This window comes from Pseudophryne corroboree, chromosome 6 (assembly GCF_028390025.1).
Source record: "Pseudophryne corroboree isolate aPseCor3 chromosome 6, aPseCor3.hap2, whole genome shotgun sequence".
In the NCBI taxonomy this organism is placed as follows: domain Eukaryota; kingdom Metazoa; phylum Chordata; class Amphibia; order Anura; family Myobatrachidae; genus Pseudophryne; species Pseudophryne corroboree.
Window position 1 is genome coordinate 3,085,663 of NC_086449.1, and position 72,089 is coordinate 3,157,751.

Here is a 72,089-nt window from a genome sequence, read left to right on the forward strand (position 1 = left end):
ACTCCCGTTTGTAGGAAGTGAAGCAGACGGCCCAAATGGAACTCCTCCGTAGGAGCAGTTCTGGCCTCACACCAAGACACATATTTTCAGCATATACGGTGATGTTTCGATGTCACGTCCTTCCTAGCCTTGATCAGTGTAGGAATGACCTCATCCGGAATACCTTTTTCCGCTAGGATCCGGCGTTCAACCGCCATGCCGTCAAACGCAGCCGCGGTAAGTCTTGGAACAGACAGGGCCCCTGCTGTAGCAGATCCTGCCGTAGGGGAAGAGGCCACGGATCTTCTGTGAGCAACTCTTGTAGATCCGGATACCAATTCCTTCTTGGCCAATCCGGAACAATGAGGATCGTTCTGACTCCTCTTAGCCTGATCAATCTCAACACCTTGGGTATGAGAGGTAGAAGCGGGAACACATAGACCGATCCGAACACCCAAGGTGTCACTAGAGCGTCTACCGCCACCGCCTGAGGGTCCCTGGACCTGGCGCAATACCGCTTTAGCTTTTTGTTGAGACGGGATGCCATCATGTCTATCTGAGGCAGTCCCCAACGACCCACGATCTGTGCGAAGACGTCTGGATGAAGTCCCCACTCTCCCGGATGCAGGTCGTGTCTGCTGAGGAAGTCCGCTTCCCAGTTGTCCACTACTGGGATGAACACTGCTGATAGGGCGCTTACATGGCTTTCCGCCCAGCGAAGAATCCTGGTCGCTTCTGCAATGGCTACCCTGCTCCTTGTGCCGCCTTGGCGGTTTACGTGAGCCACCGCTGTGACATTGTCTGACTGAATCAGAACCGGTTTGTCCCGAAGCAACGCCTCCGCTTGGCGCAGGGCGTTGTATATGGCCCCCAACTCCAGGACGTTGATGTGGAGACCAGTCTCTAGATTTGACCAGAGACCTTGGAAATTTCTTCCCAGTGTGACTGCTCCTCACCCTCGGAGGCTTGCGTCCGTGGTCACCAGGATCCAGTCCTGAATTCCGAACCTGCGGCCTTCTAGGTGAGCACTGTGCAGCCACCACAGAAGAGATACCCTGGCTCTGGGAGACAGGGTGATCCTCTGCTGCATTTGTAAATGGGATCTGGACCATTTGTCCAGTAGATCCCATTGAAAAGTCCTCGCGTGGAACCTGCCGAAGGGGATGGCCTCGTACGATGCCACCATCTTCCCTAGGACACGTGTGCAATGATGCACTGAAACCGTTTTTAGCTTTAATAGGTTCCTGACCAGGGCTATCAGCTCCTGAGCCTTTTCCATCGGAAGAAAAACCTTTTTCTGGTCTGTGTCTAGAATCAGACCCAGAAACGTCAGGCGCGTTGTAGGGACTAGCTGGGACTTCGGTAAATTGAGAATCCAGCCGTTCCCCTGCAACATCTTCACCGACACGCTGTCCAGCAACTTCTCCCGAGATCTCGCCTTTATGAGGAGATCGTCCAAGTATGGGATAATTGTGACCCCCTGCTTGCGCAGGAGCACCATCATTTCCGCCATTACCTCAGTGAAAATTCTCTGGGCTGTGGAAAGCCCAAACGGCAATGTCTGAAATTGGTAATGACAGTCCTGTATTGCAAATCTCAGGAACGCCCGATGAGGAGGGAAGAACGGAACATGAAGGTACGCATCCTTTATGTCCAGGGACACAATCCAATCCCTCCCCTCCAGGCTGGCGATGATCGCTCTGAGCGATTCCATCTTGAACTTCTTCAAGTACAAGTTCAGGGATTTTAGATTCAGAATGGGTCTGACCGAACCGTCCGGTTTCGGGACCACAAACAGGGTTGAGTTATACCCCTTTCCTTGCTGGAGAAGAGGAACTTTGACCATCACCTGTTGAAGATACAATTTTTGAATTGCATTCAACACTAACTCCCTTTCTGACGGGGAAGTTCCTGGCTGAAAAATCAAAGACGCGCCCCCACTTGAGCTGACTCCCCCCGGGTAGCCCCAGCGTCATGCGGTGGATTTTGTAGAAGTAGGGGAGGACTTCTGTTCCTGGGAACTAGCTGTATGCAGCTTTTTTCCCCTGCCTCTTCCTCTGGCAATGAAGGACGATCCCAGTACCTTCTTGTTTTTATTGGAACGAAAGGACTGCATCTGATAATGATGTGCCTTTTTTGTATGCTGCGGGGGGACATAAGGTAAGAAATTCGACTTACCTGCCGTAGCAGTAAAGACAAGGTCCGAGAGGCCTTCTCCAAACAACTCCTCCCCCTTGTAAGGCAACGACTCCATATGCCGCTTTGAGTCGGCATCCCCTGTCCACTGTCGGGTCCACAGGAGTCGCTTAGCAGAAATAGACATAGCATTTATTCTGGAGTTTAGTAAACAAATGTCTCTTTGAGCATCCTTCATATATAAGGTAGCATCTTTTATATGCTCTAGGGTAATTTGAATGGAATCCTTATCGAGGGTTTCTAGTCCCGTAGATAAGGAATCTGTCCATGCCGCGATAGCACTATACACCCAGGCCAATGCCATAGCCGGCCTAACGCTAGTACTGGAATGTGTGTAAATATGTTTGATGGTAACCTCCTGTTTACGATCAGCAGGATCCTTGAGGGAAGCCGTATCCTAAGAAGGCAGTGCGACCTTCTTGGATAAGCGTGTCAGCGCCTTGTCTACCTTCGGCGACGATTCCCATCGTATCCTATCCTTCTGCGGAAAGGGATACGCCACAAGAATCCTTTTGGGAACTTATAGTCTCCTATCTGGAGTTTCCCAAGCCTTCTCGCACAAGTCGCTTAGTTCAAATGAGGACGGGAAAGTGACCTCAGGCTTTTTCCCTTTATACATGTGTACCCTCGTGTCAGGGACAGGGGGTTCCTCAGTGATATGCAAAACCTCTTTAATGGGCACAATCATGCAACGAATACCTTTTGCCACCTTCGGCTGTAATTTTGCATCCTCATAGTCAACACTAGTCAGACTCCGTGTCGGCATCTGTGTTAGTGATCTGGGATATGTTGCGCTTTTGAGACCCCGAAGGTCCTGGTGCCACAGGGACAGGCATGGTCTGACTACCTGACTGATCCCTAGCTTCAGCCTTGTCTAATCTTTTATGCAGTAAATTCCCATTATTCTTCAAGACATTCCACATATCCACCCAGTCCGGTGTCGGCGTTGCCGACGGCAACCTGACCAACATGCACTCCCCCTCCTCCTTAGGTGAGCCTTCCTCGTCAAACATGTCGACACACACGTACCGACACACCGCACACACAGGGAATCCCTTTTCTGAAGACAGGTTCCCCTGAGGCCCTTTGGAGAGACAGAGAGAGAGTATGCCAGCACACACCCCAGCGCTATATCACTCTGGAGAAAAACACAGAATGTTTACCCAGAAGCGCTGTTTTATTGTATATTACCAATAATGTGCCCCCCCCCCCCCCCCCTCAACTTTAAAACCCCCTTTCACCATGTGTCAAGCAGGGGAGAGTCCGGGGAGCTTCCTCTCAGCGGTGCTGTGTAGAGAAAATGGCGCTGGTGAGTGCTGTGGGAGAAGCCCCGCCCCCTCGGTGGCGGGCTTCTATCCCACTCAAATTTACTAAAAAATGGCGGGGGCTCTTTTATATACATGTACAGTGCCCACCTGTACATGTATATACTGTTTTGCCATAGGAGAGGTTCTATATTGCTGCCCAGGGCGCCCCCCCCCCTGCAGTGACCGGAGTGTGTGAGGTGTAGTGGAGCAATGGCGCACAGCTGCAGTGCTGTGCGTTACCTCTGTGTAGCACCGAAGGCTTCTGCCGCCTGAGACGTCTTCTGGCTTCGTTTCTTCTGGCTTTGTGAGAACGGCGGTGCGGCTCTGGGGTGAACGCCCAGGACGAACCGGTGTTCATTCCCTCTGGAGCTAATGGTGTCCAGTAGCCGAGGATGCAGAGCCTAACATTTAAGTAGGTCTGCTCCTCTCTCCTCAGTCCCTCGATGCAGGGAGCATGCTGCCAGCAGTGCTCCCTGTAAAAATATAGAAAAAATCCAAACAAAAATGCTTTCTAAACAGGAAACTCAGAGGAGCTCCCTGCAGTGCACCCATTCTCCTCTGGGCACAGTCTAAAACTGAGGTCTGGAGGAGGGGCATAGAGGGAGGAGCCAGTGCACACCCAGAATCCAAAGTCTTTCTTAAAGTGCCCTATCTCCTGCGGAGCCCGTCTATTCCCCATGGTCCTTACGGAGTCCCCAGCATCCTCTAGGACGTTCGAGAAATAAGTAATGCTGTAGAGACTCAACATGTCTGAATTACTCTACATAGTTTAGTATCGTCTGCGAAAATTGACATTGTGCTTTCAAGCCCACGCCGAGGTCATTAATGAATGTTAAACATCAGTGGCCCGAGTACTGAACCCTGCGGTATTCCACTAAGCACTGAGGCCATTCAGAGAACATCACATTAACCACCACTCACTGTTCTCTGTTGTAGAGCAATTTACTCACCCAAGTACAAATGTTTCCTCCCCCCAAGATCTCTTCATTTGAAAATTAGTCTCTTATGTGGGATTTTGTCAAAGGGCTTAGCAAAGTTCAAAAAGACCACATCCACTGCTTTACCCTGATCAATATTATCGCACTTTCTTGTAGAAGCTAATTAGTTTGACATGACCTGTCCTTCACAAAACCATGCTGATTCCTATTAATAATCTTGGAGGTATCCAAGTACTCTAGTATGCTATCCCTTATTATACCTTCCAGTATTTTCCCCACTATAGATGTCAAACTTACTGGTCTATAGTTACCAGGATGAGTTTTAATTCCTTTTAAATATTGGGACTACCGCTGCTATATGCCAGTACTTCGGTATCATTCCTGATGTAATTGACTCACAGAAAATCATATATAGGGGCCTCGATAGCTCGGAGTTAAGTTCCATAAGAACCCTGGGGTGAATTCAATCCGGCCCAGGAGATTTATTAATCTTAATTTTACTTAGTCTCTCCCAGACTACTTCCTCGTTTAACCAAGTACTTAGCAACGGGTCGTTATCATAGTTTGTTGCGCACTACTACCGCCACCTGGTCCTCTCTCGTGAGTACTGATGAAAAGAATTTATTCAATAAATCTGCTTTTTCCCTATCATCATTAATCAAGACATCCAACTCACCCTTTAATGGTCCAATATTCCAATTTTTTAACCTCTTACCGTTTATATACTTAAAGAACTTTTTGGGGTTTGTTTTACTCTCCTTGGCGATTTGTTTTTCATTTTCTATTTTAGCAGATTTATTTTTTGCATTTTTTGTTACATTCCTCGTAGTACTGGAATGATTCCACCTTCCCGTCATACTTAAATGCTTTGAAAGCATGCCTCTTTTTATCCATTTGCTCCCTGGCCTTCTTATTAAGCCACATCGTTTTGAATTTACTACTCGTTTTTGTTGACCTTGGGAATGAACAAATGAGTGCTTATTGAGCGTAGTTGTAAAAACATCTCACATTTCAGACATATTCTTACCATGAAATACAATTTCCCAATTTATGTCCTTCATTGCTTGGTTCAGCAAGTTGAAATTAGCTTTTCTAAAGTTAAGTCTTAGTAAGGCCCCCTACACACTGGCCGACCCGCCGCCGAGCTGCCCGACGGCGGATACGGCCGACGAGCGACCCGGCGGCGGGGGGCAGTGACGGGGGGAGTGAAGTTTCTTCACTCCCCCCGTCACGCGGCTTCATTGAAGTGCAGGCAAATATGGACGAGATCGTCCATATTGGCCTGCATGCACAGCCGACGGGGGACCAGCGATGAACGAGCGCGGGACAGCGCATCGTTCATCGCTGGAGCCTCCACACTGAAAGATATGAACGAGATCGTTCATATCTTTCAAAAAATCGGCCAGTGTGTAGGGCCTATTAGACCCTTACAGTGCTATTTTTGGAAGCCGATCTCGACTGTGATCATATTATGATCGCTATTTCCCAAGGTCTCCCCTACTTTAGCATTTGATATTATCTCCACATTATTAGTTAGTACTAGGTCCAGTATAGTCCTAAGTCAGGCATGTCCAAACTGCGGCCCTCCAGCTGTTGTGACACTACATATCCCAGCATGCCCTGACAGTTTTGCCGTCATAGAATGCTAAAGCTGTGTCAGGGCAAGATGGGATGTGTAGTTTCTAAACAGCTGGAGGGCCGCAGTTTGGACATGCCTGTCCTAAGTCTAGTTTGTTCCTCGATTACCTGGGACAAATGATCTTTTAGCATGTTTCCAAACCTATTACCCCTAGCTGTATTTACTGTTATTGTGTTCCAATTTATGTCTGGGTAATTAAAGTCCCCAATGATAATGATCTCCCCCAGTCCTGCAGCTTTTTCGATTTGCTGCAAGAGTTGTAATTTGTCAGACACACTAATATCTGGCGGTTTGCAGCATGACCCTATTAAAAGATTTTTGTATCTTTACCCCCACTCGAAATCTCAACCCAGTGACTCCATGTTGTCACCAGTCCTCTCGTAAATAACCTCCTTTAAATATGGTTTTAAGAATGACTTCACATAGACAAACACCCCCTCCCTTGTTATTAGTCCTATCTCTCCTGAAGAGTACTCCTCCAAGATTGCTGCCCAGTCATGAGAATTTTCCCACCATGTCTCTGTAATGCCTATGATATCATTGATCATTAAGTGCAATCGCTTGCAATTCCCCATTGTACTTGTTAGGTTTCTTGCATTTACAAGCATACACTAAAGTTTAGTAATTCCCTGATCTGTATGTATTGTTGTAGATACCATTTCCTTAGAAACTTGAGTTTTGGTTAATTTACCTTCGCTATTTTTCCCCTTCCCCTTTATACCTCCCTTTCTTCTCTATTTGTCCCACTAATACTTCCTAATCCCTCCCTGTCAGGCACCTAGTTTAAACTCTCCTCCAACCTTCTAACCATCCTACCCCCCATCATTCAGGTGCAATCCATTGCAACAAAAAAGATGGCGCCTGAGAAGTCTGCTCTGTGTTCCAAGTACACAAACCCCTCTTTCCTGCACCAGTCTCTAAGCCACACATTTACCTCCCTGATCTCCCTCCCTGGGCTAGCGCGTGGCACAGGTAGTATTTCAGAGAATATTACCCTAGATGTCCTTGCCTTTAGTTTCTGGTCTAGGTACCTATAATCTTTCTTAAGGACACCCAACCTACCACTGTCGTTGGTGCCAACGTGTACCAAGACCGCTGAGTCGTTCCCGGCCCCTCTCAACAATCTTTCTACCCGATCCGCAATGTGTCATACCCGAGCACCCGGGAGACAATATACTGTACAGCGATCACGGTCCCGGTAGCAGATTGCCCGGTGTGTTCCTGATAGAGAGGTAGCCCAAGGGTGGGAAAATCTACTTTGTGCCCTGGGCCGGGGTTGGGTCAAGCACCGCCTCCGCTATGCTGGTCTTCCAAAGTACTGCAAGGCCTTATTGAACTAGGTGTTAATACACCTAAACATGTGCCCTTATGCCCTGATGGTCTACTGGAGTCCCTGCTCGGTGACAGTGCCCTCTCCAGTGCCGCAGTTCATCTACCCAGACCGTGGTTGAAACGATTTAATGGCGGGTCCTGCTAGGAGACCCTCTTACCTACCTCCCGGTAGCTGCCACGTGAACACAGGGAGCATTCCACGTCTGTGCCTATGACCGCGGATGTCTCCACCGCAAGTATCCGGGAAAGCCAGCGAGAGTATGCAGCGCCGTTTGGGAGGTGAAGCTGAAGTCACCCTGACTTACAACACTGCCAGCTCATGAAAAGTCTTTTTATTTGTAAAACAAAAGCTTTCAAGGCTGCCTGTGCAGCCCGTTTAGTGACCTGCTACTGCAGACACCAACTACAAAACTGGTCAGTGCCTGGAGGCGGGTTATTGATGAGGGCCCCAGTGCATCCTGGGACAGAAAGCTTTAACCTGTTGGTGACTGAATCCAGATCCATCTCCACACCCCTGATGTTTCCGTGTGGAAATCCTATTTACCCTGCTGCAGAAACACCTGATTATACCAGTAAATGTAACATCATAAAGAAAATAACTCCTGTGACTAATGGAGTCCAATTGAACAAAATAATCTTAAGGGTTGACAATACATCTATTACTGAACACCGGACTCTGAAATATACATTTAGGCCGCTGTATAACACATGTATTGGTAGACCGCCTTATTACAGCTTTATGGGGAAATTGCAAAATGTATTACAATTCTGATTAGTAATGTTTGAATAGTGGACCTGCATTCTTTGTGTTTGACACTATAAGTTTCAGCAAGGTAGCGCCTCTCATTACATGTAGTTAAGGTGTGCAGTCCAGTGCCCCTCCCTATATAGATGTATGGGGATATAAGACTCCTTAATGTAATTGGTGCCTACTAGTGATTATTGGCTAATCAGCTGTGAGGGTATTCCACCAAACACACCATTCTAATACTTACATAGTCAGTGATCAGTAGGGTGCATCTTCTGAGAAAGTGGGGCACCCTCACCCCTATTCCAGGAATAAAGGAACACCCAGGTGTAGAGAGGTTTGGAGTTCTTTAATCATCAGGCTGCCAACATACAATATAACTATACAAAGAATACTATACAGTATATAACTCACAGTTGAACAAATGTTCTGTTATTAACTTTTAATTGTATTTTGTTTTATAATTAACATTCTTTTCTACTTTTTTTTTTTAAATACATCAATAGTTCTATTTGAACATGTTATATTTGAACAGACACTGTAAATGAAAATCTGGCCTTGCACGTAATCCCGCACATCCTGCTTTTCCAAACCTTACAAAGGATCTCGGTTTGGGCCAAAGAAATGAATGTAAGCCTACACATCTATCTCCGCTCCTGACTTTACCCTAGATATAGTTATATTCCCTTTCAATAGCCATAATGCTGCATGAAGGTGATCAGTGAAGGTGGTGTTGAAGGTGTGCAAGTGTCTGGTGGAGGACAAATACACAGAATAAAATGACAGATGTCCTGCATCGTAATCCACAACTATCCTCACTCGCTCACAGAGGGTAAGCTCAGGTAAGCGGATCTCTATACCATCATGCATCACTGAGTACCGATAATTGTGCCCACGCAAACACCAAGACTCATCATTCTCACCTATGTATGACTGACGTCCTTTACTCTCTATAGTGGGGTAACACATCCCCACCCTCCAGCTCGATGTATTACGGATCTCTGCATCCCAGCAATGTCGCCCTGAAGTGAATCCACTGGTGGTTATTATTTGAGATTGAAGTCTATTTCGTTTTACCCATGCAGATTTCCCATCACCTGATACAAGTATATTACAACCAGCTGTGGTTCCATCCAGGAATATGTCTGTAGCTTCCTCCATATAGACCCCTTTCTTTACACTTGTTATTATATTAGACATTCTGGGTAATGTCCATAAGGTGTGATCCACATCCAGATCTACTCCATAATGGACCTCGGTATAATGTCTCTTCCTGTCCTCATTATCACACAAGTCCCCTGTGTCTGGTTCCTGTAAGACAGTCACTGGATCAGACACGTTACACAGATCCTCAATGTGACGCATCTTCCTGGACAGCTCTTCCTTCTTTATTTCCAGCTTCCGGGTCAGATCAGAAACGGAGAGTGAAGCTCGCTCTTCCTGCCAGAAGATACAATTGAATTCTTTTTTCTCCAGGTCCTCCAACTGTCTCCTCATGTCTCTAAACAGGGCAGTGACTCTCTCTGTTACACCTGTTGCTTTTTCCTTATCTTCTCTCCTGCGCTCCTGCAGACTCTGGACGCGTTTCTCAGCAACTGCTATGTTTGTGCTCAGTTTCTGTAGAACATCTCTCAGTTTGTCCTTCCTCTTCTCAGAGGCCTCATCCAGTGACTCCAGCTTGTGTGCACTGTGTTCCCCAATCAGACAACAGGACTCACAGATACAGACATCATCCTCAGTGCAGTAATACTCCAGGACCCTCTTATGGATGGAGCATTTACTGTTCCCCTGAGCAGCGGTGGGATCAGATAAGACGTGTTCTGGTGACTTGCTGTGTAGCCTCAGGTGATTATCACACAGATGAGCCTCACACATCAGACAGGATTTAACAGCAGGTACAAGAGAGTGAATACAGTAAGTGCAGATGATCCCAGTCTCCTCCTGATCTGGCAGAGTAGACCAGAACCTCCCCACTATGTTACACAGAGTTATGTTCCGTATCAGAGCAGGACGCTCCGGAAACTCTTCTCTGCACTCAGGACAGCTATATACTCCAGACCCCTCCTCTGCATCCAGCGCACCAGCAATACAGCCCCGGCAGAAGTTGTGGCCACATCTCAGGGTTACAGGATCTGTATAAATTGTCAGGCAGATGGAACAGTCCAGCTCCTGTCTCAGATCAGCAGACGCCATTCCTGGCAGCAGGAGGGAGAAATGAAAGCGTTAGTCTCAGACTCAGATACCAGTGAGGTCACATTCTGCACACAGGGCGAGGCTGAGCTGTCACTTAGTTTATTGAAGTCAGTATGTGTAACATAAGGGACACATATAAAAGGACATCAGATACAGGGTTGCTAAGAGTTCAGGTAGGTCCAAATACTGGGGTGGTATGGTAATAGCCCATCAGGGTCACTGTGTATGCTATGTGCTGACAAAATAGTAGTTATGGTAATACTTACCGTTGATAACATTATTTCTCCTAAGTCCACAGGATAACATTGGGATAAGATGGCGCAGCAGCGGATTTGTGTAACAAGTTTTATGTGTCGTGTAGGAGCCTGGTGGTGGCAGCGAGTTACCAACTATGTGATGTCATAGTCACAGAAGAGGGGTCAGGGAGCAGGAATCTAAATGAAATGCGTGTCCTAAAGATGTGCTGTACAGTTGTCCAGGTTGCAGGAAACTGTTCAAAGCACCCAGGAATCCATGTACATGTGTCACTGGGGCTGGGATGGTTGCACCCCCTTGGGCTTGTACCCTGAGCAAGACTGGTCACACACCCATAGTTATTGCACTAGGCGTATCCGCACACACACTCAGTATGTTATGCTACTTTTCTCCAGCAGGATCCACAGGATAACATTGGGATAAGATGACACGGCAGCGGATTTGCACCAATTGGTCAAAGCTTTCAGCCTCCCAGCATGCAACGGGCCCGTCCATATATCCCTGCCTCCTGACTCAGGCAAATCAGTTGTATTCCCAAAACTCAAGGCAGGAGCATCATGTAGAGCCCTAATCAGGCGAGAAGAACACACATGCACACCCTTCCGTACAAGAAGGAAGAGGTTAGTGAGTGAAAGGATCCTCAAATCAAGTGCGTCAGGGAGGGATCCCTGAGGACTTAGGAGAAATAACGTTATCAACGGAAAGTTTTACCATAACGACTATTTCTCCGGTAGCGTCCACAGGTCATCCACAGGATAACATTGGAATGTCCCAATGCAATTTTAGTGGTGGGGACGAATTCAGCGTCCTAAGAGGCAAAGGTATCAAAGGAATAACGTCTAATGAACCAGTGATCGCAAAAACGCGGCATAGCGCGTATTTTACCCAATAATAAGACCCAGGGACTCACTTTTTCTGAATGGGTGGGTCCCCGGGGACGCGCTCCACTGGGATTGGCTGGAGGTGTAATGATTGATTTCTACCTTGTCCGGCTGCAGAGAGCACTAAATATGTGGAGAAGGAGCCTCTTGGTCAAGGGAGACATCAATCATTACACCTCTAGCCAATCTGAGTGGAGCGCGTCCCCAGGGACACACCCCTTCAGAAAAAGTGTATTCGACTCTTCCCTGCTTCCCGGGCGCTCTGGCCGCGACAGTGAGTGACTGTCTGTGTATTCATAACCCAGCAGCTGCCAGCATGTTTAGTGCTGGCGCTGCTGCAGTTCTAATCGGCTGATGCAGTGTTTTAGATATGAATCACATGGGGGAGGGGGGCCACGCACCTCTGATGTCCCGCATGCTTCAGTAAGCGCAGCAGCAGCGGGGATGGGGTTGGGGAGTATGTCCAGGAGCACACCGCACAGGAGGATCTGGCAGTGAAGGAGGGAAAGGGCGGCTACAGTGCACTACCGCAGGTCAGTGCTAGTGTTCACATCCCCTAGCAAAGTCCGTCCTTGATCCTATGTAATCCATCACGAAGCTCTCACTGTACACCCGGGATTTATGGAGATCAGCGGCAGCCGCCCTCTGCTTGATTTAGTAGGCTGTGCTGTGAACGGAGCTCGGAGGTGCTGGGGGAGGGCTGCAGTGTCCATACAGTTATTACTGTGTGCAGCCAGCTCCCAGCATAGGACAGGGCTAGGCACAAGCCAGGGGTGAGGGCAGCTCTGAACATTCAGCTCATGGAGCCCAAGAGGCTGAGCTGCAGGGAGACATGTGATAGCAGCCACTAGCAACAGCAGGTTGGATCCTGTCCCCCCTCTCTCTCTCCCTAGCCATATTACACCACCTCTAGCCTGCACATCAAGTAGTGGGGGTCTGAGGTGGTGGCTGCAATGTGTAAGTGATCCTCTATCTGGCGCATTGTGTGTAACGTGCTGTACCTGGCGCAATGTGTGTAACGTGCTCTATCTGGCGCAATGTGTGTAACATGCTCTACCTGTCGCATTGTGTGTAATGTGCTCTATCTGGCGCAGTGTGTGTAACATGCTCTACCTGTCGCATTGTGTATGATGTGTTCTATCTGGAGCAATATGTATAACGTGCACTAACTGGCGCAGTGTGTATAGGAGATTCAACTTGGTGCAATGTGTATAATACCCCTTTTCCACTAACGAGCACGGGTCGCAGCCGGGAGCCTGACACGGGAGCTGCCCCCTGCTGCGACCCGTGCTCGGTCCCTTTCCCATTAGCAGTCACAACCCGGCAAATGCCGGGTTGGTGACGCTTCTAGTGACACGGCAGGGGCGGCGCAGGGAGATCACATGATCTCCCAGCGCCGCCTTCCCTATGCACAGTGAACGGGAGCCGTGTCACCTCGACACGGCTCCCGTTCACACTAGACAGCTAGCCGGGTTGAATACGTGTTCAACCCGGCTAGCTACCAGGGTAGGATTCCCGGATCACTTGATCCAGGTTTACCCTTTTCCACTTGCAAAAAACACGGGTAAATGCGTGCCCCCGTGCATTTATCCGTGTTTTTTGAGCTAGTGGAAAAGGGGTATAAGCGGCACTACTGTGTGGCGTAATGTGAATTGGCACTATTATGTGGCCACGCCCCCTCCCCATGAAGCCACGCCCCTAAATTTTTGCAGCGCGCCGCAGGCGCGCACTGCCTGCATTCTGGGATCTTGGAGGTGGGGCATCAATTCACTTTCTGCCAAAGGGCACCAAAATGTCTAGTTACAGCTCTGGTGCAGGGTGACCTGCATGCTACACAACCCAGCAGCATTGTCACCCCATCCTCTCACCTTGCAACTCTTTTTTGTGGTGTCCAAATAAGATTAAGATCAATAAGAGCCTTTAACCCAATGGGACCCAGAAAAGGACCGGTTGGACCCCAATTTTTAAAAGTGAGGGGTCCCTGGGACCCACTTTTTGGGGGCCTCAGCGCAATCACTGTGAACGTGTTAATGGAAGACCATGTGGCTGCCTTACATATCTGTTCTGCTGAAGCAACACGTTGTGCTGCCCATGACGGACCTACCTTACCAGTAGAATGAGCAGAAACATTAGCCGGAACAGGGAGTTCAGCTTGAGAATATGCTTCTGAAATCGCCAGCCAAAGCCACCTCGCCAGTGTCTGCTTACCAGCAGGCCATCCTCTTTCTGATGGCACTGGTACGATCCACGTAGATCCTTAACGCACGGACTACGTCCAATGATGCATCTCCCGCAGAAAGGTCTGGCCCCTGGAAGGCCGGGCCTACAATTTCTTAGTTAAGGTGAAATTTAGACACCATCTTAGGAAGATAACCGTTTTATCTGGATAAAAAAATAGGATTTTAGTACCTACCGGTAAATCCTTTTCTCCTAGTCCGTAGAGGATGCTGGGGACTCCAAAAGGACCATGGGGTATAAACGGATCCGCAGGAGCTTGGGCACACTATAAAAAGACTTAAACTGGGTGTGAACTGGCTCCTCCCTCTATGCCCCTCCTCCAGACCTCAGTTAGAAAACTGTGCCCAGGAGAGAGAGACATTTCGAGGGAAAGAATTTAAACACAGTGAGTGTTATACCAGCTCACACCACAAACATACCGCAAGACATGGCCTTCAACAGAATACCAGCCCACGGTATGAAAAACATACAACCATATGCTGAGAGAACATGTAACACAACCTGTGTGTAAACCCAACCAATAATAAGAAACCACATGCCATGGCATGAACAACGTCAGCACTAGCCTGACAGAGAAGAAACACCAGAAAGTGCAACCAAAAGCAATAACTGCAGACACAGTACGCACTGGGACGGGCGCCCAGCATCCTCTACGGACTAGGAGAAAAGGATTTACCGGTAGGTACTAAAATCCTATTTTCTCTTACGTCCTAGAGGATGCTGGGGACTCCAAAAGGACCATGGGGTCTATACCAAAGCTCCAGAACGGACGGGAGAGTGCGGACGACTCTGCAGCACCGATTGAGCAAACATAAGGTCCCCAATTAGCCAGGGTATCAAACTTGTAGAGCTTAGCAACGGTGTTTGAAACCCGACCAAGTAGCTGCTCGGCAAAGGTAACCTGCCGAGACACCTCGGGCATCCGCCCAAGAAGAGCCCCTCTACCTAGCAGAATAGGTCTCCCCCGACTTCGGTCACGGCAATCCAGCCGTAAACTAGCACGCCGAATCGTATCACAGATCCAGCGTGTAACAGAGTGCAGAGACGCAGGTGCCCCAAGCACGCTGGGATCATACCAGACAAACAGAGTCTCTGTTACCCCAAACTGAGCCCAATTGGTGACATAAATCTTCAAATCCCTGACTACATCGAACGACGTAGAATCAACCAATGCTGAAATCACCACAGACATCAAAAAAGGCAGGTTTTTCGATAAACATCGAAAACCCTTTTCTGTAGAACCAATAACAGAGTTCACATTCTATCCACTTGGAAAACAAACAGGGGCTCGTGAGACAAAGCCGCTACTTCCGACAATCGCCCTGCGGTCGCCCAAAAGGCAAAAGCATGACCACTCTCCAAGAGAGAGATTTTAACACAACCTTCAGTAAAAGTTCCAATCAGTGAGACACCAGAAAACGTAACACCACGTCAAGGTCCCACGGTGCCCATGGGGTACAAATGGAGGTTGGATGTGTAGTACTCCTTTCACGAAAGTCGGAACTTCCGGAAAGGTGGCCAATACAATTTTAGAAGGCCAAAACTGCCCTGAAATTGAGCCGAACTTTAGGCTTGCATCCACACCTGCTTGCAAAGAATGGAGAAGACCGACTCAGCTGAAAGTCGTCCGTAGGAACCCTCTTAGATTCACACCAAGACACATATTTACGCCAAATACGGTGGTAAGGCTTCGCCGATACTTCATCTCTAGCCTGAAGAAGTGTGGAAATTACCTCACTGGAAATACCCTTGCAGACATTTGTCCGCACTGGGACGGGCGCCCAGCATCCTCTACGGACTAGGAGAAAAAGATTTACCAGTAGGTTTAAAATCTTATTTTCTCTTACGTCCTAGAGGATGCTGGGGACTCCGTAAGGACCATGGGGATTATACCAAAGCTCCAGACCGGGCGGGAGAGTGCGGATGACTCTGCAGCACCGACTGAGCAAACATGAGGTCCTCCTCAGCCAGGGTATCAAACTTGTAGAATTTTGCAAAAGTGTTTGAACCCGACCAAGTAGCTGCTCGGCAAAGCTGTAAAGCCGAGACGCCTCGGCCAGTCGCCCAAGAAGAGCCCACCTTCCTAGTGGAATGGGCCTTTACCGAATTAGGTAACGGCAATCCAGCCGTAGAATGAGCCTGCTGAATCGTGTTACAGATCCAGCGAGCAATAGTCTGCTTAGAAGCAGGAGCGCCAACTTTGTTGGCTGCATACAGGACAAACAGTGCCTCTGTTTTCCGAACTCGAGCCGTCCTAGCTACATAAATTTTTAAGGCCCTGACTACATCAAGGGACTTGGAATCCTCCAAGTCCACCGTAGCCACGGGCACCACAATAGGTTGGTTCATATGAAACGACGAAACCACCTTAGGTAGAAATTGAGGACGAGTTCTCAACTCTGCTCGATCCACATGGAAAATCAGATAGGGGCTCTTGTGAGACAAAGCCGCCAATTCGGACACCCGCCTTGCAGATGCCAAGGCCAGCAACATGACCACTTTCCAAGTGAGAAATTTTAATTCAACCGTTTGAAGAGGTTCAAACCAGTGTGATTTAAGGAACTGTAAAACCACGTTAAGGTCCCATGGTGCCACTGGGGGCACAAAAGGAGGCTGGATGTGCAGCAATCCCTTTACAAAAGTCTGGACTTCTGGGAGAGAAGCCAATTCCTTCTGAAAGAATATTGATAGGGCCGAAATCTGCACCTTAATGAAGCCTAACTTTAGGCCCATATCCACTCCTGTCTGTAGAAAGTGGAGAAAACGGCCCAGGTGAAAATCTTCCGTAGGAGTATTCTTGGCTTCACACCAAGATACATATTTCCTCCAGATACGGTGATAATGTTTCGCCGTCACCTCCTTCCTAGCTTTAATAAGAGTAGGGATGACTTCCCCCGGAATACCTTTCCTAGCTAGGATTTGGTGTTCAACCACCATGCCGTCAAACGTAACCGCTGTAAGTCTTGGAACACGCAGGGCCCCTGCTGCAACAGGTCCTCCTGGGAGGAAGAGGCCACGGATCTTCTGTGAGCATTTCCTGAAGATCTGAATACCAGGCCCTTCGAGGCCAATCCGAACAATGAGTATTGTCTGTACTCTTTTTCGTCTTATGATTCTCAATATTTTTGAGATGAACGGAAGAGGAGGGAACACATAGACCGACTGAAACACCCATGGTGTTATCAGGGCGTCCACCGCTACTTCCGGAGGGTCCCTTGACCTGGAACAATACATCCGAAGCTTCTTGTTGAGGCGTGATGCCATCATGTCTATTTGAGGAAGTCCCCAACGACTTATCTCTGCAAAAACTTCTTGATGAAGACCCCACTCTCCCGGATGGAGATCGTGTCTGCTGAGGAAGTCTGCTTCCCAGTTGTCCACTCCCGGAATGAAGACTGCCGACAGCGCTTACGTGATTTTCCGCCCAGCGAAGAATCCTGGTGGCTTCCGCCAATGCCACTCTGCTCCTTGTCCCGCCCTGGCGGTTTACATGAGCCACGGCTGTGACGTTGTCTGATTGAATCAGAACAGGTAGGTCGCGAAGAAGATTCTCCGCTTGTCGTAGGCCGTTGTATATGGCCCTTAATTCCAGCACGTTGATGTGTAGACAAGCCTCCTGGCTTGACCATAGTCCCTGAAAATTTCTTCCTTGTGTGACTGCTCCCCATCCTCGGACGCTCGCGTCCGTGGTCACTAGAACCCAGTCTTGAATGCCGAACCTTCGACCCTCTAGAAGGTGAGCACTCTGAAGCCACCACAGGAGAAACACCCTGGCCATGGGGGACAGGCTTATTTTCTGATGTATTTGTAGATGGGACCCCAACCACTTGTCTAGAAGGTCCCACTGAAACGTCCTCGTATGGAACCTGCCGAAGGGGATGGTCTCGTAGGCCGCCACCATTTTTCCCAGTACTCGAGTGCATTGATGAACCGACACTCTTTTTGGTTTTAGCAGGTCTCTGACCATGTTCTGGAGTTCCTGGGCTTTTTCCGTTGGGAGGAAAACCCTCTTTTTTTCTGTGTCCAGAATCATGCCTAAAAATGATAGCCAAGTCGTTGGAATCAACTGCGACTTTGGTAGATTTAGGATCCAGCCGTGTTGCTGCAGCACTCTCAGGGAGAGCGACACTCAGCAATTGATCTCTCGATCTCGCTTTTATAACGAGATCGTCCAAGTATGGGATAATTGTGACTCCTTGCCTGCGCAAGAGCACCACCATTTCCGCCATTACCTTGGTGAAAATCCTCGAGCCGTGGAAAGCCCAAACGGCAACGTCTGAAACTGGTAATGACAGTCCTGTACAGCGAATCTCAGGTACGCCTGATGAGGGGGATAAATGGGGACATGAAGGTATGCATCCTTTATGTCTAGTGATACCATAAAATCCCCCCCTTCCAGGCTGGAGATCACTGCCCGGAGAGATTCCATCTTGAATTTGAACTTTTTCAAATACAGGTTCAGGGATTTTAGATTCAGAATGGGTCTGACCGAGCCATCCGGCTTCGGGACCACAAATAGGGTTGAATAGTACCCTTTCCCCTGTTGCATTAGGGGAAATAATCACTTGCTGTTGACACAGCTTTTGTATGGCAGCTGAAACTATTTCCCTCTCTGGGGGAGAAGCTGGCAAAGCCGATATGAAAAATCGGCGAGGAGGCACTTCTTCGAATTCCAGTTTGTATCCTTGGGATACAAATTCGATCGCCCAAGGATCCAAATCCGACTGAACCCAGACCTGGCTGAAGAGTCGAAGACGTGCCCCCACCGGCGCGGACTCCCTCAGCGGAGCCCCAGCGTCATGCGGTGGATTTTGTAGAAGCCGGGGAGGACTTTTGTTCCTGGGAACTAGCCGTAGCAGGCGTTCTTTTCCCTCTACCCTTACCTCTCGCGAGGAAGGAAGAGCCCCGACCCCTTCTGGATTTATGCGACCGAAAGGACTGCATCTGATATTGAGGTGTTTTCTTTTGCTGTGGGGGAACATAAGGAAAAAAAGACGACTTACCCGCGGTAGCTGTGGAAACCAGGTCCGCGAGGCACTCCCCAAATAAAACCTCACCCTTGGAAGGTAAAAGTTTCCATATGTCTCTTTGAATCGGCATCACCCGTCCATTGGCGGGTCCACAGGGACAGTCTAGCAGAAATTGCCATGGCATTGGCTCTTGAACCCAACAGCCCAATGTCTCTCGCAGCCTCTCTCATATATAACGCTGCGTCTTTAATGTGACCCAAGGTCAATAAAATGCTATCCTTATCTAGGGTGTCAATGTCAGATGACAAGTTATCTACCCATGCTGCAATTGCGCTACCCACCCATGCCGACGCTACTGCCGGTCTGAGCAAGGCACCCGTATGTGTATAGATCGATTTTAAGGTAGTTTCCTGTCTGCGATCAGCAGGATACTTGAGGGCTGCCGTGTCCGGAGACAGTAGCGCCACCTTTTTGGACAAGCGCGTCAACGCCTTGTCCACCGTGGGCGAGGATTCCCACCACAACCTGTCCTTTGAGGGGAAAATAAGATTTTAAACCTACCGGTAAATCTATTTCTCCTAGTCCGTAGAGGATGCTGGGGACTCCGTAAGGACCATGGGGTATAGATGGGCCCCGCAGGAGACATGGGCACCTATAAAGAACTTTGAGTATGGGTGTGCACTGGCTCCTCCCTCTATGCCCCTCCTCCAGACCTCCGTTAGAGAACTGTGCCCAGAGGAGATAGATTAACAAAGTCCTTTCCTCGTATTGTCCAAGGGCAAGATTCATACCAGCCCACACCAATCATACCATATAACCTGGAACACACGTAACCAGTTAACAGTATGAACAAAGAACAGTATCAGTCAAAGACTGATTCCAACTGTAACATAACCCTTATGTAAGCAACAACTATATACAAGTCTTGCAGATTTAGTCCGCACTGGGACGGGCGCCCAGCATCCTCTACGGACTAGGAGAAATAAGATTTACCGGTAGGTTTAAAATCTTATTTTCTCTTACGTCCTAGAGGATGCTGGGAACTCCGTAAGGACCATGGGGTTTATACCAAAGCTCCAGAACGGGCGGGAGAGTGCGGATGACTCTGCAGCACCGACTGAGCAAATGCGAGGTCCTCGTTAGCCAGGGTATCAAACTTGTAGAATTTAGAAAAAGTGTTTGAACCCGACCAAGAAGCTGCTCGGCAAAGCTGTAAGGCCGAGACGCCTCGGGCAGCCGCCCAAGAAGAGCCCACCTTCCTAGTGGAATGGGCCTTTACCGAATTTGGTACCGGCAAACCAGCCGTAGAATGAGCCTGCTGAATCGTGTTACAGATCCAGCGAGCAATAGTCTGCTTAGAAGCAGGGGCGCCAACCTTGGTGGCCGCATACAGGACAAACAGGGCCTCTGTTTTCCGCACTCTAGCTACATACATTTTTAAGGCCCTGACTACATCTAAGGACTTGGAGTCCTCCAAGTCACTCGTAGCCACAGGCACCACTATAAGTTGGTTCATATGAAGACACCACCTTAGGCAGAAATTGAGGACGAGTTCTCAATTCTGCTCTATCCACATGAAAAAATCAAGTAGGGGCTCTTGTGAGACAAGGCCGCCAATTCGGACACTCGCCTTGCAGATGCCAAGGCCAATAACACGACCACCTTCCAGGTGAGAAATTTTAATTCAACAGTTTGAAGGGGTTCGAACCAGTGTGATTTAAGGAACGGTAACACCACGTTAAGGTCCCAGGGTGCCACTGGGGGCACAAAAGGAGGCTGGATGTGCAGCACTCCCTTTACAAAAGTCTGGACTTCTGGCAGAGAAGCCAATTCCTTCTGAAAGAATATAGATAGGGCCGAAATCTGTACTCTAATGGAGCCTAACTTCAGGCCCATATACACTCCTCTCTGCAGGAAGTGGAGAAACCGGCCCAGATGAAAATCTTCCGTAGGAGCATTCTTGGTTTCTCACCAAGAGACATACTTCCTCCAGATACGGTGATAATGTTTCGCTGTCACCTCCTTCCTAGCCTTTATCAGGGTAGGTATGACCTCCTCCGGAATACCTTTCTCCGCTAGGATTAGGCGTTCAACCGACATGCCGTCAAACGTAACCGCGGTAAGTCTTGGAACACGCAGGGCCCCTGCTGCAACAGGTCCTCCCTGAGAGGAAGGGGCCAAGGATCTTCGGTGAGCATTTCCTGAAGATCTGAGTACAAGGCCCTTCGAGGCCAGTCTGGAACAATGAGTATCGTCTGTACTCTTTTTATTCTTATGATCCTCAAAATTTTTGCGATGAGAGGAAGAGGAGGAAACACATAGACCGACCGAAACACCCACGGTGTCACCAGTGTGTCCACTGCTACTGCCTGAGGGTCCCGGGACCTGGCACAGTACCTCCAAAGCTTCTTGTTGAGGCGTGACGCCATCATGTCTATTTGAGGAATTCCCCAGAGACCCGTTATCTCTGCAAAGACTTCTTGATGAAGTCCCCACTCTCCTGGATGGAGATCGTGTCTGCTGAGGAAGTCCGCTTCCCAGTTGTCCACACCTGGAATGAAGACAGCTGACAGAGCGCTTACGTGATTTTCCGCCCAGCGAAGAATCCTGGTGGCCTCAGCCATCGCGACTCTGCTCCTTGTCCCGCCTTGGCGGTTTACATGAGCCACTGCTGTGACATTGTCTGATTGAATCAGAACCGGTAGACTGCGAAGGAGTGTCTCCGCTTGTCGAAGGCCGTTGTATATGGCCCTTAATTCCAGCACTTTGATGTGTAGACAGGCCTCCTCGCTTGACCACAGTCCCTGAAAATTTCTTCCTTGCGTGACTGCTCCCCAACCTCGGAGTCTCGCGTCCGTGGTCACCAGAACCCAATTCTGAATGCCGAACCTGCGACCCTCTAGAAGGTGAGCACTGTGCAGCCAGAGGAGAGATACTCTGGCCCTGGGGGACAGTAATATCATCTGATGTATTTGTAGATGGGACCCGGACCACTTGTCCAGAAGGTCCCACTGGAAAGTCCTCGCATGAAACCTGCCGAAGGGGATGGCCTCGTAGGCTGCCACCATTTTCCCCAGAACTCGAGTGCATTGATGAACTGACACTCTTTTTGGCATTAATAGGTCTCTGACCATGGTCTGGAGATCCTGAGCTTTTTCCGACGGGAGAAAGACCTTTTGTTCCGTGTCCAGAATCATGCCTAGGAACAACAGTCGAGTCGTTGGACCCAATTGAGACTTTGGCAGATTGAGAATCCAACCGTGCTGCTGCAGCACTCTCAGGGAGAGCGACACGTTTTCCAGCAACTGATCTTTTGATCTCGCCTTTATCAGGAGATCGTCCAAGTACGGGATAATTGTGACTCCTTGTTTGCGCAGGAGCACCATCATTTCCGCCATCACCTTGGTGAAAACCCTCGGTGCCGTGGAAAGCCCAAACGGCAACGTCTGAAACTGGTAATGACAATACTGTACAGCGAATCTCAGGTACGCCTGATGATATATGGGGACATGAAGGTATGCATCCTTTATGTCTAGTGACACCATAAAATCCCCCCCCTTCCAGGCTGGAGATAACTGCTCGGAGAGATTCCATCTTGAACTTGAACCTCTTTAAATATAGGTTCAGGGATTTTAGATTCAGAATGGGTCTGACCGAGCCATCCGGCTTCGGGACCACAAATAGGGTTGAATAATACCCTTTTCCCTGTTGGGCCAGAGGAACCCTGACAATCACTTGCTGCTGGCAAAGCGTTTGAATTGCAGCTAACACTACTTCCCTCTCTCGGGGAGAAGCTGGTAAGGCCGACTTGAAAAATCAGCGAGGGGGCACATTTCGAATTCCAGTCTGTATCCTTGGGAAACAATTTCCATCGCCCAAGGGTCTACGTCTGACCGAACCCAGACCTGGCTGAACAATCGAAGGCGCGCCTCCACCGGTACGGACTCCCATAGGGGAGCCCCAGCGCCATGCGGTGGATTTTGCAGAAGCCGGGGAGGACTTCTGCTCCTGAGAACTGGCCGAACAAGGTGCTCTCTTCCCTCTACCCTTACCTCTGGCAAGGAAGGAGCCCCGACCTCTTCTGGGCTTATGCGACCGAAAGGACTGCATCTGAAACTGTGGAGTTTTCTTTTGCTGTTGGGGAACAAAAAGGTAGATTTACCCGCGGTAGCTGGGGGAACCAGGTCCGCGAGCCCCTCCCCAAACAACACGTCCCCCTTATAGGGTAAAATCTCCATATGCTTTTTTGAGTCCGCATCACCCGTCCATTGGCGGGTCCATAAGGATCGTCATGCTGAAATAGCCATGGCATTGGCTCTGGAGCCCAGCAATCCAATGTCTCTGAGAGTCTCTCATATATAAGACTGCATCCTTAATATGAGCTAAGGTTAACAAAATGGTATCCCTGTCTAGGGTATCAAGGTCAGCTGACAAGGTATCTGTCCATGCTGCCACTGCGCTACATACCCATGCCGACGCTATTGCCGGTCTGAGCATAAAATAAGAATTTACTCACCGGTAATTCTATTTCTCGTAGTCCGTAGTGGATGCTGGGGACTCCGTCAGGACCATGGGGAATAGCGGCTCCGCAGGAGACAGGGCACAAAATTTAAAAGTTTGACCACTAGGTGGTGTGTACTGGCTCCTCCCCCTATGACCCTCCTCCAAGCCTCAGTTAGGATACTGTGCCCGGACGAGCGTACACAATAAGGAAGGATTTTGAATCCCGGGTAAGACTCATACCAGCCACACCAATCACACCGTACAACTTGTGATCTGAACCCAGTTAACAGTATGATAACGTAGGAGCCTCTGAAAAGATGGCTCACAACAATAAACAACCCGATTTTTTTGTAACAATAACTATGTACAAGTATTGCAGACAATCCGCACTTGGGATGGGCGCCCAGCATCCACTACGGACTACGAGAAATAGAATTACCGGTGAGTAAATTCTTATTTTCTCTGACGTTCTAGTGGATGCTGGGGACTCCGTCAGGACCATGGGGATTATACCAAAGCTCCCAAACGGGCGGGAGAGTGCGGATGACTCTGCAGCACCGAATGAGAGAACTCCAGGTCCTCCTTAGCCAGGGTATCAAATTTGTAGAATTTTACAAACGTGTTCTCCCCTGACCACGTAGCTGCTCGGCAGAGTTGTAATGCCGAGACCCCTCGGGCAGCCGCCCAAGATGAGCCCACCTTCCTTGTGGAGTGGGCATTGACAGATTTAGGCTGTGGCAGGCCTGCCACAGAATGTGCCAGTTGAATTGTGCTACAAATCCAACGAGCAATCGTCTGCTTAGAAGCAGGAGCACCCAGCTTGTTGGGTGCATACAGTATAAACAGCGAGTCAGATTTTCTGACTCGAGCCGTCCTTGAAATATATATTTTCAATGCTCTGACAACGTCCAGCAACTTGGAATCCTCCAAATCGCTAGTAGCCGCAGGCACCACAATAGGCTGGTTCAGGTGAAACGCTGATACCACCTTAGGCAGAAAATGAGGACGCGTCCTCAATTCTGCCCTGTCCGAATGGAAAATCAGATATGGGCTTTTATACGATAAAGCCGCCAATTCCGACACTCTCCTGGCTGAAGCCAGGGCCAGTAGCATGGTTACTTTCCATGTAAGATATTTCAAATCTACTGATTTGAGTGGCTCAAACCAATGGGATTTGAGAAAATCCAAAACTACATTGAGATCCCACGGTGCCACTGGGGGCACAACCGGGGGTTGTATATGTAGTACTCCTTTTACAAAAGTCTGGACTTCAGGAACTGAAGCCAATTCTTTCTGGAAGAAAATCGACAGGGCCGAAATTTGAACCTTAATGGACCCTAATTTGAGGCCCATAGATAATCCTGTTTGCAGGAAATGTAGGAATCGACCCAGTTGAAATTCCTCTGTCGGGGCCTTCCTGGCCTCACACCATGCAACATATTTTCTCCAAATGCGGTGATAATGTTGTGCAGTCACCTCCTTCCTGGCTTTGACCAGGGTAGGGATGACCTCTTCCGGAATGCCTTTTTCCCTTAGGATCCGGCGTTCAACCGCCATGCCGTCAAACGCAGCCGCGGTAAGTCTTGGAATAGACACGGTCCCTGCTGAAGCAGATCCCTTCTTAGAGGTAGAGGCCACGGATCTTCCGTGAGCATCTCCTGAAGTTCCGAGTACCAAGTCCTTCTTGGCCAGTCCGGAGCCACTAGTATCGTTCTTACTCCCCTTTGCCGTATAATTCTCAGTACCTTGGGTATGAGAGGCAGAGGAGGGAACACATACACTGACTGGTACACCCATGGTGTTACCAGAGCGTCCACAGCTATTGCCTGAGGGTCTCTTGACCTGGCGCAATACCTGTCCAGTTTTTTGTTGAGGCGGGACGCCATCATGTCCACCATTGGTCTTTCCCAATGGACTACAATCATGTGGAAGACTTCTGGATGAAGTCCCCACTCTCCCGGGTGAAGATCGTGTCTGCTGAGGAAGTCTGCTTCCCAGTTGTCCACTCCCGGGATGAACACTGCTGGACAGTGCTATCACATGATTTTCCGCCCAGCGAAGAATCCTTGCAGCTTCTGCCATTGCCCTCCTGCTTCTTGTGCCGCCCTGTCTGTTTACGTGGGCGACTGCCGTGATGTTGTCAGACTGGATCAACACCGGCTGACCCTGAAGCAGAGGTTTTGCCAGGCTTAGAGCATTGTAGATTGCTCTTAGTTCCAGTATATTTATGTGAAGAGACGTTTCCAGGCTTGACCACACGCCCTGGAAGTTTCTTCCTTGTGTGACCGCTCCCCAGCCTCTCAGGCTGGCATCCGTGGTCACTAGGACCCAGTTCTGTATGCCGAATCTGCGGCCCTCTAACAGATGAGCACTCTGCAACCACCATAGCAGAGAGACCCCCATTTTTCCCAGGACTCTTGTGCATTGATGCACAGACACTGTCCCTGGTTTTAGGAGGTTCCTGACGAGTTCGGATAACTCCCTGGCTTTCTCCTCCGGAAGAAATACCTTTTTCTGAACAGTGTCCAGAATCATCCCTAGGAACAGCAGACGTGTCGTCGGGATCAGTTGGGATTTTGGAAAATTCAGAATTCACCCGTGCTGTTGGAGCACTACTTGAGTTAGTGCTACTCCGACCTCCAGCTGTTCTCTGGATCTTGCCCTTATCAGGAGATCGTCCAAGTAAGGGATAATTAATACGCCTTCTCTTCGAAGAAGGATCATCATTTCGGCCATTACCTTGGTAAAGACCCTGGGTGCCGTGGACAATCCAAACGGCAGCGTCTGAAACTGATAATGACAGTTTTGTACCACGAACCTGAGGTACCCTTGGTGTGAAGGGCAAATTGGGACATGAAGGTAAGCATCCTTGATGTCCAAGGACACCATAAAATCCCCTTCTTCCAGATTCGCTATCACTGCTCTGAGTGACTCCATCTTGAACTTGAATTTTTGTATGTACAGGTTCAGAGATTTCAGATTTAGGATAGGTCTTACCGAGCCGTCCGGCTTCGGTACCACAAATAGCGTGGAGTAATACCCCTTTCCCGGTTGTAGAAGGGGTACCTTGATTATCACCTGCTGAGAATACAGCTTGTGAATGGCTTCCAATACCGTCGCCCTGTCTGAGGGAGACGTTGGCAAAGCAGATTTTAGGAACCGGCGAGGGGGAGACTTCTCGAATTCCAACCTGTAACCCTGAGATACTACCTGCAGGATCCAGGGGTCCACCTGCGAGTGAGCCCACTGTGCGCTGAAATTCTTGAGGCGACCCCCCACCGCCCCCGAGTCCGCTTGTAAGGTCCCAGCGTCATGCTGAGGCCTTGGCAGAAGCCGGGGAGGACTTCTGCTCCTGGGAAGGGGCTGCTTGCTGCAGTCTCTTACCCTTTCCTTTGCCTCGGGGCAAATATGAATGTCCTTTTGCTCGCTTGTTCTTATAGGAACGAAAGGACTGCGGCTGAAAAGACTGCGTCTTTTTCTGCTGGGAGGGCACTTGAGGTAAAAAGGTGGACTTCCCGGCTGTTGCCGTGGCTACCAAATCCGATAGACCGACCCCAAATAATTCCTCCCCTTTATACGGCAATACTTCCATATGCCGTTTGGAATCCGCATCGCCTGACCACTGTCGTGTCCATAGACTTCTTCTGGCAAATATGGACATCGTACTTACTCTTGATGCCAGAGTGCAGATATCCCTCTGTGCATCTCGCATATAAAGGAATGCATCCTTTAATTGCTCTATAGTCAATAAAATACTGTCCCTATCCAGGGTATCAATATTTTCAGTCAGGGAATCCGACCAAGCCACCCCAGCACTGCACATCCAGGCTGAGGCGATTGCTGGTCGCAGTATAACACCAGTATGTGTGTATATACTTTTTAGAGTATTTTCCAGCCTCCTATCAGCTGGATCCTTGAGGGCGGCCGTATCAGGAGACGGTAACGCCACTTGTTTGGATAAACGTGTGAGCGCCTTGTCCACCCTAGGGGGTGTTTCCCAGCGCGCCCTAACCTCTGGCGGGAAAGGGTATAACGCCAATAACTTCTTTGAAATTAGCAGTTTTTTATCAGGGGTAACCCACGCTTCATCACACACGTCATTCAATTCCTCTGATTCAGGAAAAACTACAGGTAGTTTTTTCAGACCCCACATAATACCCCTTTTTGTGGTACTTACAGTATCAGAGATATGCAAAGCCTCCTTCATTGCCGTGATCATATAACGTGTGGCCCTACTGGAAAATACGTTTGTTTCTTCACCGTCGACACTAGATTCGGTGTCCGTGTCTGGGTCTGTGTCGACCGACTGAGGCAAGGGGCGTTTTACAGCCCCTGACGGTGTTTGAGACGCCTGTACAGGTACTAACTGGTTTGCCGGTCGTCTCATGTCGTCAACCGACTTTTGCAGCGTGCTGACATTATCACGTAATTCCATAAACAAAGCCATCCATTCCGGTGTCGACTCCCTAGGGGGTGACATCACCATTACCGGCAATTGCTCCGCCTCCACACCAACATCGTCCTCATACATGTCGACACACACGTACCGACACACAGCAGACACACAGGGAATGCTCTGATAGAAGACAGGACCCCACTAGCCCTTTGGGGAGACAGAGGGAGAGTTTGCCAGCACACACCAAAGCGCTATAATTATATAGGAACAACCTTATATAAGTGTTGTTTCCTTATAGCTGCTTAAATATATATAATATCGCCAAAAAATGCCCCCCCCTCTGTTTTTTACCCTGTTTCTGTAGTGCAGTGCAGGGGAGAGCCTGGGAGCCTTCCTAGCAGCGGAGCTGTGTAGGAAAATGGCGCTGTGTGCTGAGGAGATAGGCCCCGCCCCCTATTCCGGCGGGCTCTTCTCCCGGTTTTTCTGAGACCTGGCAGGGGTGAAATACATCCATATAGCCTCATGGACTATATGTGATGTATTCTTTTTAGCCAGAAAGGTATTAACATTGCTGCCCAGGGCGCCCCCCCCAGCGCCCTGCACCATCAGTGACCGCCGGTGTGAAGTGTGCCTGAGCGCAATGGCGCACAGCTGCAGTGCTGTGCGCTACCTCATGAAGACTGAAAAGCCTTCAGCCGCCGGTTTCTGGACCTCTTCTTACTTCGGCATCTGCAAGGGGGTCGGCGGCGCGGCTCCGGTGACTTTCCATCCAGGCTGTACCTGTGATCGTCCCTCTGGAGCTAGTGTCCAGTAGCCTAAGAAGCAAATCCATCCTGCACGCAGGTGAGTTCACTTCTTCTCCCCTAGGTCCCTCGTTGCAGTGAGCCTGTTGCCAGCAGGACTCACTGAAAATAATAAAACTATCAAAACTTTTACTCTAAGCAGCTCTTTATGAGAGCCACCTAGATTGCACCCTGCTCGGACGGGCACAAAAACCTAACTGAGGCTTGGAGGAGGGTCATAGGGGGAGGAGCCAGTACACACCACCTAGTGGTCAAACTTTTACATTTTGTGCCCTGTCTCCTGCGGAGCCGCTATTCCCCATGGTCCTGACGGAGTCCCCAGCATCCACTAGGACGTCAGAGAAATAGACTTTAAAGTAGTCTCCTGCCTGCGGTCTGCAGGATCCTTTTGGGCCGCAGTGTCCGGAGACGGAAGCGCCACCTTCTTGGACAGGCGTGTTAAAGCCTTGTCCACACTGGGAGAGGATTCCCAACGTACCCTGTCCTGTGTAGAGAAAGGGTATGCCATAAGAACACTTTTGGGAATCTGCAGTCTCTTATCTGGAGATTCCCAAGCTTTTTCAAATAACTTGTTAAGTTCATGGGATGGGGGAAAGGTTACCTCAGGCTTCTTCCCCTTAAACATGTGTACCAACGTGTCGGGAACAGAGGGTTCATCAGTGATATGCAAAACATCCTTTATTGCAATAATCATACACTGAATACTTTTTGTCACCCTAGGGTGCAATCTAGCTTCATCATAGTCGACACTGGAATCAGAGTCCGTGTCAGTATCTGTGTCCACAATTTGTGACAAGGGACGCTTCTGAGACCCCGACGTGCCCTGTGAGTCGGTGCAATCTGTGGATTGACCCCCTGATGCCTCCCCTGATTCAGCCTTATCAAGCCTCTTATGCAATGATGCTACACTTGCATTTAACACGCCACATATCCATCAATTCCTGAGTCGGCACTGCCGACGGGGACACACCACTCATCTGCTCCACCTCCTCCTTGGATAAGCCTTCCACTTCAGACATACCGACACGCACGTACCGACACTCCACACACACAGGGATATAACTATAAGGGGACAATTCCCCAACCAGGCCCTTTAGAGAGACAGAGAGAGAGTATGCCAGCACACACCCAGTGCCAAACTGACACTGGAATAAACCCAGATAGCGCTTTTATCAAATAATATATATCTTTTCCCACTCACTGCGCCTGTTATGTGCCCCCCTTCTCTTTTTCAGCCCTCTAATGTGTCCAGCAGGGGAGAGCCTAGGGAGCCAGCATTCTCTGCAGCTTCTGTGGAGAAAATGGTGCTGGTTAGTGCTGAGGGATCAAGCTCCGCCCCCTCCAGCGGCGGGCTTCGGTCCCGCTTCAATTTTCATAAAAATGGCGGGGGATCATCTATTTGCTGCCTCCGCAGCCTAATATATACCTTTGTGCCAAAAACGAGGTGTATTGCTGCCCAGGTCGCCCCCCCTGCGCCCATCTGTGTCTGTGTGTGTGTGTGTGTGTGTGTGTTGTGTGGGAGCAGTCTTCTGCCGCCTTGAAGTCTTCTTTTCTTCTCATACTCACCCGGCTTCTATCTTCCGGCTCTGCGAGGAGGAATGGCGGCGCAGCTCCGGGACGAACTCCAGGGTGAGACCTGTGTTCCGACTCCCTCTGGAGCTAATGGTGTCCAGTAGCCTAAGAAGCAGAGCCCATCATTTAAGTAGATCTGCTTCTCTCTCCTCATCCCACGATGCAGGGAGCCTGTTGCCAGCAGTGCTCCCTGAAAATAAAAACTAACAAAGTTCTTTTAAACAGAAAACTCGGGAGAGCTCCCTGTAATGCACCCTATCTCCTCTGGGCACAAGATCTAACTGAGGTCTTAAGGAGGGGCATAGAGGGAGGAGCCAGTGCACACCCATACTCAAAGTTCTTTATAGGTGCCCATGTCTCCTGCGGAGCCTGTCTATACCCCATGGTCCTTACGGAGTCCCCAGCATCCTCTAGGACATAAGAGAAAGGATATGCCATAATAATTCTCTTGGGAATCTGCAGTTTCTTGTCTCGAGTTTCCCAAGCTTTTTCAAATAATGCGTTCAGCTCATGAGATGGGGGAAACATTACCTCAGGTTTCTTTTCCTTAAACATGCAGACCCTCGTGTCAGGGACAGAGGGGTCTTCTGTGATATGCAAAACATCCTTTATTGCAATAATCATATAACGAATACTCTTGGCCACCCGTGGGTGTAACCTCGCATCATCATAGTCAACACTGGAGTCAGAACCCGTGTCGGTATCAGTGTCTGCTACTTGGGAAAGGGGACGTTTATGAGACCCCGAAGGGCCTTGTGCCATAGTCAAAGCCATGGATTGACTCCCTGCTATTTCCCTGGACTCTGTTTTGTCCAATCTTTTATGTAATAAAGTCACATTTGCATTTAAAACATTCCACATATAAAACCAATCAGGCGTCGGCGGTGCCGACGGAGACACCACAATCATCTGCTCTGCCTCCTCCCTAGACGAGCCTTCCGCTTCAGACATGCCGACACATACGTACTGACACCCCCACACACACTGGGATATACAAATATGGGGACAGCCCCCCAATAAGGCCCTTTGGAGAGACAGAGAGAGAGTGTAAGCCAGCACACACCCAGCGCCACTGGACACTGGAACCAAATCCCAGTCTGTACAGCGCTTTTATAGATAAATAATACACTTACTGCGCCAATTAAATGTTCCCCCCCCCCCCCCCCCCTCTTTTTTGCCCTCTGTACTTGCTCAGCAGGGGAGAGTCCGGGAGCAGCTTCTCTGCAGCGTGCTGTGGAGAAAATGGCGCTGGTTAGTTCTGGAGGATCAAGCTCCGCCCCCTCGACGGCAGGCTTCGGTCCCGCTCAAATTCTTTATACTGGCGGGGGTCTTCTAATATACTGCCTCCGCAGTATCTAACATGCTAGCCAGTGTCCCTTGAGGTTATTATTGCTGCCCAGGGCGCCCCCCCCCTGCGCCCTTACAGTGCCTTCTGTGTGTGTGAGTAATGGCTGCGCGGTACCTCAGTGAAGATCTGAAGTCTTCTGCCGCCTGTGAAGTCTTCTTTCTTCTTATACTCACCTGGCTTCTATCTTCCAGCTCTGTGAGGAGGACAGCGGCGCGGCCCAGGGACGAACAGCGAGGACAACACCTGTGTTCCGACCCTCTGGAGCTAACGGAGTCCAGTAGCCTAAGAAGCAGAGCCTATCAGTTAAGTAGGTCTGCTTCTCTCCCCTCAGTCCCACGATGCAGGGAGTCTGTTGCCAGCAGTGCTCCCTGAAAATAATAAACCTAACAAAAGTCTTTTCAGAGAAACTCAGTAGAGCTCCCCTGCAGTGCATCCAGTCTCCTCTGGGCACAGGATCTAACTGAGGTCTGGAGGAGGGGCATAGAGGGAGGAGCCAGTGCACACCCATCTAAAGTCTTTAGAGTGCCCATGTCTCCTGCGGAGCCCGTCTAAACCCCATGGTCCTTACGGAGTCCCCAGCATCCTCTAGGACGTAAGAGAAATAAAATATCACTTAGCTTCCTGTATACGATCCTTTGTGACAGGGCCCTGTGTCGACCAGGAGTTGACTTTCGCAGTATTCTAATCTTGGCAAGAAAAGAATAAACATTCGGACTCCTTGAGAGGATCTGAGAAACTCGTCACGGCCGACCTAGAGCTTCATTAACAGAGCGACCAGCACATGAGAAGGAGTACTATTACTTAAGCATTCATTATAAATCATAATATGAATATACGGGTTCACTATGGCTGGCCGGCGGTCGGGCTCCCGGCGACCAGCATCCCGGCGCCGGGAGCCCGACCGCCGGCTTACCGACAGCTTGGCGAGCGCAAATGAGCCCCTTGCGGGCTCGCTGCGCTCGCCACGCTACGGGCACGGTGGCGCGCTACGCGCGCCACACTATTTTATTCTCCCTCTATGGTGGTCGTGGACCCCCACGAGGGAAAATAAGTGTCGGTATGCCGGCTGTCGGGCTCCCGGCGCCGGTATACTGAGCGCCGGGAGCCCGACCGCCGGCAAACAGAGGACCACCCGAATATACATAATGTTATACACAATTTTACACACATATATATATATATATATATATATAAAGATTTTACACACCGGTAAATCTATTTCTCGTAGTCCGTAGTGGATGCTGGGGACTCCGTAAGGACCATGGGGAATAGCAGCTCCGCAGGAGACTGGGCACAGCTAAGAAAGATTTAGGACTACCTGGTGTGCACTGGCTCCTCCCACTATGACCCTCCTCCAGACTTCAGTAAGGATACTGTGCCCGGAAGAGCTGACACAATAAGGAAGGATTTTGAATCCCGGGTAAGACTTATACCAGCCACACCAATCACACCGTATAACTCGTGATAATATACCCAGTTAACAGTATGAACACAACAGAGCCTCTCAAAAGATGGCTCAACAATAACCCTTGTAGTTAACAATAACTATATACAAGTATTGCAGACAGTCCGCACTTGGGACGGGCGCCCAGCATCCACTACGGACTACGAGAAATAGATTTACCGGTGAGTAAAATCTTATTTTCTCTGACGTCCTAGTGGATGCTGGGGACTCCGTAAGGACCATGGGGATTATACCAAAGCTCCCAAACGGGCGGGAGAGTGCGGATGACTCTGCAGCACCAAATGAGAGAACTCCAGGTCCTCCTCAGCCAGGGTATCAAATTTGTAGAATTTTGCAAACGTGTTTGCCCCTGACCAAGTAGCAGCTCGGCAAAGTTGTAAAGCCGAGACCCCTCGGGCAGCCGCCCAAGAAGAGCCCACTTTCCTCGTGGAATGGGCTTTTACAGATTTAGGCTGCGGCAGGCCAGCCACAGAATGCGCAAGCTGAATTGTGCTACAAATCCAGCGAGCAATAGTCTGCTTTGAAGCAGGAGCACCCATCTTGTTTGGTGCATACAGGATAAATAGCGAGTCAGTCTTCCTGACTCCAGCCGTCCTGGAAACATAAATTTTCAAGGCCCTGACTACGTCCAGTAACTTGGAGTCCTCCAAGTCCCTAGTAGCCGCAGGCACCACGATAGGTTGGTTCAAGTGAAAAGCTGATACCACCTTAGGAAGAAACTGGGGACGAGTCCTCAATTCTGCCCTATCCATATGGAAAATCAAATAGGGGCTTTTGCATGACAAAGCCGCCAATTCTGACACCCGCCTTGCCGAAGCCAAAAGCATGACCACTTTCCACGTGAGATATTTTAAATCCACGGTTTTGAGTGGCTCAAACCAATGTGACTTTAGGAAACCCAACACCACGTTGAGGTCCCATGGTGCCACTGGAGGCACAAAAGGAGGCTGAATATGCAGCACTCGCTTGACATATGTCTGAACTTCAGGCAGTGAAGCCAGTTCCATTTTGGAAGAAAATCGATAGAGCCGAAATCTGGACCTTATGGAACCCAATTGTAGGCCCATAGTCACCTCTGACTGTAGGAAGTGCAGAAATCGACCTAGCTGAAATTTCTCCTTTGGGGCCTTCCTGGCCTCACAGTACGCAACATATTTCCGCCATATGCGGTGATAATGGTTAGCGTTCACTTCTTTCCTAGCTTTAAATAGCGTAGGGATAACTTCCTCCGGAATTCCCTTTTCCTTCAGGATCCGGCGTTCAACCGCCATTCCATCAACGCAGCCGCGGTACGTCTTGAAACAGACAGGCCCCCTGCTGCAGCAGGTCCTGTCTGAGCGGCAGAGGCCATAGGTCCTCTGAGATCATTTCTTGGAGTTCTGGTTACCAAGCTCTTCTTGGCCAACCCAGAACAATGAGTATAGTTCTTACTCCTCTCCTTCTTATTATTCTCATTACCATGGGTAAGAGAGGCAGAGAAGGGAACACATACACCGACTGGTACACCCACGGTGTTACCAGAGCGTCCACAGCTATCGCCTGAGGGTCCTTGACCTGGCGCAATATCTTTGTAACTTTTAGTTGAGGCGGGACGCCATCATGTCCACCTGTGGCCTTTCCCAACGGTGTACAATCATTTGGAAGACTTCTGGATGAAGTCCCCACTCTCCCGGGTGGAGGTCGTGTCTTCTGAGAAAGTCTGCTTCTCAGTTGTCCACTCCGGGAATGAACACTGCTGACAGTGCTAACACATGATTTTCCGCCCATCGGAGAATCCTTGTGGCTTCTGCCATCGCCATCCTGCTTCTTGTGCCGCCCTGTCGTGTACATGAGCGACCGCCGTGATGTTGTCTGACTGGATCAGCACCGGCCGGTGTTGAAGCAGGGGTCTAGCCTGACTTAGGGCATTGTAAATGGCCCTTAGTTCCAGAATATTTATGTGTAGGGAAGTCTCCTGACTTTTCCATAGCCTTGGAAGTTTCTTCCCTGTGTGACTGCCCCCCAGCCTCGAAGGCTGGCATCCGTGGTCACCAGGACCCAGTCCTGTATGCCGAATCTGCGGCCCCCTAGAAGATGAGCACTCTGCAGCCACCACAACAACGACACCCTGGCCCTTGGAGACAGGGTTATCCGCCGATGCATCTGAAGATGCGACCCGGACCACATGTCCAACAGATCCCACTGGAAAATCCTTGAATGGGACCTGGCGAATGGAATTTCTTCGTAAGAAGCTACCATCCTTCCCAGGGCTCGCGTGCATTGATGCACCGACACCTGTATACGTATTAGGAGGTCTCTGTCTAGAGACGACAACTCCTTGGACTTCTCCTCCGGGAGAAACCCTTTTTATCCTGTTCTGTGTCCAGAACCATACTCAGGAACAGTAGACGCGTCATAGGAACCAGCTGCGACTTTGGAATATTCAGAATTCAGCCGTGCTGTTGTAGCACTTCCCGAGATAGTGCTACTCCGCCGAACAACTGCTCCCTGGACCTCGCCTTTATAAGGAGATCGTCCAAGTACGGGATAATTATTTCGGCCATTACCTTGGTAAATACCTCGGTGCCGGGGACAGACCAACGGCAACGTCTGGAATTGGTAATGACAATCCTGTACCACAATTTTGAGGTACTCCTGGTGAAGAGGGTAAATAGGGACATGCAGGTAAGCATCCTTGATGTCCAGTGATACCATCCAGGCTTGCAATAATTGCCCTAAGCGATTCCATTTCGAACTTGAACCTTCGTATATAAGTGTTCAAGGCTTTAAATTTTAGAATGGGTCTCACCGAACCGTCTGGTTTCGGTACCACAACATTTTGGAATAGTAACCCCGGCCTTGTTGAAGGAGGGGTACCTAGATTTCATCTGCTGGAAGTGCAGCTTGTGAATTGCCGCCAGTACTACCTTTCTCCGAGGGCAGCAGGCAAGGCTGAGGTGAGGTTACGGCGAGGGGGAGTCGCCTCGAACTCCAGCATGTATCCCTGTGATACTATTTGCAGAACCTAGGGATCCACCTGTGGGCAAACCCACTGGTCCATGAAGTTCCCGAGACGCGCCCCTACCGCACCTGTCTACACCTGTGGAGCCCCAACGTCAAGCGGTGGACTCAGAGGAAGCGGGGGAAGATTTTTGATCCTGGGAACTGGCTGCTGGTGCAGCTTTTTCCTTCTTCCCTTGTCTCTGTGCAGAAAGGAAGCGCCTTTGACCCGCTTGCTTTTCTGAAGCCAAAAGGACTGTACCTGAAAATACGGTGCTTTCTTAGGCTGTGAGGAAACCTGAGGTAAAAAAAAAATTCTTCCCAGCTGTTGCTGTGGATACGAGGTCCCAGAGACCATATCCAACAATTCCTCACCCTTATAAAGGCAGAATCTCCATGTACCTTTTATAGGCAGCATCACCTGTCCACTGCCGGGTTTCTAATACCCTCCTGGCAGAATGGACATTGCATTAATTCTGGATGCCAGCCGGCAAATATCCCTCTGTGCATCCTTTATATATAAGACGACGTCTTTAATATGCTCTATGTTAGCAAAATATTATCCCTGTCTTAGAGTATTAATATTATCTGACTGGGTATCAGACCACGCTGCAGCAGCACTATTTATGCTGAGGCGATTGCAGAGCTCAGTATATAACCCGAGTGTGTATATATACAGACTTCAGGATAGTCTCCTGCTTTTTATCAGCAGGCTCCTTCAAGGTGGCCGTAGCCTAAGACGGCAGTGCCACCTTTTTTGACAAACGTGTGAGCGCCTTATCCACCCTAAGGGATATCTCCCAACGTGACCTATCCTCTGGCGGGAAAGGGTACGCCATTAGTAACTTTTTAGAAATTACCAGTTTCTTATTGGGGGAACCCACGCTACTTTACACACTTCATTCATTCATCTGATGGGGGAACAAAACACTGGCTGCTTTTTCTCCCCAAAAATAAACCCCTTTTATGTGGTACTTGGGTTCATGTCAGAAATGCGTAACACATTTTTTATTGCCGAGATCATGTAACGGATGTTCCTAGTGGATTGTGTATATGTCTCAACCTCGTCGACCCTGGAGTCAGACTCCGTGTCGACATCTGTGTCTGCCATCTGAGGTAACGGGCGCTTTTTTGAGCCCCTGATGGCCTTTGAGACGCCTGGGCAGGCGCGGGCAGAGAAGCCGGCTGTCCCACAGCTGTTTTACAGCCTTGTAAGGAGTTGACATTGTCGTTTAATACCTTCCACCTATCCATCCACTCTGGTGTCGGCCCCACAGGGGACGACATCCCATTTATCGGCCTCTGCTCCACCTCCACGTAACCTTCCTCATCCCACATGTCGACACAGTCGTACCGACACAGCACACACACAGGGAATGCTCTGACTGAGGACAGGACCCCACAAAGTCCTTTGGGGAGACAGAGAGAGAGTATGCCAGCACACACCAGAGCGCTATATAATGCAGGGATTAACACTATAACTGAGTGATTTTTCCCCCAATAGCTGCTTGTATAAACAATATTGCACCTAAATTTAGTGCCCCCCCTCTCTTTTTAACCCTTTGAGCCTGAAAACTACAGGGGAGAGCCTGGGGAGCCGTCTTCCAGCTGCACTGGGAAGAGAAAATGGCGCCAGTGTGCTGAGGGAGATAGCTCCGCCCCTTTTTCACGGACTTTTCTCCCGCTTTTTTATGGATTCTGGCAGGGGTATTTATCACATATATAGCCCCAGAGGCTATATATTGTGATATATTTGCCAGCCAAGGTGTATTTATTGCTTCTCAGGGCGCGCCCCCCCCCCCCAGCGCCCTGCACCCTCAGTGACCGGAGTGTGAAGTGTGTATGAGGAGCAATGGCGCACAGCTGCAGTGCTGTGCGCTACCTTGGTGAAGACTGATGTCTTCTGCCGCCGATTTTCCGGATTCTTCTTGCTTCTGGCTCTGTAAGGGGGCCGGCGGCGCGGCTCCGGGACCGAACACCAATGGCCGGTTCCATGCGGTCGATCCCTCTGGAGATAATGGTGTCCAGTAGCCTAAGAAGCCCAAGCTACCACCAGTTAGGTAGGTTCGCTTCTTCTCCCCTTAGTCCCTCGCTGCAGTGAGTCTGTTGCCAGCAGGTCTCACTGTAAAATAAAAAACCTAAAATATACTTTCTCTCTAGGAGCTCAGGAGAGCCCCTAGTGTGCATCCAGCTCGGCCGGGCACAGGATTCTAACTGAAGTCTGGAGAAGGGTCATAGTGGGAGGAGCCAGTGCACACCAGGTAGTCCTAAATCTTTCTTAGCTGTGCCCAGTCTCCTGCGGAGCCGCTATTCCCCATGGTCCTTACGGAGTCCCCAGCATCCACTAGGACATCAGAGAAATTATATATATATATTAAGATTTTACTTACCGATAAATCTATTTCTCGTAGTCCGTAGTGGATGCTGGGGACTCCGTCAGGACCATGGGGATTAGCGGCTCCGCAGGAGACAGGGCACAAAAATAAAGCTTTAGGATCAGGTGGTGTGCACTGGCTCCTCCCCCTATGACCCTCCTCCAAGCCTCAGTTAGGATACTGTGCCCGGACGAGCGTACACAATAAGGAAGGATTTTGAATCCCGGGTAAGACTCATACCAGCAACACCAATCACACCGTACAACTTGTGATCTGAACCCAGTTAACAGCATGACAACGTAGGAGCCTCTGAACAGACGGCTCACAACAAGAACAACCCGATTTTTTTGTAACAATAACTATGTACAAGTATTGCAGACAATCCGCACTTGGGATGGGCGCCCAGCATCCACTACGGACTACGAGAAATAGATTTATCGGTAAGTAAAATCTTATTTTCTCTAACGTCCTAGTGGATGCTGGGGACTCCGTCAGGACCATGGGGATTATACCAAAGCTCCCAAACGGGCGGGAGAGTGCGGATGACTCTGCAGCACCGAATGAGAGAACTCCAGGTCCTCTTTAGCCAGGGTATCAAATTTGTAGAATTTTACAAACGTGTTCTCCCCCGACCACGTAGCTGCTCGGCAGAGTTGTAATGCCGAGACCCCTCGGGCAGCCGCCCAGGATGAGCCCACCTTCCTTGTGGAATGGGCCTTGACAGATTTAGGCTGTGGCAGGCCTGCCACAGAATGTGCAAGTTGAATTGTGCTACAAATCCAACGAGCAATCGTCTGCTTAGAAGCAGGAGCACCCAGCTTGTTGGGTGCATACAGTATAAACAGCGAGTCAGATTTTCTGACTCCAGCCGTCCTTGAAATATATATTTTCAATGCCCTGACAACGTCCAGCAACTTGGAATCCTCCAAATCGCTAGTAGCCGCAGGCACCACAATAGGCTGGTTCAGGTGAAACGCTGACACCACCTTAGGCAGAAAATGAGGACGCGTCCTCAGTTCTGCCCTGTCCGAATGGAAAATCAGATATGGGCTTTTATACGATAAAGCCGCCAATTCTGACACTCTCCTGGCTGAAGCCAGGGCCAGTAGCATGGTTACTTTCCATGTAAGATATTTCAAATCCGCCGATTTGAGTGGCTCAAACCAATGGGATTTGAGAAAATCCAAAACTACATTAAGGTCCCACGGAGCCACTGGGGGCACAATCGGGGGCTATATATGTAGTACTCCTTTTACAAAAGTCTGGACTTCAGGAACTGAAGCCAATTCTTTCTGGAAGAAAATCGACAGGGCCGAAATTTGAACCTTAATGGACCCCAACTTGAGGCCCATAGACAATCCTGTTTGCAGGAAATGTAGGAATCGACCCAATTGAAATTCCTCCGTGGGGGCCTTCCTGGCCTCGCACCACGCAACATATTTTCTCCAAATGCGGTGATAATGTTGTGCAGTCACCTCCTTCCTGGCTTTAACCAGTGTAGGGATGACCTCTTCCGGAATGCCTTTTTCCCTTAGAATTCGGCGTTCAACCGCCACGCCGTCAAACGCAGCCGCGGTAAGTCTTGGAATAGACACGGTCCCTGCTGAATCAGGTCCCGTCTTAGAGGTAGAGGCCACGGATTTTCCGTGAGCATCTCCTGAAGTTCTGGGTACCAAGTTCTTCTTGGCCAATCCGGAGCCACGAGTATCGTTCTTACTCCCCTTTGCCGTATAATTCTCAGTACTTTGGGTATGAGAGGCAGAGGAGGAAACACATACACTGACTGGAACACCCACGGTGTTACCAGAGCGTCCACAGCTATTGCCTGAGGGTCTCTTGACCTGGCGCAATACCTGTCCAGTTTTTTGTTGAGGCGAGACGCCATCATATCCACCTTTGGTTTTTCCCAACGGTTCATAATCATGTGGAAGACTTCTGGATGAAGTCCCCACTCTCCCGGGTGTAGATCGTGTCTGCTGAGGAAGTCTGATTCCCAGTTGTCCACTCCCGGAATGAACACTGCTGACAGTGCTATCACATGATCTTCCGCCCAGCGAAGAATCCTTGCAGCTTCTGCCATTGCTCTCCTGCTTCTTGTGCCGCCCTGTCTGTTTACGTGGGCGACTGCCGTGATGTTGTCCGACTGGATCAACACCGGCCGACCCTGAAGCAGGGGTTTTGCCAGGCTTAGAGCATTGTAAATCGCTCTTAGCTCCAGTATATTTATGTGAAGAGACATCTCCAGGCTTGACCATACTCCCTGGAAGTTTCTTCCCTGTGTGACCGCTCCCCAGCCTCTCAGACTGGCATCCGTGGTCACCAGGACCCAGTCCTGTATGCCGAATCTGCGTCCTTCTAACAGATGAGCACTCTGTAACCACCACAGAAGAGACACCCTTGTCCGTGGCGATAAGGTTATCCGCTGATGCATCTGCAGATGCGATCCGGACCATTTGTCCAGCAGATCCCACTGAAAAGTTCGTGCGTGGAATCTGCCGAATGGGATTGCTTCGTAAGAAGCCACCATCTTTCCCAGGACTCTTGTGCATTGATGCACAGACACTTTTCCTGGTTTTAGGAGGTTCATGACAAGTTCGGATAACTCCCTGGCTTTCTCCTCCGGAAGAAACACCTTTTTCTGAACCGTGTCCAGAATCATTCCCAGGAACAGCAGACGTGTTGTCGGGGTCAACTGAGATTTTGGGAAATTCAGAATCCACCCGTGTTGTTGCAGCACTACTTGGGTTAGTGCTACTCCGTCCTCCAGCTGTTCTCTGGACCTTGCCCTTATCAGGAGATCGTCCAAGTAAGGGATAATTAATACGCCTTTTCTTCGTAGAAGAAACATCATTTCGGCCATTACCTTGGTAAAGACCCGAGGTGCCGTGGACAATCCAAACGGCAGCGTCTGAAACTGATAATGACAGTTTTGCACCACGAACCTGAGGTACCCTTGATGTGAAGGGCAAATTGGGACATGCAGGTAAGCATCCTTGATGTCCAGGGACACCATAAAGTCCCCTTCTTCCAGATTCGCTATCACTGCTCTGAGTGACTCCATCTTGAACTTGAATTTTTGTATGTACAGGTTCAAAGATTTCAGATTTAGAATAGGTCTTACCGAGCCGTCCGGCTTCGGTACCACAATAGTGTGGAATAATACCCCTTTCCCTGTTGTAGGAGGGGTACCTTGACTATCACCTGCTGAGAATACAGCTTGTGAATGGCTTCCAATACCGTCGCCCTGTCTGAGGGAGACGTTGGCAGAGCAGACTTTAGGAACCGGCGAGGGGGAGACTTCTCGAATTCCAACCTGTAACCCTGAGATATTATCTGCAGGATCCAGGGGTCCACCTGTGAGCAAGCCCACTGCGCGCTGAAATTCTTGAGTCGACCCCCCACCGTTTCTGAGTCCGCTTGTAAAGCCCCAGCGTCATGCTGAGGGCTTTGCAGAACCCGCGGAGGGCTTCTGTTCCTGGGAAGGAGCTGCTTGCTGCCCTCTCTTACCCTTTCCTCTGCCTCGGGGCAGATATTACTGTCCTTTTGCCCGCTTGTTCTTATAGGACCGAAAGGACTGCGGCTGAAAAGACGGTGTCTTTTTCTGTTGGGAGGGGGTCTGAGGTAAAAAGGTGGATTTCCCGGCCGTTGCCGTGGCCACCAGATCCGATAGACCGACGCCAAATAATTCCTCCCCTTTATACGGCAATACTTCCATATGCCGTTTGGAATCCGCATCACCTGACCACTGTCGTGTCCATAAACTTCTTCTGGCAGATATGGACATCGCACTTACTCTCGATGCCAGAGTACAAATATCCCTCTGAGCATCTCGCATATAAAGAAAAGCATCCTTTAATTGCTCTAAAGTCTGTAAAATACTGTCCCTATCCAGGGTATCAATATTTTCAGTCAGGGAATCCGACAAGACCACCCCAGCACTGCACATCCAGGCTGAGGCGATGGCTGGTCGCAGTATAACACCAGTATGTGTGTATATACTTTTTAGGGTAGTTTCCAGCCTCCTATCAGCTGGATCCTTGAGGGCGGCCGTATCAGGGGACGGTAACGCCACTTGTTTTGATAAGCGTGTGAGCGCCTTATCCACCCTAGGGGGTGTTTCCCAGCGCGCCCTAACCTCTGGCGGGAAAGGGTATAATGCCAATAACTTTTTTGAAATTAGCCCTTTTCTATCTGGGTTAACCCACGCTTCATCACATACATCATTCAATTCCTCTGATTCAGGAAAAACTACAGGTAGTTTTTTCACCCCCCACATAATACCCCTTTTTGTGGTACTTGTAGTATCAGAGATATGCAAAGTCTCCTTCATTGCCGTGATCATATAACGTGTGGCCCTACTGGAAAATACGTTTGTTTCTTCACCGTCGACACTAGATTCAGTGTCCGTGTCTGGGTCTGTATCGACCGACTGAGGTAAAGGGCGTTTTACAGCCCCTGACGGTGTCTGAGACGCCTGGGCAGGTACCAACTGGTTTGACGGCCGTCTCATGTCGTCAACTGATTTTTGTAATGTGCTGACATTATCACGTAATTCCATAAACAAAGCCATCCATTCCGGTGTCGACTCCCTAGGGGGTGACATCACCATTACCGGCAATTGCTCCGCCTCCACACCAATATCGTCCTCATACATGTCGACACACACGTACCGACACACAGCAGACACACCGGGAACGCTCTATTGAAGACAGGACCCCACTAGCCCTTTGGGGAGACAGAGAGAGAGTTTGCCAGCACACACCCAAGCGCTATAATATATATGGGAACAACCCTATATAAGTGTTGTATCCTTATAGCAGCTTAAATATATTAATATCGCCAAAAAAGTGCCCCCCCTCTCTGTTTTACCCTGTTTCTGTAGTGCAGTGCAGGGGAGAGTCCTGGGAGCCTTCCTCACAGCGGAGCTGAGCAGGAAAATGGCGCTGTGTGCTGAGGAGAATAAGCCCCGCCCCCTATTTCGGCGGGCTCTTCTCCGGAATCTGTGAGATCTGGCAGGGGTTAAATACATCCATATAGCCTCAAAGGGCTATATGTGATGTATTTTTAGCCATAAAAAGGTATAATACATTGCTGCCCAGGGCGCCCCCCCAACGTCCTGCACCCTCCGTGACCGCTGTGTGAAGTGTGCTGACAACAATGGCGCACAGCTGCAGTGCTGTGCGCTACCTCAGGAAGACTGAAAAAGTCTTCTGCCGCCTGCTTCTGGACCTCTTCCATCTTCGGCATCTGTAAGGGGGGTCGGCGGCGCGGCTCCGGGACGAACCCCAGGGTGAGACCTGTGTTCCGACTCCCTCTGGAGCTAATGGTGTCCAGTAGCCTAAGAAGCCAATCCATCCTGCACGCAGGTGAGTTCACTTCTCTCCCCTAAGTCCCTCGATGCAGTGAGCCTGTTGCCAGCAGGACTCACTGAAAATAAAAAACCTAAAAAACTTTTTCTAAGCAGCTCTTTAGGAGAGCCACCTAGATTGCACCCTGCTCGGACGGGCACAAAAACCTAACTGAGGCTTGGAGGAGGGTCATAGGGGGAGGAGCCAGTGCACACCACCTGATCCTAAAGCTTTATTTTTGTGCCCTGTCTCCTGCGGAGCCGCTAATCCCCATGGTCCTGACGGAGTCCCCAGCATCCACTAGGACGTTAGAGAAATATATATATATATATATATATATATATATATATATATAATTAATACATATAAGCGGATTGTCCGGAACCCTCGGGTCCCTAGTGACATTATTGTGTTCGGAATGTGTATGACCATGTACTGAATGCCCCAGGTGTGGATCTAACAGGAAACCTTATGGTCGACAGAAAACCCAGTAGTCGTCGACAGCGGGAGCAATAACCAGGCAAAATAACATTCTTGCGACCCTGAGGGGTCCGAGGGGAGTATACGTAAATAATTTTAATAAACACTCCCCCACATATACTACCATGTCTGTGCACGAGCTACAGGCCCATGGAACCGTACTAATATATATATATATATATATATATATATATATATATATATATATATATATATATATATATATATATATACATACATACATACATACATACATACATACATACAGGCATAAGGCAGTTACAGCATGTTAATTTACACCCGGTAATAACAGTTGGTGCAGACAGGGTCACCCACATACTACTGTGTTCCCCATACAGTGTTTACTTTTGATAAGCATACAACTACCGACCTGTTGATTCTGCATCTACAGCATCGAGTACCAACAGGCGTCGGCGATGCAGACAGTGATCCCCATAGCTGATTGTGTAGACATATGTGGGCTATAGTGGGTATTCTGACAGGGAACACACAGAGAAACATGTACAGCAATGATTATATGCCTCTTTCTACAAAATAGTGCTAAATTCATTATAACACAAAAAAAATCTGTGTCCCCCTTGTTTGTACACCTTTTTGGCGGGGACAGAGAAAAAAATGGCGCTGAACACTGCTGTGAGGGCTAAGCCCCACCCCCTCTTCGGCACGCTTCAGCCCCGGTATAATATAGTTTTATATGCAGGACAGGGGACCGTATATAGTGTCTATACACTATATACCTCCTCAAATAACATATACAGGTTGAGTATCCCTTATCCAAAATGCTTGGGACCAGAGGTATTTTGGATATCGGATTTTTCCATATTTTGGAATAATTGCATACCATAATAAGATATCATGGTGATGGGACCTAAATCTAAGCACAGAATGCTTTTATGTTTCATATACACCTTATATACACAGCCTGAAGGTCATTTTAGCCAATATTTTTTATAACTTTGTGCATTAAACAAAGTGTGTGTACATTCACACAATTCATTTATGTTTCATATGCACCTTATACACACAGCCTGAAGGTCTTATAATACAATATTTTTAATAACTTTGTGTATTAAACAAAGTTTGTGCACATTGAGCCATCAGAAAACTAAGGTTTCACTATCTCACTCAAAAAAGTCCGTATTTCGGAATATTCCGTATTTCGGAATATTTGGATAAGGGATACTCAACCTGTATAATGCTGTCCAGGGCGCGCCCCCCTGCGCCCTGCACCCATGTAACCGTTGGTGTGTGGGAGCAATGATGCGCAGCGCGATCGCTGCTGTATACTGGTGGGGGTAACGTAGCCGGGGCCCGAATAGGACTTCTTGCCAGTGAAAAAATAAGATTTTACTCACCGGTAAATCTATTTCTCGTAGTCCGTAGTGGATGCTGGGAACTCCGTAAGGACCATGGGGAATAGACGGGCTCCGCAGGAGACTGGGCACTCTAAAAGAAAGATTAGGTACTACCTGGTGTGCACTGGCTCCTCCCCCTATGCCCCTCCTCCAGACCTCAGTTAGGATACTGTGCCCGGAAGAGCTGACACAATAAGGAAAGAATTTGGAATCCCGGGTAAGACTCATACCAGCCACACCAATCACACCGTATAACTCGTGATACTATACCCAGTTAACAGTATGAATAACAACTGAGCCTCTCAACAGATGGCTCAACAATAACCCTTTAGTTAGGCAATAACTATATACAAGTATTGCAGACAATCCGCACTTGGGATGGGCGCCCAGCATCCACTACGGACTACGAGAAATAGAATTACCGGTGAGTAAAATCTTATTTTCTCTGACGTCCTAGTGGATGCTGGGAACTCCGTAAGGACCATGGGGATTATACCAAAGCTCCCAAATGGGCGGGAGAGTGCGGATGACTCTGCAGCACCGAATGAGAGAACTCGAGGTCCTCCTCAGCCAGGGTATCAAACTTGTAGAATTTTGCAAACGTGTTTGCCCCTGACCAAGTTGCAGCTCGGCAAAGTTGTAAAGCGGAGACCCCTCGGGCAGCCGCCCAAGATGAGCCCACTTTCCTCGTGGAATGGGCTGTTACTGATTTAGGATGCGGCAATCCAGCCGCAGAATGCTCCAGCTGAATTGTGCTCCAAATTCAGCGAGCAATAGTCTGCTTAGAAGCAGGAGCACCTATTTTGTTGGGTGCCTACAGGATAAAAAACGAGTCAGTTTTCCCGACTCCAGCCGTCCTGGAAATATAAATTTTTAAGGCCCTGACTACGTCCAGTAACTTGGAATCTTCCAAGTCCCTAGTAGCCGCAGGCACTACAATAGGTTGGTTCAAGTGAAAAGCTGATACCACCTTAGGGAGAACTGGGGACGAGTCCTCAACTCTGCCCTATCCATATGGAAAATCAGATAAGGGCTTTTACATGACAAAGCCGCCAATTCTGACACACGCCTGGCCGAAGCCAAGGCCAATAACATGACCAATTTCCACGTGAGATATTTCAGATCCACAGTTTTAAGTGGCTCAAACCAATGTGATTTTAAGAAACTCAACACCACGTTGAGATCCCAAGGTGCCACAGAAGGCACAAAAAAGGGGCTGAATATGTAGCACTCCCTTTACAAATGTCTGAACTCCAGGCAGTGAAGCCAGTTCTTTCTGGAAGAAAATCGACAGAGCCGAAATCTGGACCTTAATGGAACCCAAATTTAGGCCCATAGTCACTCCTGACTGTAGGAAGTGCAGAAAACGACCCAGCTGAAATTCCTCTGTTGGGGCCTTCCTGGCCTCACCCCACGCAACATATTTTCGCCAAATACGGTGATAATGGTTTGCGGTTACTTCTTTCCTGGCTTTTATCAGCGTAGGAATTACTTCCTCCGGAATGCCCTTTTGCTTTAGGATCCGGAATTCAACCGCCATGCCGTCCAACGCAGCCGCGGTAAGTCTTGGAACAGACAGGGCCCCTGCTGTAGCAGATCCTGTCTGAGCGGTAGAGGCCATGGGTCCTCTGATATTATTTCTTGAAGTTCTGGGTACCAAGCTCTTCTTGGCCCATCCGGAACCACGAGTATCGTTCTTACTCCTCGTTTTCTTATTATTCTCAGTACCTTTGGTATGAGAGGCAGAGGAGGGAATACATAAACCGACTGGTACACCCACGGTGTCACTAGACCGTCCACAGCTATTGCCTGAGGGTCCCTTGACCTGGCGCAATATCTAGTTTTTTGTTTAGGCGGGACGCCATCATGTCCACCTGTGGCCTTTCCCAACGGTTTACCAACAGTTGGAAGACTTCTGGATGAAGTCCCCACTCTCCCGGTGTCGGTCGTGTCTGCTGAGGAAGTCTGCTTCCCAGTTGTCCACTCCCGGAATGAACACTGCTGACAGTGCTAAGACGTGATTTTCCGCCCATCGGAGAATCCTTGTGGCTTCTGCCATCGCCATCCTGCTTCTTGTGCCGCCCTGTCGGTTTACATGGGCGACTGCCGTGATGTTGTCTGATTGGATCAGTACCGGCTGGTTTTGAAGCAGAGGCCTTGCCAGACTTAGGGCATTGTAAATGGCCCTCAGTTCCAGAATATTTATGTGTAGGGACGACTCCTGACTTGACCAAAGTCCTTGGAAATTTCTTCCCTGTGTGACTGCCCCCCAGCCTCGAAGGCTGGCATCCGTGGTTACCAGGACCCAGTCCTGTATGCCGAATCTGCAGCCCTCTTGAAGATGAGCACTCTGCAGCCACCACAGTAGAGATACCCTGGTCCTTGGAAACAGGGTTATCAGCCGATGCATCTGAAGATGCGATTCCGACCACTTGTCCAAGAGGTCCCACTGAAAGGTTCTTGCATGGAACCTGCCGAATGGAATTTTGCTTCGTAAGAAGCTACCATTTTTCCCAGGACTCGTGTGCAGTGATGCACCGATACCTGTTTTGGTTTCAGGAGGTCTCTGACTAAAGATGACAGCTCCTTGGCTTTCTCCTGCGGGAGAAACACTTTTTTCTGTTCTGTGTCCAGAACCATCCCCAGGAACAGCAGGCGTGTGGTAGGAACCAGCTGTGACTTTGGAATGTATAGAATCCATCCGTGCTGTTGTAGCACTTCCCGAGATAGTGCTACTCCGACCAACAACTGCTCCATGGACCCCGCCTTTATAAGGAGATCGTCCAAGTACGGGATAATTAAAAACTCCCTTTTTTCAAAGGAGTATCATCATTTCTGTCATTACCTTGGTAAAGACCCTCGGTGCCGTGGACAGTCCAAACGGCAGTGTTTGGAATTGGTAATGGCAATCCTGTACCACAAATCTGAGGTACTCCTGGTGAGGATGGTAAATGGGGACATGTAGGTAAGCATCCTTGATGTCCAGGGATACCATGTAATCCCCCTCCTCCAGGCTTGCAATAACCGCCCTGAGCGATTCCATCTTGAGCTTGAATTTTTTTATGTATGTGTTCAAGGACTTCAAATTTAAAATGGGTCTCACCGAACCGTCCGGTTTCGGTACCACAAACAGTGTGGAATAGTAACCCCGTCCTTGTTGAAGTAGGGGCACCTTGACTATCACCTGCTAGGAATACAGCTTGTGAATTGCCTCTAGCACAGCCTCCCTGCCTGAGGGAGTTGTCGGCAAGGCAGATTTGAGGAAACGGCGGGGGGGAGACGCCTCGAATTCCAGCCTGTACCCCTGAGATACTACTTGAAGGATCCAGGGATCCACCTGTGAGCGAGCCCACTGATCGCTGAAATTTTTGAGGCGGCCCCCCACCGTACCTGGCTACGCCTGTGGAGCCCCCGCGTCATGCGGTGGACTCAGAGGAAGCGGGGGAAGAATTTTGATTCTGGGAACTGGCTGACTGGTGCAGCTTTTTCCCTCTTCCCTGTGCAGAAAGGAAGCGCCTTTGACCCGCTTGCTTTTCTGAAGCCGAAAGGACTGTACCTGATAATACAGTGCTTTCTTAGGCTGTGAGGAAACCTGAGGTAAAATTTTTTCTTCCCAGCTGGTGCTGTGGATACGAGGTCCCAGAGACCATCCCCAAACAATTCCTCACCCTTATAAGGCTCTATGTGCCTTTTAAAGTCAGCATCACCTGTCCAGTGTCGGGTCTCTAATACCCTCCTGACAGAATGGACATTGCATTAATTCTGGATGCCAGCCGGCAAAATATCCCTCTGTGCATCCCTCATATATAAGACGACGTCTTATGTTCGCAAAATAGTATCCCTGTTTGACAGGGTTACAGACCACGCTGCAGCAGCACTATCTGCAGGTCTCAGTCTAGTACCTGAGTGTGTAAATACAGACTTCAGGATAGCCTCCTGCTTTTTATCAGCAGGTACCTTCAAAGTGGCCGTATCCTAAGACGGCAGTGCCACCTTTTTTGACAAACGTGTGAGCGCCTTATCCACCCTAGGGGATATCTCCCAGCGTAACTTATCCTCTGGCGGGAAAGGGTACGCCATCAGTAACTTTTCAGAAGTTACCAGTTTCTTATCGGGGGAACCCACGCTTTTTCACACTTCATTCACTCATTTGATGGGGGAACAAAACACTGCCTGCTTTTTCTCCCCAAACATAAAACCCTTTTATAGTGGTACTTGGGTTAATGTCAGAAATGTGTAACATTTTTTATTGCCGGGATCATGTAACGGATGTTCCTAGTGGATTGTGTATATGTCTCAACCTCGTCGACACTGGAGTCAGATTCCGTGTCGACATCTGTGTCTGCCATCTGAGGGAGCAGGCGTTTGAGCCCCTGATGGCCTTTGAGACGCCTGGGCAGGCACGGGCTGAGAAGCCGGCTGTCCCATCATCCAGCCTTTTATGTAAGGAGTTGACACTGCCGGTTTATACCTTCCACCTATCCATCCACTCTGGTGTCGGCCCCACAGGGGGCGACATCACATTTATCGGCATCTGCTCTGCCATCACATAAGCCTCCTCATCAAACGTGTCGACACAGCCGTACCGACACACAGCACACACACAGGGAATGCTCTGACTGAGGACAGGACCCCACACAGCCCTTTGGGGAGACAGAGAGTATGCCAGCACACACCAGAGCGCTATATAATTTAGGGATTAACACTATATTGAGTGAATTTTTCCCAATAGCTGCTTGTATATACAATATTGCGCCTAAATGTTGTGCCCCCCCTCTCTTTTTAACCCTTTGAGCCTGCAAACTACAGGGGAGAGCCTGGGGAGCTGTCTTCCAGCTGCACTGTGAAGAGAAAATAGCGCCAGTGTGCTGAGGGAGATAGCTCCGCCCCTTTTTCGCTGACTTTTCTCCCGCTTTTTTATGGATTCTGGCAGGGGTATTTATCACATATATAGCCTCTGGGGCTATATATTGTGGTATTTTTGCCAGCCAAGGTGTTTTTATTGCTGCTCAGGGCGCCCCCCCCCCAGCGCCCTGCACCCTCAGTGACCGGAGTGTGAAGTGTGCATGAGGAGCAATGGCGCACAGCTGCAGTGCTGTGCGCTACCTTGGTGAAGACCGAAGTCTTCTGCCGCCGATTTTCCGGACCTCTTCTGGCTCTGTAAGGGGGACGGAGGCGCGGCTCCGGGAACGAACACCAAGGCCAGTTCCATGCGGTCGATCCCTCTGGAGCTAATGGTGTCCAGTAGCCTAAGAAGCCCAAGCTAGCTGCAAGCAGGTAGGTTCGCTTCTTCTCCCCTTAGTCCCTCGATGCAGTGAGCCTGTTGCCAGCAGGTCTCACTGTAAAATAAAAAACCTAAAATAAACTTTCTTTCTAGGAGCTCAGGAGAGCCCCTAGTGTGCATCCAGCTCAGCCGGGCACAGAAATCTAACTGAGGTCTGGAGGAGGGGCATAGAGGGAGGAGCCAGTGCACACCAGATAGTACCTAATCTTTCTTTTGGAGTGCCCAGTCTCCTGCGGAGCCCGTCTATTCCCCATGGTCCTTACGGAGTTCCCAGCATCCACTAGGACGTCAGAGAAACAATAAAACTAGAAAAACTCCTAGGAGCTCCCCTAGCTGTGACCGGCTACACCGGGCACATTTTCTAAACTGAGTCTGGTAGGAGGGGCATAGAGTGCCTATGACTACTAGTGGACCCGTCTATACCCCATGGTACTAATGTGGACCCCAGCATCCTCTAGGACATAAGAGAAAACAGATTAATAACAGCAATGCACTGTAGAAAACACACCATAGTCCAGTATAAGGTAACATATGTATAATTCAAATGCACAGACTGGCACCTGACCCATAGAGCAGGAGGTGGGCCCCCCGGCAGCGGGACCCACCAGTGGTTTACCCTGAACCCCTGTGGGTCAGTCCAACCTTGAGTGGGGGTATATACAGAACAGGGGGAATGGGGCCCATTAGCAGGTGGGGGGAATGGGGTGAGACATTAGTAGGTGGGGGGGATGGGGTGAGTGGGGGGAGACATTAGTAGGTGGGGGGGATGGGGTGAGTGGGGGGGTATAGAGGTACAGGGAGATCAGGACACATTAGCAGGTGGGGGATGGGGTGAGTGGGGGTATATACAGAGACAGGGGGAACGGGGCACTTTAGCAGGTGGGGGATGGGGTGAGTGGGGGTATATACAGGGACAGGGGGAACGGGGTACATTAGCAGGTGGGGGATGGGGTGAGTGGGGGTATTTACATGGACAGGGGGAATGGGGGCACATTAGCAGGTAAGGGGATGGGGTGAGTGGGGGTATATACAGGGACAGGGGGAACGGGGTACATTAGCAGGTGGGGGATGGGGTGAGTGGGGGTGTTTACATGGACAGGGGGAATGGGGGCACATTAGCAGGTGGGGGGATGGGGTGAGTGGGGGGTATATACAGTCATAGGGGGAATGGGGGCACATTAGGAGGTGGGGGATGGGGTGAGGAGGGTATATACAGGCACAGGGTGTATGGGGCACATTAGCAGGTGGGGGATGGGGTGAGGGGGGAATATACAGGGACAGGGGGAATGGGGCACTTTAGCAGGTGGGGGGATGGGGTGAGTGGCGGTATATACAGGGAGAGGGGGAACGGGGCACATTAGCAGGTGAGGGGATGGGGTGAGTGGGGGGTATATACAGGCATAGGGGGAATGGGGCACATTAGCAGGTGGGGGGTGGGGTGAGTGGGGGTATATACAGGGGGAATGGGGCACATTAGCAGGTGGGGGGATGGGTTGAGTGGGGGTATATACAGGGGGAATGGGGCACATTAGCAGGTGGGGGGAGTGAGGGTATATACTGGGACGGGGGAAATGGGGGCACATCAGCAGGTGGGGGGGATGGGGCGAGGCTATATACAGGGACAGGGGGAATGGGGCACATTAGGTGGGGGGATGGGGTGAGTGGGGGTATATACAGGGGGAATGGGGCACATTAGCAGGTGGGGGATGGGGTGAGAGGGGGTATTTACAGGGACAGGGGGAATAGGAGACACAGCAGGTGGGGGGGGGTGAGTGGGGTATATACAGGCACAGGGGGAATAGGAGACACATTAGCAGGTGGGGATGGGGTGAGTGGGTGGTATATACAGGGACAGGGGGAATGGGGCACATTAGCAGGTGGGGATGGGGTGAGTGGGGTATATACAGGGGGAATGGGGCACATTAGCAGGTGAGGATGGGGTGAGTGGGGGTATATACAGGGACAGGGGGAATGGGGCACATTAGCAGGTGGGGGAGGGGTGAGTGGGTGGTATATACAGGGACAGGGGGAATGGGGCACATTAGCAGATGGGGTGAGTGGGGTATATACAGGGGGAATGGGGCACATTAGCAGGTGGGGATGGGGTGAGTGGGGGTATATACAGGGACAGAGGGAATGGGGCACATTAGCAGGTGGGGATGGGGTGAATGGTGGTATATTCAGGGACAGGGGGAATGGGGCACATTAGCAGGTGGGGTGAGTGGGGGTATATACAGGGACAGGGGGAATGGGGCACATTAGCAGGTGGGGGATGGGGTGAGTGGGGGTATATACAGGGACAGGGGGAATGGGGCACATTAGCAGGTGGGGATGGGGTGAGTGGGGTATATACAGGGGGAATGGGGCACATTAGCAGGTGGGGGATGGGGTGAGTGGGGGTATATACAGGGACAGGGGGAATGGGGCACATTAGCAGGTGGGGATGGGGTGAGTGGGGTATATACAGGGGGAATGGGGCACATTAGCAGGTGGGGGATGGGGTGAGTGAGGGTATATACAGGGACAGAGGGAATGGGGGACAGTAGCAGGTGGGGGATGGGGTGAGTGGGGGTATATACTGGGACATGGGGGCACATAAGCAAGTGGGGGGGTTGGGGTGAGTGGGGGTATATACAGGGGGAACAGGACACATTAGCAGGTGGGGGATGGGGCACATTAGCAGGTGTAGTGGGGGCAAAGGACAGCTGTAAACAGGTAGATATAGGGGGCATTACACAGGCACATTAGCAGATGGGGTACACACAGGGGGGGGGGGGGTCACACGCTGAGCAGGTAGGTACACTGCAGGTGACATTACCAGGGGTAGCAGCAGAGGCAGCGCGGTACCGCTCTGTCATCGATCGACTGACTGAACCGTATCACTCCGCCGGGGCGCTGCTCTGTCTGAGCGGGAGACCGGTACTTCTTCCCGCCTACTGTACCACGTGCTACAGTATGTCCCCCTGCCCTGTATGTACCTGGTGTATCACTCCGCCAGGCGCCGCAGTCTATCTGCTTCCACAGCTGCACTACGTCCCCTGTGTCACTCCGCCTGCCGGCTGAGTGCTGGGGAGATTGCTAGCTGCCGGCACAGTCTATGTATCTAGGCCCTCAGGTTATCTGGAGGGAATGACGTTTCTCTTACGTCCTAGAGGATGCTGGGGACTCCATAAGGACCATGGGGTATAGACGGGCTCCGCAGGAGACATGGGCACTCTAAAGACTTTAGAATGGGTGTGCACTGGCTCCTCCCTCTATGCCCCTCCTCCAGATCTCAGTTAGATCTTGTGCCCAGAGGAGACTGGGTGCATTACAGGGAGCTCTACTGAGATTCTCTGATAAAGACTTTTGTTATGTTTGTTATTTTCAGGGAGCACTGCTGGCAACAGGCTCCCTGCATCGTGGGACTGAGGAGAGAGAAGCAGACCTACTTAAATGATAGGCTCTGCTTCTTAGGCTACTGGACACCATTAGCTCCAGAGGGAGTCGGAACACAGGTCTCACCCTGGGGTTCGTCCCGGAGCCGCGCCGCCGTCCTCCTCACAGAGCCGGAAGATTGAAGCCGGGTGAGTATTAGAAGAAAAGAAGACTTCAAGGCGGCAGAAGACTGCTCCCACACAACACACACAGAGCAGGCACAGATGGGTGCAGGACGCAAGGGGGGCGCCCTGGGCAGCAATAAACCTCTAGGCTGGCATATTGGTATATATTAGGCTGCGGAGGCAGTAAATAGATAAACCCCCGCCATTTTTTACAATTTGAAGCTGGATCGAAGCCCGGCGCTGGAGGGGGCGGAGCTTGATCCCTCAGCACTAACCAGCGCCATTTTCTCCACAGAAGCTGCAGAGACGCTGGCTCCCCGGACTCTCCCCTGCTGAACACAGATCAGAGGGCTGAAAAAGAGGGGGGGGGCACAATTATTGGCGCAGTGAGTGAGGAAGTTATTGATTATAACATAAAAGCGCTAGCTGGTGTTATTCCAGTATAAGTGGGCGCTGGGTGTGTGCTGGCATACTCTCTCTCTGTCTCTCCAAAGGGCCTGGTTGGGGAATTGTCCCCTTATAGTTATATCCCGGTGTGTGTGAGGTGTCGGTACGTGTGTGTCGGCATGTTTGAGGCGGAAGGCTCGTCCAAGGAGGAGGTGGAGCAGATGAGTGGTGAGTCCCCGTCGGTGGTGCCGACTCAAGAGTGGATGGATATGTGGCATATGTTAAATGCAAGTGTGGCATCACTACATAAGAGACTGGACAAAGCAGAGTCCAGGGAGACTACAGGGGGTCAATCCACGGATTGGACCGACTCACAGGGCCCTTCAGGGTCTCAGAAACGTCCCTTGTCACAAATAGTAGACACGGATACCGACACGGAGTCTGACTCCAGTGTCGACTACGATGAAGCAAGATTGCACCCTAGGGTGACAAAAAGTATTATATCACTGATGAACCCTCTGTTCCCGACACGAGGGTACACATGTTTAAGGAAAAGAAACCTGAGGTAACCTTTCCCCCATCTCATGAGCTTAACGAGTTGTTTGAAAAAGCTTGGGAATCTCCAGATAAGAGACTGCAGATTCCCAAAAGGGTTCTTATGGCGTACCGTTTCCCAACGCAGGACAGGGTACGTTGGGAATCCTCTCCCAGGGTGGACAAGGCTTTAACACGCCTGTCCAAGAAGGTGGCGCTACCGTCTCCGGACACTGCGGCCCTAAAGGATCCCGCAGACAGGAGACTACTTTAAAGTCTATTTATGCGCATACTGGTGCTTTGCTCAGACCGGCAATAGCGTCGGCATGGGTATGTAGCGCAGTGGCAGCATGGACAGATACCTTGTCAGCTGACCTTGATACCCTAGACAGGGATACCATTTTATTAACTTTAGCTCATATTAAGGACGCAGTCTTATATATGAGAGACGCTCAAAGGGACATTGGACTGCTGGGTTCCAGAGCCAATGCCATGGCTATTTCTGCGAGACGAGCCCTATGGACCCGCCCATGGACAGGTGATGCGGACTCAAAAAAGCATATGGAGGTTTTGCTTTACAAGGGTGAAGTGTTGTTTGGGGAGGGGCTCGCGGACCTGGTTTCCACAGCTACCGCGGGTAAATCTACCTTTCTCTGACGTCCTAAGTGGATGCTGGGGACTCCGTCAGGACCATGGGGAATAGCGGCTCCGCAGGAGACAGGGCACAAAAGTAAAAGCTTTTAGGATCAGGTGGTGTGCACTGGCTCCTCCCCCTATGACCCTCCTCCAAGCCTCCGTTAGGTTTTTGTGCCCGGCCGAGAAGGGTGCAATCTAGGTGGCTCTCCTAAAGAGCTGCTTAGAGTAAAAGTTTTATTAGGTTTTTTATTTTCAATGAGTCCTGCTGGCAACAGGCTCACTGCAACGAGGGACTTAGGGGAGAAGAAGTGAACTCACCTGCGTGCAGGATGGATTGGCTTCTTAGGCTACTGGACACTAGCTCCAGAGGGACGATCACAGGTACAGCCTGGATGGGTCACCGGAGCCGCGCCGCCGACCCCCTTGCAGATGCTGAAGAGAGAAGAGGTCCAGAAATCGGCGGCTGAAGACTTCTCAGTCTTCATGAGGTAGCGCACAGCACTGCAGCTGTGCGCCATTGCTCTCAGCACACTTCACACCAACGGTCACTGAGGGTGCAGGGCGCTGGGGGGGGGGCGCCCTGGGCAGCAATGAAAGTACCTATACTGGCTAAAAATACATCACATATAGCCTCTGGGGCTATATGGATGTATTTAACCCCCGCCAGGTTGTCAGAAAAACGGGAGAAGAAGCCTGCCGAAAAGGGGGCGGGGCCTATTCTCCTCAGCACACAGCGCCATTTTCCCTCACAGAACTGCTGGTGGGAAGGCTCCCAGGCTCTCCCCTGCACTGCACTACAGAAACAGGGTTAAAACAGAGAGGGGGGGCACTTATTTGGCGATATGATTATATATTAAGATGCTATAAGGGAAAACACTTATATAAAGGTTGTCCCTGTATAATTATAGCGTTTTGGTGTGTGCTGGCAAACTCTCCCTCTGTCTCCCCAAAGGGCTAGTGGGGTCCTGTCCTCTATCAGAGCATTCCCTGTGTGTGTGCTGTGTGTCGGTACGTGTGTGTCGACATGTATGAGGACGATGTTGGTGAGGAGGCGGAGCAATTGCCTGTAATGGTGATGTCACTCTCTAGGGAGTCGACACCGGAATGGATGGCTTATTTAGGGAATTACGTGATAATGTCAACACGCTGCAAGGTCGGTTGACGACATGAGACGGCCGGCAAACAAATTAGTACCTGTCCAGGCGTCTCAAACACCGTCAGGGGCTTTAAAACGCCCATTTACCTCAGTCGGTCGACACGGACACTGACTCCAGTGTCGACGGTGAAGAAACAAACGTATTTTCCTTTAGGGCCACACGTTACATGTTAAGGGCAATGAAGGAGGTGTTACATATTTCTGATACTACAAGTACCACAAAAAAGGGTATTATGTGGGGTGTGAAAAAACTACCTGTAGTTTTTCCTGAATCAGATAAATTAAATGAAGTGTGTGATGATGCGTGGGTTTCCCCCGATAGAAAATTATTGGCGGTATACCCTTTCCCGCCAGAAGTTAGGGCGCGTTGGGAAACACCCCTTAGGGTGGATAAGGCGCTCACACGCTTATCAAAACAAGTGGCGTTACCGTCTCCAGATACGGCCGCCCTCAAGGAGCCAGCTGATAGGAGGCTGGAAAATATCCTAAAAAGTATATACACACATACTGGTGTTATACTGCGACCAGCGATCGCCTCAGCCTGGATGTGCAGCGCTGGGGTGGCTTGGTCGGATTCCCTGACTGAAAATATTGATACCCTTGACAGGGACAGTATTTTATTGACTATAGAGCATTTAAAGGATGCATTTCTATATATGCGAGATGCACAGAGGGATATTTGCACTCTGGCATCAAGAGTAAGTGCGATGTCCATATCTGCCAGAAGATGTTTATGGACACGACAGTGGTCAGGTGATGCAGATTCCAAACGGCACATGGAAGTATTGCCGTATAAAGGGGAGGAGTTATTTGGGGTCGGTCCATCGGACCTGGTGGCCACGGCAACAGCTGGAAAATCCACCTTTTTTACCCCAAGTCACATCTCAGCAGAAAAAGACACCGTCTTTTCAGCCTCAGTCCTTTCGTCCCCATAAGGGCAAGCGGGCAAAAGGCCAGTCATATCTGCCCAGGGATAGAGGAAAGGGAAGAAGACTGCAGCAGGCAGCCCATTCCCAGGAACAGAAGCCCTCCACCGCTTCTACCAAGTCCTCAGCATGACGCTGGCGCCGTACAAGCGGACTCAGGTGCGGTGGGGGGTCGTCTCAAGAGTTTCAGCACGCAGTGGGCTCACTCGCAAGTGGACCCCTGGAGCCTACAAGTAGTATCCCAGGGGTACAGATTGGAAATTCGAGACGTCTCCCCCTCGCAGGTTCCTGAAGTCTGCTTTACCAACGTCTCCCTCCGACAGGGAGGCAGTATTGGAAACAATTCACAAGCTGTATTCCCAGCAGGTGATAATCAAAGTACCCCTCCTACAACAAGGAAAGGGGTATTATTTCACACTATATTGTGGTACTGAAGCCAGACGGCTCGGTGAGACCTATTCTAAATCTGAAATATTTGAACACTTACATACAAAGGTTCAAATCAAGATGGAGTCACTCAGAGCAGTGATAGCGAACCAGGAAGAAGGGGACTATATGGTATCCCTGGACATCAGGGATGCTTACCTCCATGTCCCAATTTGCCCTTCTCACCAAGGGTACCTCAGGTTCGTGGTACAGAACTGTCACTATCAGTTTCAGACGCTGCCGTTTGGATTGTCCACGGCACCCCGGGTCTTTACCAAGGTAATGGCCGAAATGATGATTCTTCTTCAAAGAAAATGGACGATCTCCTGATAAGGGCAAGGTCCAGAGAACAGTTGGAGGTCGGAGTAGCACTATCTCAAGTAGTTCTACGACAGCACGGGTGGATTCTAAATATTCCAAAATCGCAGCTGTTTCCGACGACACGTCTGCTGTTCCTAGGGATGATTCTGGACACAGTCCAGAAAAGGGTGTTTCTCCCGGAGAAGAAAGCCAGGGAGTTATCCGAGCTAGTCAGGAACCTCCTAAAACCATGAAAAGTGTCAGTGCATCATTGCACAAGGGTCCTGGGAAAAATGGTGGCTTCTTACGAAGCGATTCCATTCGGCAGATTTCACGCAAGAACTTTTCAGTGGGATCTGCTGGAAAAATGGTCCGGATCGCATCTTCAGATGCATCAGCGGATAACCCTGTCTCCAAGGACAAGGGTGTTTCTTCTGCGGTGGCTGCAGAGTGCTCATCTATTAAAGGGCCGCAGATTCGGCATTCAGGACTGGGTCCTGGTGACCACGGATGTCAGCCTGAGAGGCTGGGGAGCAGTCACACAGGGAAAAAATTTCCAGGGAGTGTGATATAGTCTGGAGACTTCTCTCCACATAAATATACTGGAGCTAAGGGCAATTTACAATGCTCTAAGCTTAGCAAGACCTCTGCTTCAAGGTCAGCCGGTATTGATCCAGTGGGACAACATCACGGCAGTCGCCCACGTAAACAGACAGGGCGGCACAAGAAGCAGGAGGGCAATGGCAGAAACGTCCCGCCTGAACAAAAAACTGGACAGGTATTGCGCCAGGTCAAGAGACCCTCAGGCAATAGCTGTGGACGTTCTGGTAACACCGTGGGTGTACCAGTCGGTGTATGTGTTCCCTCCTCTGCTTCTCATACCCAAGGTACTGAGAATTATAAGACGTAGAGGAGTAAGAACTATACTCGTGGCTCCGGATTGGCCAAGAAGGACTTGGTACCCGGAACTTCAAGAAATGCTCACAGAGGACTCATGGCCTCTGCCGCTAAGAAGGGACTTGCTTCAGCAAGTACCATGTCTGTTCCAAGACTTACCGCGGCTGCGTTTGACGGCATGGCGGTGGAACGCCGGATCCTAAGGGAAAAAGGCATTCCGGAAAAGGTCATTCCTACCCTGGTCAAAGCCAGGAAGGAGGTGACCGCACAACATTATCACCACATGTGGCGAAAATATGTTGCGTGGTGTGAGGCCAGGAAGGCCCCACGAAGAAATTTCAACTCGGTCGATTCCTGCATTTCCTGCAAACAGGAGTGTCTATGGGCCTCAAATTGGGGTCCATTAAGGTTCAAATTTCGGCCCTGTCAATTTTCTTCCAGAAAAAATTGGCTTCAGTTCCTGAAGTCCAGAAGTTTGTCAAGGGAGTACTGCATATACAACCCCCTTTCTCTATCGTCCTAGTGGATGCTGGGGTTCCTGAAAGGACCATGGGGAATAGCGGCTCCGCAGGAGACAGGGCACAAAAAGTAAAGCTTTAGGATCAGGTGGTGTGCACTGGCTCCTCCCCCTATGACCCTCCTCCAAGCCTCAGTTAGATTTTTGTGCCCGGCCGAGAAGGGTGCAATCTAGGTGGCTCTCCTAAAGAGCTGCTTAGAAAAGTTTAGCTTAGGTTTTTTATTTTACAGTGAGTCCTGCTGGCAACAGGATCACTGCAACGAGGGACTTAGGGGAGAAGAAGTGAACTCACCTGCGTGCAGGATGGATTGGCTTCTTGGCTACTGGACATTAGCTCCAGAGGGACGATCACAGGTACAGCCTGGATGGTCACCGGAGCCTCGCCGCCGGCCCCCTTGCAGATGCTGAAACGAGAAGAGGTCCAGAATCGGCGGCAGAAGACTCCTCAGTCTTCTTAAGGTAGCGCACAGCACTGCAGCTGTGCGCCATTTTCCTCTCAGCACACTTCACACGGCAGTCACTGAGGGTGCAGGGCGCTGGGAGGGGGGCGCCCTGGGAGGCAAATGAAAACCTTTTTTGGCTAAAAATACCTCACATATAGCCTCCGGGGGCTATATGGAGATATTTAACCCCTGCCAGAATCCGTTAAGAGCGGGAGACGAGGCCGCCGAAAAAGGGGCGGGGCCTATCTCCTCAGCACACAGCGCCATTTTCCCTCACAGAAAGGCTGGAGGGAAGGCTCCCAGGCTCTCCCCTGCACTGCACTACAGAAACAGGGTTAAAACAGAGAGGGGGGGCACTAATTTGGCGTTAGAAATATATAAAAAAGATGCTATAAGGGAAAACACTTATATAAGGTTGTCCCTATATAATTATAGCGTTTTTGGTGTGTGCTGGCAAACTCTCCCTCTGTCTCTCCAAAGGGCTAGTGGGTCCTGTCCTCTATCAGAGCATTCCCTGTGTGTGTGCTGTGTGTCGGTACGTGTGTGTCGACATGTATGAGGACGATGTTGGTGAGGAGGCGGAGCAATTGCCTGTAATGGTGATGTCACTCTCTAGGGAGTCGACACCGGAATGGATGGCTTATTTAGGGAATTACGTGATAATGTCAACACGCGCCAAGGTCGGTTGACGACATGAGACGGCCGACAAACAATTAGTACCGGTCCAGACGTCTCAAAAACACCGTCAGGGGTTTTAAAACGCCCGTTTACTTTAGTCGGTCGACACAGACAGGGACACTGAATCCAGTGTCGACGGTGAATAAACAAACGTATTCCTTATTAGGGCCACACGTTAAGGGCAATGAAGGAGGTGTTACATATTTCTGATACTACAAGTACCACAAAAGAGGGTATTATGTGGGATGTGAAAAAACTACCGTAGTTTTTCCTGAATCAGATAAATTAAATGAAGTGTGTGATGATGCGTGGGTTCCCCCCGATAGAAAATATGGGCGGTATACCCTTTCCCGCCAGAAGTTAGGGCGCGTTGGGAAACACCCCTTAGGGTGGATAAGGCGCTCACACGCTTATCAGAACAAGTGGCGGTACCGTCTATAGATAGGGCCGTCCTCAAGGAGCCAGCTGACAGGAGGCTGGAAAAATATCATAAAAAGTATATACACACATACTGGTGTTATACTGCGACCAGCGTTCGCCTCAGCCTGGATGTGCAGAGCTGGGGTGGCTTGGTCGGATTCCCTGACTAAAAATATAGAGCATTTAAAGGATGTATTTCTATATATGCGAGATGCACAGAGGGATATTTGCACTCTGGCATCAAGAGTAAGTGCGATGTCCATATCTGCCAGAAGATGTTTATGGACACGACAGTGGTCAGGTGATGCAGATTCCAAACGGCACAAAGGTGTATTGCCGTATAAAGGAAGAGGAGTTATTTGGGGTCGGTCCATCGGACCTGGTGGCCACGGCAACTGCTGGAAAATCCACCGTTTTTACCCTAAGTCACATCTCTGCAGAAAAAGACACCGTCTTTTCAGCTTCAGTCCTTTCGTCCCTATAAGAGTCATATCTGCCCAGGGATAGAGGAAAGGGAAGAAGACTGCAGCAGGCAGCCCATTCCCAGGAACAGAAGCGTTCCACCGCTTCTGACAAGCTCTCAGCATGACGCTGAGACCGTACAGGACCCCTGGATCCTACAAGTAGTATCCCAGGGGTACAGTTTGGAATGTCGAGACGTTTCCCCTGCGCAGGCTCCTGAAGTCTGCTTTACCAAGGTCTCCTTCCGACAAGGAGGCAGTATGGGAAAAAATTCACGAGCTGTATTCCCAGCAGGTGATAATTAAATTACCCCTCCTACAACAAGAAAAGGGGTATTATTCCACACTATATTGTGGTACTGAAGCCAGAAGGCTAGGTGAGACCTATTCTAAATCTAAAAAAATTTGAACACTTACAAAGGTTCAAATCAAGATGGAGTGACTCAGAGCAGTGATAACGAACCGGGAAGAAGGGGACTATCTGGTGTCCCGAGACATCAGGGATGCTTACCTCCATGTCCCAAATTTGCCCTTATCACTAAGGGTACCTCAGGTTCGTGGTACAGAACTGTCACTATCAGTTTCAGACGCTGCCGTTTGGATTGTCTACGGCACCCCGGGTCTTTACCAAGGTAATGGCCGAAATGATGGTTCTTCTTCGAAGAAAAGGCGTCTTAATTATCCCTTACTTGGACGATCTCCTGATAAGGGCAAAGTCCAGGGAACAGTTGGAGGTCGGAGTAGCACTATCTCGGATACTGTTACAACAGCAGGGGTGGATTCTAAATATTCCAAAATCGCAGCTGATCCCGACAACAAGTCTCCTGGTGCTTAGGGATGATTCTGGACACAGTCCAGAAAAAGGTGTTTCTCCCGGAAGAGAAAGCCAGGGAGTTATCCGAGCTAGTCAGGAACCTCCTAAAATCAGTGCATCATTGCACAAGGGCCATGGTAAAAAAAATGGTGACTTCCTTCGAAGCAATTCCAGTCGGCAGATTTCATGCAAGAACTTTTCAGTGGGATCTGCTGGACAAATGGTCCGGATCGCATCTTCAGATGCATCAGCGGATAACCCTATATCCAAGGACAAGGGTGTCTCTCCTGTGGTGGTTACAGAGTGCTCATCTTCTAGAGGGCCGCAGATTCGGCATTCAGTTTTGGATGTTGGTGACCACGGAGGCCAGCCCGAGAGGCTGGGGAACAGTCACACAAGGAAAAAATTTCCAGGGAGTGTGATCAAGTCTGGAGATTTTTCTCCACATAAATATAGCTAAGGGTAAATTTATAATGCTCTAAGCTTAGCAAGACCTCTGCTTCAAGGTCAGCCGGTATTGATCCAGTGGGATAAAACATCACGGCAGTCGCCCACGTAAATAGACAGGGCGGCACAAGAAGCAGGAGGGCAGTGGCAAAAACTGCAAGGACTTTTCGCTGGGCGGAAAATCATGTGATAGCACTGTCAGCAGTGTTTCATTCCGGGAATGGAAACTGGGAAGCAGACTTCCTCAGTAGGCACGACCTCCACCCGGCAGAGTGGGAACTTCATGGGGAAGTTTTCCACATAATTGTAAACCGTTGGGAATTACCAAAGGTGGACATGATGGCGTCCCGTCTGAACAAAAAACGGGACAGGTATTGCGCCAGGTTAAGAGACCCTCAGGCAATAGCTGTGGACGTTCTGGTAACACCGTGGGTGTACCAGTCGGTGTATGTGTTCCATCCTCTGCTTTTCATACCTAAGGTACTGAGAATTATAAGACGTAGAGGAGTAAGAACTATACTCATGGCTCCGGATTGGCCAAGTAGGACTTGGTACCCGGAACTTCAAGAGATGCTCACAGAGGACTTATGGCCTCTGCCGCTAAGAAGGGACTTGTTTCAGCAAGTACCGTGTCTGTTCCAAGACTTACCGCAGCTGCGTTTGACGGCATGGCGGTGGAACGCCGGATCCTAAGGGAAAAGGCATTCAGGAAGAGGTCATTCCTACCCTGGTCAAAGCCAGAAAGGAGGTGACCGCACAACATTATCACCACATGTGGCGAAAATATGTTGCGTGGTGTGAGGCCAGGAAGGCCCCACGAAGAAATTTCAACTCGGTCGATTCCTGCATTTCTTGCAAACAGGAGTGTCTATGGGCCTCAAATTGGGGTCCATTAAGGTTCAAATTTCGGCCCTGTCGATTTTTCTTCCAGAAAGAATTGGCTTCAGTTCCTGAAGTCCAGAAGTTTGTCAAGGGAGTATTGCATATACAACCCCCTTTTGTGCCTCCAGTGGCACTGTGGGATCTCAACGTAGTTCTGGGATTCCTCAAAACACATTGGTTTAAAACCAGTCAAATCTGTGGATTTGAAGCATCTCACATGAAAAGTGAACATGCTCTTGGACCTGGCCTGGACCAGGCGAGTGTCAAATTGGTGGTTTTTTCTCAAAAAAGCCCATATCTGTTTGTCCATTCGGACAGGGCAGAGCTGCGGACTCGTCCCCAGTTCTCTCCCTAAGGTGGTGTCAGTGTTTCACCTGAACCAGCTTATTGTGGTGTCTTGCACCTACTAGGGACTTGGAGGACTCCAAGTTGCTAGATGTGGTCAGGGCCCTGAAAATATAGGTTCCAGGACGGCTGGAGTCAGGAAAACTGACTTGCTGTTATCCTGTATGCACCCAACAAACTGGGTGCTCTTGCTTTTAAGCAGACTTTTGCTAGTTGGATGTGTAATACAATTCAGCTTGCACATTCTGTGGCAGGCCTGCCACAGCCAAAATATGTAAATGCCCATTCCACAAGGAAGGTGGGCTCATCTTGGGCGGCTGCCCGAGGGGTCTCGGCTTTACAACTTTGCCGAGCGGCTATTTAGTCAGGGGCAAACACGTTTGTAAAATCCTACAAATTTGATACCCTGGCTAAGGAGGACCTGGAGTTCTCTCATTCGGTGCTGCAGAGTCATCCGCACTCTCCCGCCCGTTTGGGAGCTTTGGTATAATCCCCATGGTCCTTTCAGGAACCCCAGCATCCACTAGGACGATAGAGAAAATAAGAATTTACTTACCGATAATTCTATTTCTCGGAGTCCGTAGTGGATGCTGGGCGCCCATCCCAAGTGCGGATTATCTGCATTACTTGTACATAGTTACAAAAATCGGGTTATTATTGTTGTGAGCCATCCTTTCAGAGGCTCCGCTGTTATCATACTGTTAACTGGGTTCAGATCACAGGTTGTACAGTGTGATTGGTGTGGCTGGTATGAGTCTTACCCGGGATTCATAAATCCTTCCTTATTGTGTACGCTCGTCCGGGCACGGTACCTAACTGAGGCTTGGAGGAGGGTCATAGGGGGAGGAGCCAGTGCACACCACCTGATCCTAAAGCTTTACTTTTTGTGCCCTGTCTCCTGCGGAGCCGCTATTCCCCATGGTCCTTTCAGGAACCCCAGCATCCACTACGGACTCCGAGAAATAGAATTATCGGTAAGTAAATTCTTATTTTTGTGCCTCCAGTGGCACTGTGGGATCTCAACGTAGTTCTGGGATTCCTCAAAATCACATTGGTTTAAACCGCTCAAATCTGTGGATTTGAAATATCTCACATGGAAAGTGACCATGCTGTTGGCCCTGGCCTCGGCCAGGCGAGTGTCAGAATTGGCGGCTTTGTCTCACAAAGCACATATCCGATTGTCCATTCGGACAGGGCAGAGCTGCGGACTCGTCCCCAGTTTCTCCCTAAGGTGGTGTCAGCGTTTCACCTGCACCAGCTTATTGTGGTACCTGCGGCTACTAGGGACTTGGAGGACTCCAAGTTGCTAGATGTTGTCAGGGCCCTGAAAATATAGGTTTCCAGGACGGCTGGAGTCAGGAAAACTGACTTGCTGTTATCCTGTAGGCACCCAAAAAACTGGGTGCTCTTGCTTCTAAGCAGACGATTGCTAGTTGGATGTGTAGTACAATTCAGCTTGCACATTCTGTGGCAGGCCTGCCACAGCCAAAATATGTAAATGCCCATTCCACAAGGAAGGTGGGCTCATCTTGGGCGGCTGCCCGAGGGGTCTCGGCTTTACAACTTTGCCGAGCTGCTACTTGGTCAGGGGCACACCCTGGCTGAGGAGGACCTGGAGTTCTCTCATTCGGTGCTGCAGAGTCATCCGCACTCTCCCGCCCGTTTGGGAGCTTTGGTATAATCCCCATGGTCCTGACGGAGTCCCCAGCATCCACTTAGGACGTCAGAGAAAATAAGAATTTACTTACCGATAATTCTATTTCTCGTAGTCCGTAGTGGATGCTGGGCGCCCATCCCAAGTGCAGATTGTCTGCAATACTTGTACATAGTTATTGTTACAAAAATCGGGTTATTATTGTTGTGAGACATCTTTTCAGAGGCTCCGCTGTTATCATGCTGTTAACTGGGTTCAGATCACAGGTTGTACAGTGTGATTGGTGTGGCTGGTATGAGTCTTACCCGGGATTCAAAATCCTTCCTTATTGTGTACGCTCGTCCGGGCACAGTATCCTAACTGAGGCTTGGAGGAGGGTCATAGGGGGAGGAGCCAGTGCACACCACCTGATCCTAAAAGCTTTTACTTTTGTGCCCTGTCTCCTGCGGAGCCGCTATTCCCCATGGTCCTGACGGAGTCCCCAGCATCCACTACGGACTACGAGAAATAGAATTATCGGTAAGTAAATTCTTATTTTTTGCCTTTTGTTCCCCAACAGCAAAAGAAAACTCCACAGTATCAGATGCAGTCCTTTCGGTCGCAAAAGTCCAGAAGAGGTCGGGGCTCCTCCTTCCTTGCCAGAGGTAAGGGTAGAGGAAAAAGAACACCTGCTTCGGCTAGTTCCCAGGAGCAGAAGTCCTCCCCGGCTTCTACAAAATCCACCGCATGACGCTGGGGCTCCCCTAAGGGAGTCCGCACCGGTGGAGGCACGCCTTCAACTCTTCAGCCAGGTCTGGGTTCGGTCAGACGTGGACCCTTGGGTGATGGAAATTGTTTCCCAAGGCTACAAGCTGGAATTCGCAGAGGTGCCCCCTCGCCGATTTTTCGAGTCGGCCTTTCCAGCTTCTCCCCAAGGGAGGGAAGTAGTGTTAGCTGGAATTCAAACGTTGTGCCAGCAGCAAGTGATTGTCAGGGTTCCCCTGGCCCAACAGGGAAAAGGGTATTATTCGACCCTGTTTGTGCTCCCGAAGCCGGAGGGTTCGGTCAGACCCATTTTAAATCTAAAATCCCTAAACCTGTACTTGAAAAAATTCAAATTCAAGATGGAATCACTCCGAGCTGTAATATCCAGCCTGGAAGGGGGGGATTTTATGGTGTCACTGGACATAAAGGATGCTTACCTTCTTGTCCCCATATACCCCTCTCATCAGGAGTACCTAAGATTTGCTGTACAGGACTGTCATTACCAGTTTCAGACGTTGCCGTTTTGGCTTTCCACGACCCCGAGGATTTTCACCAAGGTGATGGCGGAAATGATGGTGCTCCTGCACAAACAAGGAGTCACAATTATCACATACTTGGACGATCTCCTGATAAAGGCGAGATCAAGAGATCAATTGCTGAAGAACGTGTCGCTCTCCCTGAGAGTGCTCCAACAGCACGGTTGGATTCTCAATCTACCAAAGTCACAATTGGTTCCAACACTCGACTATCGTTCCTAGGCATGATTCGGGACACGAAACGAAAGAAGGTTTTTCTCCCATCGGAAAAAGCCCAGGATCTCCAGAACATGGTCAGAGACCTGCTAAAGCCAAAGAGAGTGTCAGTTCATCAATGCACTCGAGTTCTGGGAAAAATGGTGGCAGCCTACGAGGCCATCCCCTTTGGCAGGTTTCATGCGAGGACCTTTCAGTGGGACCTTCTGGACAAGTGGTCCGGGTCTCATCTGCAAATACATCAGAAAATAACCCTGTCCCCCAGGGCCAGAGTATCTCTGCTATGGTGGCTGCACAGTGCTCACCTTCTGGAGGATCGCAGGTTCGGCATTCAGGACTGGGTTCTGGTAACCACGGACGCGAGCCTCCGAGGATGGGGAGCAGTCACGCAAGGAAGACATTTTTAGGGACTATGGTCAAGCCAGGAGGCTTGCCTGCACATTAACGTGCTGGAATTAGGGGCCCTATACAACGGCCTTTGACAAGAGGAGAATCTTCGCAACCTACCGGTTCTGATTCAATCAGACAATGTCACAGCCGTGGCTCATGTAAACCGCCAAGGCGGGACAAGGAGCAGAACCGCGATGGCGGAAGCCACCAGGATTCTTCTCTGGGCGGAAAATCACCTAAGCGCTCTGCCAGCTGTCTTCATTCCGGGAGTGGACAACTGGGAAGTAGACTTCCTCAGCAGACACGATCTCCATCCAGGAGAGTGGGGACTTCATCAAGAAGTCTTTGCAGAGATAACGGGTCTCTGGGAAATTCCTCAAATAGACATGATGGCGTCACGCCTCAACAAGAAGCTTCGGAGGTACTGTGCCAGGTCCCGGGACCCTCAGGCAGTGGCAGTAGACGCCCTGGTGACACCATGGGTGTTTCAGTCGGTCTATGTGTTTCCTCCTCTTCCTCTCATCGCAAAGATTTTGAGGATCATAAGACACAAAAGAGTACAGACAATACTCATTGTTCCAGACTGGCCTCTAAGGGCCTGGTACTCAGATCTTCAGGTAATGCTCACAGAAGATCCGTGGCCTCTTCCTCTCAGAGAGGACCTGTTGCAGCAGGGGCCCTGCGTGTTCCAAGACTTACCGCGGTTAAGTTTGACAGCATGGCAGTTGAACGCCGAATCCTAGCTGGAAAAGGTATTCCTCCGGAGGTCATACCTACTCTGATAAAGGCTAGGAAGGAGGTGACGGAGAAACATCACCGTATCTGGAGGAAGTATGTCTCTTGGTGTGAAACCAAGAATGCTCCTACGGAAAATTTCCATCTGGGCCGTTTTCTCCACTTTCTACAGACAGGAGTGGATATGGGCCTGAAGCTAGGCTCCATTAGAGTACAGATTTCGGCCTTATCTATATTCTTTCAGAAGGAATTGGCTTCTCTCCCAGAAGTCCAGACTTTTGTAAAGGAAGTGCTGCACATCCAACCTCCTTTGTGCCCCCAGTGGCACCATGGGATCTTAACGTGGTGTTACAGTTCCTTAAATCACACTGGTTTGAACCTCTTCAAATGGTGGAATTGAAATTTCTCACCTGGAAGATGGTCATGTTGTTAGCCTTGGCATCTGCGAGGCGGGTGTCTGAATTGGCGGCCTTGTCTCACGAACCCCTACTTGATTTTTCATGTAGATAGAGCCGAGTTGAGGACTCGTCCTCAATTTTTGCCTAAGGTGATGTCTTCATTTCATATGAACCAACCTATCGTGGTGCCTGTGGCTACGAGTGACTTGGGGGACTCCAAGTCCCTGAATGTAGTCAGGGCCTTAAAGATTTATGTAGCCAGGACGGCTCGGGTTAGGAAAACAGAGGCACTGTTTGTCCTGTATGCAGCCAACAAGGTTGGCGCGTCTGCTTCAAAGCAGACTATTGCTCGCTGGATCTGTAATACGATTCAGCAGGCTCATTCTACGGCTGGATTGGCGTTACCAAATTCGGTAAAGGCCCATTCCACTAGGAAGGTGGGCTATTCTTGGGCGGCTGCCCGAGGCGTCTCGGCATTACAGTTGTGCCGAGCAGCTGCTTGGTCGGGTTCAAACACTTTTGCAAAATTCTGCAAGTTTGATACCCTGGCTGATGAGGACCTCGCGTTTGCTCAATCGGTGCTGCAGAGTCATCCGCACTCTCCCGCCCGGTTTGGAGCTTTGGTATAAACCCCATGGTCCTTACGGAGTCCCCAGCATCCTCTAGGACGTAAGAGAAAATAAGATTTTAAACCTACCGGTAAATCTTTTTCTCCTAGTCCGTAGAGGATGCTGGGCGCCTGTCCCAGTGCGGACTTACTCTGCAAGACTTGTATATAGTTGTTGCTTACATAAGGGTTATGTTACAGTTGGAATCGGTCTTTGACTGATGCTGTTTTTTGTTCATACTGTTAACTGGTTACGTATCCAGGTTATATGGTATGATTGGTGTGGGTTGGTATGAATCTTGCCCTTAGATTTACAAAATCCTTTCCTTGTATTGTCCATCTCCTCTGGGCACAGCCCTCTAACTGAGGTCTGGAGGAGGGGCATAGAGGGAGGAGCCAGTGCACACCCATACTTAAAGTTCTTTATAGTGCCCATGTCTCCTGTGGAGCCCGTCTATACCCCATGGTCCTTACGGAGTCCCCAGCATCCTCTACGTAGCAGACTGTATATGCAGATACAATGTGTCACACAGGCGTCAGGCGCCATGTTATTCCCTGAGGTAACACTGTAACCCATCTGCAGATACAATGTGTCGCACAGGCGTCAGGCGCCATGTTATTCCCTGAGGTAACACTGTGACCCATCTGCAGATACAATGTGTCGCACAAGCGTCAGTTGCCATGTTATTCCCTGAGGTAACACTGTGACCCATCTGAGATACAATGGGGTCGATTCAATTCACCGACAGTTGAATAGCACCGGGAGTTATCTCCCGTCGCTATTCAATTCAGCTCAAGTTGTCGGCGAAGGCCTGTTCTCCTGGACTTAACAGGTTGAATTGTCGGGAGAACAGGCATTCTTAGACTTAACTCCCCGCCGCGATGCTGATACCCAACAGAATCAGCCTCGCACAGCAGCGCTTTTGTCAGATTTCTTCTCTCAACCCCCGGGGGTGAGATAGGAATTCCCGACAATTGAGGGTCACTTGTCGCTGTATTGAATAGCACCGGGAGCTAATTCCCGGCGCTATTCAACTCTCGGTGAATTGAATCGGCCCCAATGTGTCAAACAAGTGTCAGACGCCATGTTATTCCCTGAGGTAACACTGACCCATCTGTAGATACAATGTGTCACACAGGCGTCATGTTATTCCCTGATGTAACACTGTGACCGTTCTGCATATACAATGTGTCACAGTCGTCAGGCGCCATGTTGTTACCTGAGGTAATTCTATGACCCATCTGCAGATACAATGTGTCACACAGGCGTCAGGCGCCATGTTATTCCCTGATGTAACACTGTGAACCATCTGCAGGTACAATCTGTCACACACGCGTCAGGCGCCATGTTATTCCCACAAGCATCAGGCGCCATGTTATTCCCTGAGGTAACAATGTGACCTATCTGCAGATACAATGGGTCACACAGGCGTCAGGAGCCATGTTATTCCCTGAGGTAACAATGTGACCTATCTGCAGATACAATGTGTCACACAAGTGTCAGGCGCCATGTTATTCCCTGAGGTAACAATGTGACCTATCTGCAGATACAATGTGTCACACAGGCGTCAGGAGCCATGTTATTCCCTGAGGTAACAATGTGACCTATCTGCAGATACAATGTGTCACACAAGTGTCAGGCGCCATGTTATTCCCTGAGGTAACAATGTGACCTATCTGCAGATACAATGTGTCACACAGGCGTCAGGAGCCATGTTATTCCCTGAGGTAACAATGTGACCTATCTGCAGATACAATGTGTCACACAGGCGTCAGGAGCCATGTTATTCCCTGAGGTAACAATGTGACCCATCTGCAGATACAATGGCTTTCATTCCGAGTTGTTCGCTCGGTAAATTTCATCGCATCGCAGCGATTTTCCGCTTAGTGCGCATGCGCAATGTCCGCACTGCGACTGCGCCAAGTAATTTTGCTATGAAGTTAGGTATTTTACTCACGGCTTTTTCTTCGCTCAGGCGATCGTAGTGTGATTGACAGGAAATGGGTGTTTCTGGGCGGAAACAGGCCGTTTTATGGGCGTGTGGGGAAAAACGCTACCGTTTCTGGAAAAAAACGCAGGAGTGGCTGGAGAAACGGGGGAGTGTCTGGGCGAACGCTGGGTGTGTTTGTGACGTCAAACCAGGAACGACAAGCACTGAACTGATCGCAGATGCCGAGTAAGTCTGAAGCTACTCTGAAACTGCTAAGAAGTTTTTTAATCGCAAAATTGCGAATACGTTGTTCGCAATTTTAAGTTGCTAAGATTCACTCCCAGTAGGCGGCGGCTTAGCGTGAGCAACTCTGCTAAAATCGCCTTGCGAGCGAACAACTCGGAATGACCTCCAATGTGTCACACAAGCGTCAGTCGCCATGTTATTCCCTGAGGTAACACT

At 49.9% G+C, this 72,089-nt stretch overlaps 1 protein-coding gene across 2 annotated transcripts; it reads right to left on the minus strand.

The window, feature by feature from the left end:
- Window positions 1-8,469: 8,469 nt before the first annotated feature.
- LOC134934737 (E3 ubiquitin/ISG15 ligase TRIM25-like) lies at window positions 8,470-53,531 on the minus strand. Of its 2 annotated transcripts, XM_063930102.1 has the most exons (3): window positions 53,424-53,529; window positions 44,337-44,441; window positions 8,470-10,334 (listed from the first exon to the last, which is right to left on the minus strand). In XM_063930102.1, the coding sequence occupies exon 3, from the start codon at window positions 10,330-10,332 to the stop codon at window positions 8,776-8,778; it is 1,557 nt and encodes a 518-aa protein (XP_063786172.1). In that variant the 5' UTR covers window positions 10,333-10,334; window positions 44,337-44,441; window positions 53,424-53,529; the 3' UTR covers window positions 8,470-8,775. The 2 variants fall into 2 exon arrangements, with proteins under 2 accessions (XP_063786172.1, XP_063786171.1); XM_063930101.1 differs by lacking the exon at window positions 44,337-44,441 and having other exon boundaries at window positions 53,424-53,531.
- Between the last annotated feature and the right edge of the window lie 18,558 nt (window positions 53,532-72,089).

Excerpts from the sequence above, each read along its gene's own strand:
- LOC134934737 (XM_063930101.1), bottom strand. The coding sequence starts at position 53,463 with ATGACAGAGCGGTACCGCGCTGCCTCTGCTGCTACCCCTG. Across the intron at positions 10,335-53,423 it reads TGCCTCTGCTGCTACCCCTG|GAATGGCGTCTGCTGATCTG; the intron begins GTAATGTCACCT and ends TCCTGCTGCCAG.